Raw genomic sequence first — 72,089 nt, 5'->3', positions numbered from 1 at the left:
GTCGTAGCTGTGGCAGTGATGGATAGGGCAAGTATTACACCAAACAAAATAATGTCGCTTTTTTTTTGTAATTGGGGCTTGGTAGTTCGCAGACGCGTATAAAACGAAAAAAGCTCGCAAACGCCGTCTGCGTTTAACCAGCAGCCATCACCTTATAAACGGCCTCCTGCATGCACAATGCAACTTTTATTCGCCTTTCCTGCAGAAAGCGACCCCGCCATCACGACGAATTAGAAAGCGATGCTAATCAGTGCTTGGGGGACACCGTAAAAATGGCCGCTGAGGCGAAAATGGACTCGGCGTGATAAAAAATGGTGATTTCAGATGCTGCCCTAGTGACACATCGTGTTTTAGGAGATGCCGACGGTCGTTGGAACCCAATCTGGTTGTCGGTAAATATTTACGAAGTGATCACCTTTACTGGTGATTTCTGTCTTCCGTTAGGCGACGAGAGTCGGACAACAGCCGTTTAGATCGGAACACAAAGAGAGCCAGAGTAGGCCTATATTGTGCCCGATACAGGGTTTGTATTGTCATATCGATAGATCATTCTTTTCGCAGTTGAATCGCATTCTTTTCAGATTAACGATTTGGGCCAACAGTGAAACAGGTGTTCCTGAAACACATAGTATGGAAATAGCCATAATAATATGAATAACGTGAGTTGATTTTTTCGTAAAGTAACCGTAAAGGACACCAGCGGCTTTGCTACTCAGTACCAAATGAAAGGCATTCAAACAAATTTATCGTAATTATGTTGAATATATGTATATATATATATATATATATATATATATATATATATAATGTGTATATAATCTTTAACAAAATCTGAGCGTAAATCAACCCTTGAATAAAAATTCTGAGTAGGCGACCCGGAAGAGAAAAGAAAGATATGACTAGATTGTGATTGTGAGTAACTTTTTGTTTTCTTCAAGTCGATTTAGATTTCTTGATATCCTATAGGGTAAATGCCTGATGATATACTGTGTTTCGTGAGCATTTCTGTAATTTCGTCCTATCCGTCAAGCTGTAATTATTTGTAGCGGAAGAGCTTGAGATTTTAAGCCACATGTGGTATTGGCATGAGACAATATGGATGGGATAAGATACTTATGCATTTTGCATTGCATCAAAGTTATGAATGTAGTATAAGTTTGTCTCCATTACGTTCTACTCGCATTTCAACACTGTCCCTAAATTTATTACGTGCGTAGTATATTTATGTAACAACAATTGAAGGGTTTGTTTGCAAAAACCGATAAGTCCATTTTGAAGATTTTGAAGTACGATCTCTGTCATAGAGTATAAAATAATACCTTTTGAATGATATATTGGTCACTTCATATAAAGGTATATTCTTTAAGTTATGGTCAAAAGAATCAAAATTTTTCTTATCATTCTTTTTATTTTTCTTGACCTTTAATCGAAAATATCTCCATTTGGCAAATATGGACTTATCGGTTTTTGCAAACAAACTCTTCAATTGCATTCAAAACATGAAGGAGAGAGATACAGAGAGTGAAAGGTGGAGAGTTAGAAAGAAAGAGAGAGAGAGAGAGAGAGAGAGAGAGAGAGACACACACACACAGCCAGGGGAATGAGAACCGCTGTCAGGAAATTTCATCCGCTCTTTTCATCCGCTCTTTTCAAAATCCTGGTAACACTTGGAAAAATCAGGGAGGTGAGAGGAAAACCTCCCTGGAAAAATCGAGCTCGAGAGCGTACATCCTGCATGTCAGTCTACGAGGATTTTTTGTCCTAGTCACTTCTCCGGAGCACATTCAACCTGCCAAATTATATCTTTACGCCCTCCCCCCCCCCCCCCCCCCCTCTCTCTCTCTCTCTCTCTCTCTCTCTCTCTCTTTCTCTCTCTCTCTGCCTTCGCCATCAACATACATCAAATAAACAAGTCGTTGGAAACAGAAAGTACTACCAACTACTAGTATAACACTCCTGTACATAAACCAGGTTTTCAATGTATACACAGTAGATATACACAAGTGTTATTGTGTATTATTTTCATTTCAGACTGTATATTACGTTCAAAGCAAATAAAACAGCGAATTAAACTCTTGCACATTAACAGATGTAGCGCACACTCATGGTTGTGGTAATCGACATACAATGAAGCACGCATTTATGCTCACATGGATTTATTCTTATTCCCAGTAGTCATTTTTTTCCTCTTTTTTCTCTGGTTGGGGTATTGGAGAAGGGAGAGGAACTATTAAATCATCGAATAACGCAAAACTCCCCATCTCAAATGGGCGGAAATAGACGCTTCCATATCAGAATGAAATGCTTTACCCAACGCGTTGTTTTCGAGAAAAAAAAAACTAGGTTAAACGTTTTGTGTATGTGTGTGTGTTTGTGTGTGTGTGTGTGTGTGTGTTTGTGTGTGTTTTCTTTCCCCCTGATGCTCCTGATGTTCCCTATGATATTTGCGTCACGGCTGTTCAGCCACGAGCGGATCATAACTTCAATTGAATATAAAATTGTTATGACTGCCTGGGGAAGAGTCTAGGATTTCTTCCTTCCTAAGTGGACTGGCTTGCGTTGGCCAGCGGTGTAATGGGAGAAAAGACGCAAACAACGCGGATGAGGTATTCCCAATTTATCATGGGCAATATGTTTTATAATTGGGTCCGGTTTCCTCTTTCTCACAGGTAAATTTCATCCACCGTGATGTTGGCTTTACAGCGATCCCTTTGGAAAAGAGTCTCTTTTTTTTCCCCGTCAACAGTGCACGGTTATGCCTCGACCAGTCATACATTTTATTTAGATGAATAACACAAAACTATTTACGAGTTTCAATGCAAAAAACAAATAAACAAACAAACAAACAAACAAAAAACAGTTCAACGCTTTTTTTTTTTCAAAGTTTTTTTTTAGATTTTTTTTTTTTTTTAGAATAAAGTCATCTTAAGATATCAGGGCAGAATTTTTTTTTCTGTGATACTGCACTCTATTGTTACACATAGCTTAATATTTTTCACGATAATAAGTATCATTAAGATGATAACGTATATTTTCGTTATTTTCCTTGTTTTTCCACAGTTTCAGTCTCGAGATCTCAAGTTGATGAATGAAGATAAATCGTTATTTCCCTCTCTTTCACATTTAGACACTCGGATAGGGCCTTTATACACTGTATGATAATGTGTGTGTGCCAAAGTGCTTGTTCATTTCCAATCGCTCTGTGCTTGGGAAGAAATAAGATTAAACTAAAGGAACCAGGGAAGGAGGAGAATCAAGAAATGAGGAACAAAAAGAATTATGACGTGTATGAGGAGAAAGCAGAAGATAGAACCTCGGAACCGAAAACAGTCGGCAAATAATGAACGAATGGCAACCTCATTTTATTGGGCTTTTTTGTTTGTTTGTTTGTTTGTTTTTGTTTTTTTTTTACTGTAATGAACTCCGTCATTTTAGAAAAGTCATAAAAGCGAAGGCCTTATTGGTCCAATGCTATAGCGTGTGTTATTAGCCTATTCGCTTGCGGACACAGATTTCCGTATGGTTTCCGAGGCGAATGTCCTCATACTGACCTTTAGTCCCTTCCATTTACTTTGTTGTCATTGAGCTGAGAATTAAAATGAAGGTTGATTACGATGCTGCCGCTGCAAAAGCGTTGATTTATGCAGGGCGCCCTTTACATTAACCTATTTGGAATTGTATCTGGCGGCTCTGTAGAATACGGCGCGCCAAATTTCCCAGGAGCGAAGCGCCTCTCCAACAAATCTAACGCGCGGCGGCCCGAAGCTGCCCCAATCTATCGCCCTGGAGGCGTGGCGCTGTTATTTGCTAAGTGGTCGTATCTGGCTGATACGCTCGCGTTACGGGAACCTCGGGAACGCGTAATGTTTTTTAATGATTTGTGATGAGCGCGTGTCGATATGTCAACCAGCAGGTCGCTGATTTTGTGTGTGTGTGTGTGTGTGTGTGTTTATGTCATAAGTTCCTTCTTTTCTTTGTGGTATTTCGGGGAGGCGGGAGGGGTATAAAGAACAGGTTGAAATCCAGCCCCCCCCCCCCCCTCCCAAAAAAAAAAAAAAAAAAAGGATGAAAAACTTACTGATGGTCACAAACTTACAGTCAAGTTAAAAAAGATAAGTCAAATAAAATAGTCAAGTTGCATGCTGTCGTAATTGCTTAGGATACAGTTTAAAACCCCTCACGGCTAAATTTGCCATTGCCTGCCAAAAGACGTTTTTACCCCATATACTGCATTATGGCTGCAGTCTGACATTGAGTTGAATTCGCGTTTCGTTTTGGAGCCTCACTGACATGTATACATGGTATATACGTATACCAACTTTTTGCTCTGGTTACCAATTCAGGCCACTAAAATCTATCTTTAAATCTGAAAATTTTGGTGACCCCAAAAAAGAAATGAAGTGACCTGAAATAGACGAAAACAATCCATTTAGCTTCTCTGGAAATTTGGTGGCCCGGCATAAATTTTGGGTGGCCTCCGGACTACTGCTAATATCGAACCTTTTTATATGCATATCACGTGTCAGGGATTATACATACCGTCCCCAAATAAGACTGAGCCGGAAATGAGAAACATGGTATTCTCTCTTTTTTTTCTCTTTTTTTTTTTTTTTTTTTTTTTTTTGGGGGGGGGGGGGTTGACATTTAGTATTAATAGTGCAAGTCTCCACTTTTTTATTTTTTTTGCAACAGGTCAACATTTCCAAACTTCTTAGCAGAGGTAGTGGATGGCGCAAGTTTGATTTTTTTTTTAATGACATTCTGCTCTGTTATGTTACTATGTTACTCTGTGAAGCGTTTTATCATTTCTGGTAGAGCTATCGAGTAAGAACATTATACTGGGGCTCCACCCCCCCCCCCTTCTATTTCAGAAGCAATATTCGGAGGGCCCACATGTGGAAATGACATTCAGGACGCATTTCGTATTAGAATTTAAAGAGCTCTTTATCATGTCGTAAAGGACATCGTCTCCAACCCATGAAATGTGACACTAAACTTCATATTACATTGCCAAGTTCATAATCCAAGGCCTACCATCAGACGCCTTCAGAAAGGAAAACAAAATTGTCGACTTTTTCTGACGTCATTGTTCTTCGTATAACTGAAGATTAAAAGGAGGTTGGGTCATGTTTTACATCAGTTCTCTAACGGATGGATTTCAGGTCATGATCTACCAATTATCTAGTTGATTTTCTCCATCTTCTTTTTCTTCTTTTTGAGCGGAGAAGCAAAACAAACGGAAGGTGCGGACTGCTTCCTCCGATTTCTCACCCGCCGCTTGCCGTGTCTTTGGGGAGTAATAAAACCTTTCTTATTAACAGGTTGCTCATTAACACTCAACAAGATCATGTGACTCAGGAGCGGGGATGAGTGGGTTAGGTATTGGAGGGGGTGAAGAGTGGCCCAGGAATGGTGGCAAGCATTTACCGCCTCCCCTAATTGCGCCAAATCTGGACAACTCTGTCTTCCGTTTTCCAACGTCAATAAACGAAATCGAGCTCAATTTAGCTGCATGCTGTCTTTTTTTCCCTATATATTTATTTCTCTTCTTGCTCGTTCCTCTCTTCTTTCATATCTCTCGATCTGCTCTTCTTTTTTTCTCGGGAAACGGTACCGTCCTTCCTCCCGATGGGGTGGATGATGGTCTCGTGTCAAGTTCTGTGGCCCCGAAATAATGGAGCTGTCACGATGGTGTAAACTTGTCGTTCGTCTGCGGTTCACTTATTGCTTCTGTGACAATTAAGACAGATGAAGACGGATTTGAATCTCGAGTCGCACGGACGCTGTTAGAAATTTACAGAGCTGATTTCAAACCAGCAGACGCGGAAGCGATAAGATTTTTATTTTTTTATTTTTTTTTTTTTCAGACGGGAAACTAAATGCGTACAGATATTCCGGTCCTTACACTTGCCAAACAAAAAAAAAAAATTGATTGTAGATATTTTCGATGATGTATTTGGCAATTTCCTGCTATAATCTTACCGCAAGGCGAGACGATGCCCGATTTTATCGGGCAAATCGGAGGAGATCTTCATTCATGAGTTGCTTCCTGTGTTTTTGTTTTTGTTTTGTCCTTTACCAGTGTGCGTTATCATTATTAATGGATTGTGTTTCGTTATAGACAGGTGCATGCGATCTCTCATACTGAGTCACGTCTGTGAAAATGTAAACATCTTTCAATTATGCCCGTAATTCTGTCTTCCATGTTGATTAAAGTTGGCAGGCATGATACAAAGTCTTAGGTCATATTTTTAAGTATAGCTGATATGTCAAGTGAGGTGCACAGACGAACAAGTTTCTTTGAAACAAGAATTCAAAGAGCAATATCCTCCTTACTTCACAATCAATACGCACTTACTAATACACTTCTCTCGCTATCTCCCTCCTTCCCCTCTCTTATGTAATTTTTTATATGAAGAGTTTTATCGCAAAGCGAGCTAACTCCATTCTTGTTAAGTTGAGACACTTGTGATTAAAGCTGCTAAAAACAAAGAAAATAATAACAAAAAAAAGTGTATTTTCAATCATATCTTCTAGAATATTCCTTGTTATATCACAATTGAGGTATTACTGGAAATGTTTAATTTTGCCCTATCTGATGGACTTACTTCGAAATGTTTGAAAATGGCGCTTAGCTAATTTTACAATAACTCTTCATATTATGCATAACTATATGTAATATGTAGTAATACATTCAAGTACGAAGATGACGATCAAAGGGAGAGAGAGAAAGAGATAAAGAGAGAGAGAGAGAAATGAATAATATTATATAACTTACGTAAATTTACTACCGAGGCACGCTATTTGTGTCCGTAGAGTCTAATATGTGCCCCTTTCTTTTTCTCTCTCTGTCTCTTTATGTCGCACGTCCATTTCATGCTACCGTCTCGACAAACAACCGATTGACGTCATTGAGTAATAATGTGCTGACTTCATTCGGTCATAATCTCACCACACTATAGTTCTTTGATGATGATGTAGTTCTAAAAAGAGGGAAAACAGACAGAAGGACAAGGGATTTAATGATGATATCCATTTTCTATTTCTCTATTACTCTCATCTCCCTTTTCCAATATTTGCGCGAACACTTAAGACACGAACTCTCTTTCAACTCTTGGCATTTCCTTTTCTCCCCCCACCCCCCCCTGCCTCTTTCTTTGTCTCCCTCTCTCTATGTCTCTCTTGTTCTTTATGTGTCCTCCCCAAAGAGAATCTCTTTGGTCCTCCCCCACCCCCACCCTCTACTCACCCCTCCCAACATCCCCCTTCCGCCCCGACCGAACTCCCACTCCCAATCAGCTTGATAACTGCATCGCCGCCTGAAAGTGGCGCCAAAACGGTCAGGCGATCGTTCCATATCTACCAATGATATTCAACACGCCACCGAGCGCTCGCACCCGACCATGCAGCGGTCAGTCTCTTCCTCGGCCGGCCAAGATTAATGACCCGCACTTAGCGGGTCATCGGACCATTACCGATTGAGGGATACGCTTCCTCCGACTCCGCGAACTGTACCCCCTTTTTTTTCTCTCTCGCTCTCTTTCTTTTCCCTCGTTTTTTGTCTGTCACCTGGTGAAGTTATCAATTGCGTAGGGAAGGCTATCAAAGTGATTAAAAATGAATAACACTGATTTCTAAGCAGTTAATTGCTCAGCATATGAAAAAGCTGATGGGCCAAAGAAGTAGTTCGCAGTTAACGCTATGTGGCGACAGGAATAAGATGCCATCATGCTTAAGCTGTTATTCACCCGGTGACCATCGTACGAATATCTATTATGAATGGGCGTTGATGCAGTAATTACGGCCTCGATGTATATTTCCGTAAACACAAGCAGAGGCATGCTAACACACATAGAGAGACGAACGCAAACACTCAAACACACACGTACACACACACACACACACACACACACATACACACACACGCACACACACACACACACACACACACATGTCTCCATTCTGTATACGATTGCCCATAACATGTACCAGTATATTGACGTCATTTTCGCTGCTTGCCAATAGTGTCACTTCTATACACTCTACACTGTGAGCCTGTATAGCAGCAGACAATGAGTTCGTTGAACAGAGTTCGAATTTACCCGTCACTCTAGATTCAGTAATGCGCAATAAAGTTTATTAAGTAACAGAACGGTTTGGCAAGCAGTGGGGTTAGGCGTGCCCATAACAGGCAGCAACGCATAGAAGAAAGTTGACTTGGCATGGCAACGGATATTATCGTGAAGTTCACTAATAGGGCTCAGCTGGAATTAAAAAAAGAAAATTAGAATTACGATTCTAGACAAAAACATGAAAAGAACTGTTCTAAAGTCATATTGTGAAAATTGTATAGCGGTACAGAATTGTCGAGCACTACCCACCTTCGTTTACCTTCAAAGCGCAGACATTGAGGTACAATTTAGATGCGACAATATCGTCTCGTAGTACTAGTAGCCATCCTAGATTTTACGGGGATTGCTGTTGTTGTTTTTCTTTGAAATCCTTTTATGATCGAGGGAAAGATTTGAAGTAAGTATAATGAATGCGTCGTTTGAGTGCAGTGATGTACATGTGCTTTCATAACATCGCTCAGAAAATATACAAACATTACGTCAAAGACATTTGCACAATCACACTGGCACAATGCAGTTCATACGTCATCAGCAAATCAACAAAGAGTGCAAGATGATAATGGTAGATCGGATGGTGAAGATTCGGTAGAAAAACATGGTACATGTCTTGTGTATAGATTTTAAGATGGGTGCCTCCCGCGTTGCATTAAAGGCATTATGATCCGTTTGCAGATGAAACAAAAATTCAGCTTTTTTGCTTCAAAATAGTTATGAAATGTGAGTTAGGAATAAAAGCAACCAATGTAAAATAGTTAATCAGTATTATAATCAATGTTAAGTATTGTTAAATATACAAAATGTGAACAATAGTTATAATAAAATCGTTTCCAGAATAAACCGTCTACAGTTATGGTTTACTAAAAGAAACCCAGTAATATATCCTTATGTTTTAGGCGTTATTGCGATATGGAAGGGTGTTTTGTGTAACAACTAACCTACACATAATATGCATCAAATGTGATAACTCGAACATTTTTCATTTTAAAATCATTGCTCCCAATGGTAAACAATGCCTTTACATCAGTGCGTACTCTTTCAGCAATGACCTAGCAATCATATTTGGGAGACCAAGTTTTTTTCCGCGATTACGTGGGGCGTCTTGAAACTATTTCTTTGAGTTATAACGAAGGAATATAAGTAGCCTCCCTAATTGGGAATTTCGACTTTGCCTGTCCAGATGCATGTAGTAATGTGTCTTCCCGAATGTTCTCTATTTGTAAAATCCCCCTGATTTTGATTTCAAAACGTAGGCATCCTTGCATTTAGTCTTTGTCTTTAATCTTGGTATTGTTCTACTAGTATTATGATGTCTAAACTGGTATAACCTTGAACACGAGTCATTTAGCTCTAACAAGATCGGCTTTTATGACCCTCCGAAGAAAATAAAAACTACAGACGCAAATCTCAACCATTTTTGTGAGACAATAAAACCAATCTGATAGTCGTATATGGAGAAGGAAAATGACATAGGGGTCACATGATGATCTGCCAAACTATACTAGACATGCAATAACGCTTGCAATGGAGCAATTCTACATACAATGACTTTGTCCGGACTTGAGCAGTTCCCGATAAAAATTGGTCTGGAATGCTACCAGTTAGACGGGCCTACTCGAAAGGTTTCGCTCTTCCAGTGCCAGCGTAAAACGATATTGAAGAGCAATTAAAGTTGGTCATTTGCTTGAACCGAGCATGAGGTAACCAGTCTTTCCATAGATAGTATAAGGGTCATAGGAGAGGTCATACCCTCTCCTGTGTGACTCTCTGAGGATGTCTCACCTTAGCCCTGTTTCATAAAGCTGTTCGTAAAGTTACGCATGACTTCACGAACGACTGGAATATGAAGTGCCAATACGTGTGCTCATTTTTTTTTTCCATACGTTTTAACAAAGTACGACTGTATGTCAATATTTCATCTACATTGGGGTAAAAATACACTTTCAATTAAAAATTGAAAGTGTATACATGTAAGAATAATCTTTATCATCTGTAAATTTAAACTTAGCTATTCAAATTAACAATGATTACGAAACCCACTTGGCTTGCCATATTCGATGCGTCCGTAAAGTCGCGCGTAACTGTACGAACAGCTTTATGAAACAGGGCCCAGGTCAGCACAAAACGAAGAACACAAAAACGAAGATAAAAACAGTCATACCCCTCAAAGTGTGTCTGAATTTCTTTCCAGATGGATGCACCGTATGCTTTAAAGACATAATTTAATTTGCAGATGAAACAAAAAAACCAACATTAATGCTTAAAAATACAGATGTAGTTCCAAAATGTGAGTTTGGGATAGAAACAACCACCCTAGAAATTTGAATCCGTATAATCAATGTTAAGTTTTGTTAAATACACAAAATGTGAACAACAGTTACAATAAAAATGTTGCCAGACTAAACCTTCTACAGTTATGGTTTAATGAGAAAAATACTGATATGTCCTTATATTTTAGGCTTTATTGCAAATATATATATATGGTAGGATGTTCTGTGATACAACTGACCAACAAATATGCATCAAAAGTGATATCTTGAACATTTTTTTTTTAAATCACTGCTCCCAAAGGTAAACAGGACCTTTAAGTCTCCTTCATCCGCGTTCACCTTAGCGTGTGACGTAATAATCCTCATCCTCCTTTGACGGCTGGCGTTCATTATTTCATACCCACCAGTCAGTGCAGAACATAGAAAGCGATTACCCTCAAATCTGCGGCGAATATCAATAATGGAGACAGGATGCATAATATTGCTGCGCCTGAAATTATTGTTTAATATTCAGATAGGTCATTATAGAGATTGCTGTGTGATCATGGGGAGGTAATCATAATCAATCCAGGCTTAAGTCAGAGTCCAGTGGGTCGAATGAAAACACCATCACGTAGATTCTAATTTATTCTGGATTCTAATCCAGACTATGATAAGTTTGCATTGTGACTAAAAGTCGTAGCTCTTTCCCGTACTTTGGAAGTATGGACTTTCGTGAGGTATACGGCACATAATAATTCGTAATAGTATTTATTTACACCCTTGTATAATGGTTTTGTGTGTGCATGTGTGCGCATGCATGCGTGTTTTTGTTGTGTCTATTTCATTCGTTTGCATTTACCTCGGGTCATGACCCTGATGACGTCACATCTCTCCTACGCTTGGTCTCATTGTTGTAGCAAATATTCAGAAGAATACCTATCACACTTTTTTTTGAACGGAAGCGAGAGGGAATATCTAAGGGTGTTAAAATGGGATTTGTTGTCTTGTAGAGGAAATGAGATGACTGCCACGAACACGGATGTTCCCGTCTATAATTATGACATGATACTTCCTACACCTGTATACTCACTTCTGTACATAAGTAAAACTCATCCGTCCTCTTTCCTTACCTGCGCTATAACCGCTTTTTAATCCATTCGTAGTGGATCGTATGGAGATTGAAAATAGAGTTTGTCTTTGTTGTTTGGATGTTGCTAAATGTTGTTCGAAAACGCGGCCACCAAGTGATTGGGTTTGCGATCGAATGCGCTGATCACTTTGTATCGATCGATATCGTGCCATCGGCACTTCTGCCGAACCCTGCAGTGTGACCACAAGGCCAAACCATGTTCATGTTCTTACTATACAGGTTCAGCAGACAAGATTCATTTCACCCTATGGGGTCTCACACCCGTGCAGAGATGTCATTATTGAGTCCCTCTGGCATGTCTGGTTTTGCTAGAAAGCCCTCTCCCCTCCCCATTCAGTCTGCAAATTCCCTGAAACTTCCTGATACATTAAAGGGACATTTCAGATGATTTTTATAATTTCACATCATGTTTTCTAGTACATAAATCAACAGCTCCATTGTATTGATTTTGTGGAATTTATTGTGGTTCTTGCGCAGAGAAACAATACTTTGAAAAACAAATCACACTGAACAAGGATGATGACATAGGAGGCTCACGTATTTCAGAAATGTAGCATGAGTAATTCCATTGCAATATTTGCTTGCGAGTTCACCTGTGTAAAATATAAGCATGCCTTCTTCTTTTGTTCTGCTTCCTTGAGCCACAACTCATGCATTCTTATGGTGACCCTGCCATGTCATCATCCTTGTTCATTGCAATTTGTTATAAATTTCAAAAATATTCTTATTCTTCATCCCAATTATCACAAATTCTGAAACTCTGTCCTAAGTAAAACTGATTTATAGTGGTTCATATGTAAAAATCTGAAAACCATCCGGAGGTCTCCTTTAAGTTTCCATCTCCTGACTATCGAACATGAAAGCCTCCCTGTGTGTGTCGGAAATATCTAGGACCATCGAAATGTGTGCAAAGTAACCAAGGAGGTGAGTGATACCTCCTTGGTGTAACAAAACAAACCAAAACAAACCAAATCAAACAAACAAGCAAACAAACAATCAATCTCCCTTGTTTTGTTTTTTTTTCTAGAATTTTACTTATAAGGTTGTGTCAGTTTTGGAAGCACTATTGTATAAATTCTTGGTACAGAATTGATGTTAACGATATGAAAATATAGTTGATTTGCATGGAATATTCAAGACGTTTCGTAGTTTTATAAAGTTAACCAACTCTTTAACTTCAAATCTGATGTTCCTAAATACGGGGAAGAGAACTTTAGTCGATGTTCGTTGTGATCAGATGGTAGAACAAGTTATTGGGTCTCCGCGGCACCTTCCATGTCAGGCACAGGTGCGCGATTTTTACATCTGTTCCGTCATCTGTTCTCGCACATCTGGCACGCCATATCATGTTCGACAGTTCGAGAGAACGTTCCATACGGCTGACTACCTCACGCACACACACGCACATTGATCACCACAATTGGAGAAAATTTGTTCGGAATCCCGAAGTGTTCCTGGATGAATGAATCGTTCCTCAATCACCGACTGTTGTTCGGTCCATTAGGGGGTAAACAGAAGAACCGCAATTCGGTGCAGAGAAACCGGCGGATCTTTCGGCGCGAGTTGATAAATGGCACCGTGGTCAGTGGTGTACACGACATAAAGCTAGCCCCTTGATTGAATTTCTCATTTGACTCCTCAAACAGTCGGCTGCTGACGGTCCCGTGTCATTATTATACTAGTATGGGAATAGGACTAGCGGGATGACGCTCTGTTACCTTTTTCACTCGTTTTTCTTGGTAAACGAAATAGGCGCTGAGCAGGTCAATCCAACGAGTGCAGCTGATACTCTCACTGGAATCATATTTCCCCTGTATATCCTTACTTTATTTTCGCTCGCTCTCTTTCTCTCTCTCTCTCTCTCTCTCTCCCTCTCTCTCTCTCTCTCTGTATATATCTGTCCTGAAAAACAAAATTGATTGTCCTTTTTTTTTTGGGGGGGGGGGGTGCTATATAAAATGCATGGGGACGTAAATGACCATACACTATTTGATTATCAATGCTTGCGCTGAGTTATATTTTTTGTTTACTTCTTAGAAAAATCAAGTAAAGTAAAATGAAGCAACAGTAAATTCCAGGAATCATATATAGATCTTTATGACACAAATTATATGTATGTTTTCTCTTGTTTCTTATGAGGGGGGGGGGGGGAGTGATTACTAAATACTTACAGGTATGATTACTTATATTCTGTATCAGAAAACACAAAATGAGGCTTGCGATACGCGAAATTATCACTTTCTCTCCTTTGAAAATGATATTAAATATATTTTGCATCTAACAGATTATAAACTGATTCCGATGGTCAATTCATCAGCACGATATTGTGTTATGTTTTAAACCAATGAGATGTGAAGAGCTTATGATAAGTGTTAAATAGATTACAACCGCTTGAGAAAGTAAATAGCTCCCTCTGTGTTAATCATCTTCATTCTGGAAACCATTAAAATGTTCTGGCGACCCGAATACATGATTATATGAATATGAATACGCGTACTTCGAATGCAAAACAGATAAACGCCATTTTAAAGTTTCAAAATAAGGTCATCATCAAACGTAGAGAAAAGCAAATTAATTTCAGCGATGCTGCACTCGTTACCAAACAACTATTTTTTTGAAGATATCTAATATCAAAACTTACATGATTGGTATTTTGATTATTTTCTTTCTTTATCTTTAGAGTCAATCACAAAGATACCTCAAGTTGATAACTATAGTGGACATTTCGATTTTTTGCATTTAAAATCTTACGTCTAATTATAAAGATAGAGGACGTGTCTGATTGACATATACACATGATGCTTGCATGTGGGGATATGTGTTTGTCTTTTTTTATTTATTCATGTGTGCTCGCGAGAATTGTACCTATACGAGTGTGTATACCATTCCCATAATACATATTATGCAGAATCTCCTAACATCACTCTAAATACAGGCAGGCAAGCTATAGCAAACAAGTAGGCATTTGCACTTCACCCTTGGTGATTGATGGAGCGTATTGGCGTGTTGCGTTACGCCAGCTGATGAAATCCATACTCGACCATTAACTTGCTTTTATGGCGAGATTATTAAAGAGCGGGGCGCAATGCGAGGAAAGTTTCCCCTGCTTTTCATACCAGAACTCGTCCATCGTGTGTTTGTCTGTGTGCAATTGAATGGACCCATTGTATCCAAGGTGTTAGTGTCGCCTTTATACTTTGTTTTTGCACTAAACTATACAATAATCTTATTCCTTTTTTTGTCTCACATTTTACAGCTCTCGGCCTGCCCAGACTCCCGTCGTGCGGAAAAACTTCGCAACTGTTCAACAGCGCCATCACTGGCGAGGAGCTGCATCATAAGTGACAGCAGAGGCGAGGGAGAGAGAGCGAGAGAAAATCCCCTACCGGCAAAATCTCGTGGCTGAGTGCTCCGCTCTATCCACTTGACCAGTTCGACATTCGTTCTTCAGACGGCGTTGGGGACGGCTGGCCGTCATATCACCTCGGGACCTCTCGCCTGCCCACAAGGCAGGTTATCGTACGGAATATATACGCACACTCGGCGACCCGACTTCATTATTAATTTCGTTGCGCCCATGTTTTCAGAAGCGGAGGATTTAATGATTGATGGCAGTTGTTTCTGCAATACGGTAGCACTGCTTGAACCGGAGTACAAATCTGTTTCTCGATACTATTGAGAGGAGGGAATCATCTACTGGTACTTCATTTTTTAGTACCCTGTCCATGTTTCGCCGCCTTTCTTTGTGTGTGTTTTTTCATCAAAGCGAGTGTCGTCGTTGCAGGTATTATGCCAGTGGAACTGAACTCCAAACGGAATGTGTTAGCGGTGTATCCATTATCGCATTAGATGTAGGAAGTGGATTAGAAGGCAGGATCGAATTGACTACGAGCTCTTGGATAAGTGCTTTAAAGTGGACAAATGAGACGCGTTGTTGGGAAAAGAGCCGACTCGGAATAGTAAGTAGTCAATGTGGAAGAAGAACCATCGTGTGGTGAGCGTTTTTTGTCCACTTCCACTGACTATGTAGAAACGAAAAACATAATTTCTTCCTGGTTGGTGCACAATATCAATCGACGGAATATACGGTTTCTCCTTTCCTCTTGTCGAAAGGAAACGCAGAACGAACAACACTCAACATTCAGCGTATAACAGTGACTTCAAGGTATGTGGATCAAGGTATTGTCGGTTGTTTGTAGCCACCCAACTGATTTTGTCGCGCTAGACATAAAAAAATCAGCAGGACATTTCCCATTCAAAGCATCGATAGGTTTGGGGCGTTATATTCAGCACGTGTGCCGTAATTCTTTGGAAATATAATAGTGAGACCCATCAGTTGTTGGAATATTCATCCACATCTATCTCGTACGGGACCGGTGTGAAATTTCGTGCTCCATTTCCTTTTCGTCATCGATATGGTTTCTTCTCTTTTATTATTCTGCTTAGTAGCCTGTGACAACACCTATGACTGCCCACTGCTAACGAGTTAACTACCCGCAACTATCTAAAAACAAACAAGCATGATGCGATAAGAGGTCTGATTCGCTGAACAGTATTGACATATGGAACCAGCTCGATGCATCACAAAAGAATGGACCACTGCTACTTATACACGCCTGCTTATGGAATATCGTGTATGTCGTAACCGGGTAAACATCATTTTGAATCGCCTTTTCTTTTATATTATGTAGGAGTTCCAGGGTACTGTCCTCGTCGAATGCTCGTCTAATGAACCCGTTCGCTACCAAACGCCGTGTTGAATTTGCTCCTATTGAGTGCAGCGCACATCACGTGTAAAATAGGTTTGACATTTATTTCGCAGAGGACCTTATTACGCCTCCGACTGCAACGTGTACTATGTGAGTAGGCATAGGGCGAGCAATAGACTCAGCTGATTCTGTAATGCTTTTGCCAGCACGTAATATTGTTTGCCTCTTTCAAGAGTAAAGACAACAGCAAACAAAAACAAGTAGCCGCAGTAATAACGCCGTGCTTCCATAATGCAACACCATTAGCGGGACCTCGCCGCTTTGGTGGGCTGTTAGTGTTAGCTGTAAGTGGTTCCTTTGTACGATCACCTGAAGGTCTGGAGTAAAACATTTACGGCGGACAATTGAACAATACGTTGGAATTAGAACCCAGTGCACAAATTGCAGACTAGAGCGGAGTGAGACCGGATTTCTGCGTGGGATACGATATTCGGGAAAAGGGACCAGAATCATTGTGGGGCAGCTAACCAACAGGTTCCTGCTATATACCTGTCTTCTATAAATAAGGGGAATCTATGAATACAACGGAAATGCACGCCGGGTTGTCACCACATTAAAATAGTCAGCGGGATCCGGATCACTTCCTGCGATTAGTAAGTGAATTGCAGAACGCGTTGATACACAGTGCCAACTACCAGCGCAATCTCGTTTCATCATTTCCCTTTGTAACAGTTGCAACGTCACACTGGAATATGACCAGCTGCTCTGTGTTTGTCCCCATGCTTCACTGTGATTAGAAATCGACGCAAAAATGGGAGCAAGGGTGATAGGAATTGCTGCAAGTGTTCACGCTGCGGGAATTGGAGGTTAATGACCCCTTGTGAATTTCAGAGTTGGAATAGTCGGAGTTGGCGTTTGTTTTTGGCATCGAATGAATCTTTTCTCCAAGACAGACTGCACGCGGCCCGCGTCCTTTGAGTTATTGTGATTGTGTATTTTACTTGGAAGTGATAACTACACATTTCGACGGAAAGGTGAAACTAAGTAGGCTACGTTAATACACTGTATGGACTACACGTCCTTCATGAGGAATACCATTACTGCAGGGTCTAAAATACACAGCTGTTGAAAGAATCCATTGTATATTCTGTGAGTATTCGACCGGAAGGACCAATACAGAATTTCTTTTCCAGCAATATGTAAGCATAATTCGTTCAATAACGTGCAATTATGCGATGAGTTCTGCGAGATAACACGCTATCTAATTCTTCGAGCTCGTTTTCGTGTTTGTCGTGTTTGGATCTGATACCAAAGAAATGCTTCAGTAAATCTTCAGTACTCGCTGGTAAAACCCGAATCGCTGGAAAAACCCGAATCGCTGGATAAGTGTACTACTAAGTTGATGATGGCTGTCGCTTCTTACGCAATGGAAATCGCCGGCGTAACCGACGTCGATACAGCGACGTGGACGGTTACAGAGACTCCAACAGCTGTGATACCCGTTACTAGTTACATGGAAATACGGATAACGATCATAGCACTAGCTTTGTACGCGTTAACCGGTATTCTCATCATAGCGTGCAATACGTTGAATCTGTACATCCTGAGGAAGCCGCTGGAGTGCTTCAGCGACAACACGCGGTTCTTTCTGCGGGCGCTGGCCGCCGTAGATCTGCTTACGGGCTTGGTTTGTTGTCCGACGGAGATGATACTGGCCGTGTATGGGAACTGGCCGCTCGGACACGTTACGTGTGACATCGTGGCTATAGTCTACACAATGGTCTGCTGCCAGGCGTTGCTGTGTCTCTGCTGTGTCAGCGTGGACAGGTTTCTGACGATAGTCAAACCGCTGCACTATCCAACCATCATGACTCCGATGCGAGCACGACTGTTTCTGGCGAGCGCGCTCGTTGTGGGCGCACTCGCATCGTTAGTGATGCTCGTCGCACGGGAACTGCCGAGTCCCGAGCCAGAGCAGAAGCTCTGTGCATTGCTCTATTTAGATAGTCCCGTAGCGATCAAACCCGTTCTCGTCATCGTCTTCGTGTCGTTCTTCGTTCCCGCCAGCGTGCTGCTATTCGTCAACATCCGGCTCATGGTCATCACGATACAGAAGACGCGCGAACTTGCCGACATGTCGCCGACAGCTGTCCGATACACCACGGACAGGCTGAAAGGCGTTCGGACGATACTCGTATTAACATCGGCATTCTTCGTCACGTGGCTTCCAGTGATAGTAACAATCATATGTAAAGTTGTGTTCAACGTGCATATACCCCCGGCGTTGGGATCGCTAGTGTCGGTACCTGCCCTGTGTAATAGTTGGGTCAATGCCGTCATCTACTTGTTCATGAGCCGATCCTACCGACGTGCCATAGTGAGGGAGATCCAGAAGTGCTTTAAGAGGCGGCACGAAAAGTGGGTGACCAACGGCTCGCTAGGAGCCTCAGCAGCTCTCAATTCCGAAGCCATTCTGTGAATGTCTTTGTAGTATGTACTCGTGACTATCCTGAGAAAATTATTTTTGTTGAAGTAAATGTACGGCTCCGCGCCAAGCTACGTATTCGCTGCATTTTTTTTTTCTTCTTGTATTAAGTTTTCCAAGAGTTGTGTGTGTACTGCCAAAACCCGATATTAGTTTTATGACAGTAGTTGCTCATGAGTTAGCGGGCAGTAATGGAGTAGCACTGAAACCACGGGTCCTCCAGACTCCCCTCGTACAAGGCTTGTATTCTTGTTGAACGTGTACTGAAATCATCGACAGTAAATACGGTTTTTGTGTCGTTGACTTGCGCAATGGAATTCCTATGTGAGGTTTATTTTCGAGTTATTTAAGATCACCGAGTTACATTTAAATGCTACTTATGTACGGAATGGCAGAAGTTCTCCTGAATTAGACACGGACCAAGGAAATGGTTTTCGATACCTGTTACTGTTTTACGTTCGTGTTCTACAAAATAGTGACAATGAATGATGTCATAGTCTCACTAGTCACCATGCACTGGCATGCGCATTAGCCTTCGGCAAAGTCCCTCTTTAAAATAACAATTCAAAAAATGTGAATTGCATCGTCCACACTACACGATTTTAGGGTTGTGATGAAATAGCTTTTTTTTTTTTTTCAAAGGAGTTGCTGTTGTTACGTGTCCGACCAAATTTTACTTCTCTTGAAATTTTTAAAGACTGAAAAAAAAATTGAGTCGAGGACGTCATGTAATACATGTACTTTGTTGTCATTCTCTGTGTAAAGATAATATTACAGCTTTCAGAATGTTTAGCAATTTGAAACTTCATATTTTTTCAAACTTATGTGTCTGGTGGCGATAGCGCTACTATCGAGACCCTGGTCCATTTTGAGTTTACATGTACTTCATTGCATAAGAATCGTATAGCACGGAGTGGGGTATTTTAATTGTGTATTATGTCGCATGCATAGACCCTAAGACCAACTCCAGACAATGCCAGGGGTGTGACCACGCCCTCACCGATTTGATGCAGACGCTGGTCTCTAAGGTACACGTATTTTGTGATTCACCAAGAGTTGTTCGTAAAGTTAGACACGACTTTATGAACGATATTACTATGGCAAGCCAAGTGGGTTTCCTAATCATTAGTAATTTCAGTAGCTAAAGTTAAAATTTGCAAAATGATGATAAACATTATTTCTTTCATGTTTATACACGTTGTTGGTTGAAAGTGTATTTTTGCCCCAATGTAGATAAAATATTGGCCCGCCCTAGTTAGGGTTGAAACGCACTGCAAGATAAAATGGGCACACATATTGGCACTTCCTATTATAGTCGTTCGTTACGAACAGCTTTATGAAACAGGGCCCTGGACACTTTTCCTTCCATGTATCGGTATACATTATCACGATGCGGGACCTCCGTAGCCTATGTTTTTGAATACACAAAGTGATACGAAGTGACACAAAGTGCCGTAAATGGTTACTTATTGAGTTGGTGGATGTTGAGTGTATTCGGGAATACATCTTCTTTACTGTCGAGTAAATGAGTTATGATCTACAGTTGTAAACGACGTGGGAAAGGGAGGGAACATTCTTCAAAGCCACATAATCTGTTTGTATCTGTGTTTTTTATTGTGTGTAAGGAAACCTTCAAATCCTTTCGTACATGTATAAGTATGTGACCCTGCATCAGTAAAATAACAAAAAGTCGCCAGATATGGATATTTAGTTAAGGGCAGATTCTGAAAGAGCAGACTCTGAGCTTTAAAATGATGTACATGTATAACTCGACTCAAATGGACTCCCCTAACCTATACCTAAATACTGGAAAGAAAGCACACACTCTGGAAAAGTGTGAACTGAGAAAAGAAGCTCTGAAGTACAGGGTCTATTCAAGCGCTTAATCTTCACCATGCCATGCTAGCTGTGCCATGAAAGGGACAAAACACAGGGTTATCCTTTCAAAAGTTACTGTATTAGACTTGAAAGTAAAGAGTGTACAAAAGGATTTCAATACATGAAAAGCTGTCTCTAAGACATACCTGATCATTCTTCTCTTCCCCCCCCCCAAAAAAAAAAGGGGGGGGGGTTGTAGAAAAACTGCTGAAAGCACACTTTCACATTCATGTTAAGATTCCAAACTAAAGAATAATGTAGAAGAACGATAGCTCTTTCAGAAAATATGAAAAACTAAAGATTGACTCGGTTGAACCATTTCACCTTTTTTGAGTCCTCACGTAAAATCAAGAGGTGCGACTCTTTGTTTGTTTTGTGAAGCACGGTCACATCTAACCAGGGTATAGATCTGTTTTTCATGTGTGCTAGCCTTTTTTTTTTCTACAATGTAGTCCTGACGTATCATCAATACTGGTGTCACTACGTGGAATTTTTGATCGTTTTGTTTCTTGTAAACTAGTCCTATAGAAATCCTAAAGTTTATTCAATCAGCTGGTCACGCCCACCGACATTTTCTATTAAAAAAAATAAAAACCGAAAAACCGAAATACAGGAGTCTTTATTCTTGCAACACAAGACTAAAAAGGTGTGAATGTGTCTATTTTTCTTGTATAAGAAAACAATGGTGCCGTGGTAACGTCATGTTGATAGTTAGCTTGTGAATTGTCCAGATTATCGGTATACTATAGACATGTATAACAGAATGTGTGTACACCTTATGTACATTTACAATCATACCGTATGGGACAGTGGTAGATATAGTTCCATGTTCTTGATTCATAGATATAGAGTGGTATAATGATCCCTTTTAAGGTCGTTATTATTACATTGCGTAAAGGGATATTTTTTCTGCCATTAACGCACGTGTTATGCAGTTTTTCTTTGATTAAAACGCCACAAGCTACCACACATAATATGATGTCTACACCATATACTGTAATAAGTAAAAGTTATCCCACGATTACATTTACGCAGGTGCATGTAAGCAGATCCATTTATGGGGTTTGTTGGGATTCTTTTGGTCGCTGAAATCTCCCGTATAGCAGCACTTACTGTACGAAGAAACTTGGGATGATTTATTACGGGGCATTTCCGAAGTATTCGTAATATATATCGTATATAGGTCTGATTACACAGTTATTTATACTTTATAGTAGCGTTACAGACAACATTACTTAGCGTCATAATATTCTATGACGCCAAACCAGTATATGGCCAGCGATAACTGTCTGAAAGCAATTGTTAGTTATTACTCTGCGTGGACCGTGTGTAAAAGATGGAAACGGTTGCAATGATGTTCGTTGCTTGTTACATGTACATCCACTACCGTATACAGTGTCTGTGATTGCATTATACTTTATCAAAATTTGGCAACAGCATTATAAACAAGCAGCTGCAATAGTGCCGAGAATGTATACATATTTTTTTATTCTTTCACATAATGAACTAATGTGCAAGAATGCTCATTTATTCTGTTTTGCTATGTGCCAAAGAAAACTACATATTCCTCTCGACTTAAAAGATACCATAATTAATGTACACACGACGTATGTAATGTCTAACTATTCCATTAATGTTATTACAAAGAATTGTACTTTATAATCTTCAAAATCAAACAAGTTAATGTGACGTGGAAGTGGCATTCACGATTATACAAGTTTACCACTGTAGAGTTACCATCGCGTGTACAGTACCCGTTTCTCAGAATTAGCCGTCATGCTCGATTCCTTCTGACTATTATTATGGCAAAGTACTTACGAAGATGGTCAAATATCGCGCAGCATTCATACATATTCATAAAGCGACACATTTTCAGTGAGACGCTGTCCTAAAGCGATGTGCAAATTCTTCAACACTATGATATTTCCCCGTTCCTTATCCACGCAGAATACACAAATATTACGGGCGTTCATACAGCTGTCATTGCGTAAAAGTTGAAGAGATGATGAACGATGATTTGATCAACTAGAGTCATGCCCTTTCTACCTCCCCTTCCATTTAAATTAAAAAACGAGAGAAATTCAATTTGTATTATTTTGTAATCATAATTATAAACCTTTTGATTGTACTAGTCACTAGAATCGCTATGCGGCTGTGATTTTATCCTTTCTTCTTATCGCTTTCATGTTGAAGCCGTAAACAGATTATGAGTAGGCGGAGAAAGTTTATCTTTCGAATAGAAAATGGACTTTGAATGTCGTGACTTAAGATTGTAAGTGGTGCTATTAAGATGCCGTACAAAGAGAGACTGCTGTAAATCATGTCGTTTGTACATAAGAGTCTGTATTCGGTGTAAAAGGGTGTATCAAAAGGTGCGTTTGTTTTTCTATTATTGGAGATGTACCCATGCTGATTTTATGACAGTAAATCATTCGCCACATACACTTGCACACACACACACACACACTCTCACACACACTCACACACGCACACACACACACGCACACACACACGCACACACACGCACACACACACACACGCACACACACACGCACACACACACAGACACACACGCACGCATACACACACACACATGTTACAACAGGTGACTACGTGCACTAGGTGATTTTTTTTTTCGTTTTGTTGTGTTTCTTTGTCAAGAGAGCACCTTTCACATGGACACCCGACATTTCCAAGTTTTTTTTTTTTTTTTTAGGTTTGCTCAAACTCCGCTGAGGGGTTTCCGTATGAGTGAGATTACCGTTTCTTTTCTTCTTCTTTTTTTTTTGAATCTACGCCAAAATGTAGTATACACTCTTTAGAATTAACAACAGCAACAACAACAGCAGCAGCAGCAACAACAACAACAACAACAACAACAACAACAACACGACTAGCCTCAAAGTGAGGTGTATTTCGTTTAGGGGCTTTATGTTCCTCCCCCAATTAGTTGCATTTTCTTTTTGTGTCTGTGTGGGGTTTTTCTGTGTGTGCTTTTTTTTTTTTTTTTTTTTTTTGGTATCATTGGTGTAACAAAATGATCTGGATTGGACAGTGCTAATCCAATTCAGTATTTTTTCATCCAAGTTAGTGTATGATCTTTATTTGCGAGGAGCGCAAAATAGCGCCGTCTACGTTGTGATACTGGGCATGACCACATGACAACGAAAGCTGGCATGGTTATTTGCGTGCGTAAACGTATTTTGCGTGGCTGCCCAGCCCTTTGCAGATGTGTAGAGTTTTATTGCAAAATGGTCTTAGCGCCCTTTTTAAACATTTCAAAGTAAGTCCATCATCAGATAGAGCAAAATTAAACCTTTCCAGTAATACATGTACTTCACTTTTAACATAACAAAGAATATTGTAGAAGTTGTATGATTAGGCGTAGATTTTCTTATGATTTTCTTTGTTTTTTAGCAGATTTAATCATCAATATCTCAAATTGACAAGAATGGATTTAGTTCGTTTTGTGATAAAATGCTTCATGTAATCATGTGTTGTTTCTACATGGATTATTTTAAATCAGATACAATCAGTTGAGTATGGTGTGAAATCCCAAAGCTAATCTGCCACAGGAGTCAAGTCAAATGATAATAGGGGGTTCAAACCGATTTCACTGAAGAAAGGAATTGTTTTCAGATAAAAGTGAAGACATTTTGCTGAGAAAACAGACTGTTTGCTTTCATAATATCTCATTTGTAAGACTGCCTGACTGCGTGCAGAATGTACGACTTTGTGTTTGTATGGGTGTTTGTGTGGGTGTGGTTGTCTTTTTTTTCCCCACCATCGATACCTCCGTTATGGAAATATCGGTCTTGTATAAGTTGAACACGTATACCATTATAAGAGGAAACTTCATCATGCAACATAAAACAAGATTCGGCGGGGGGGGGGGGGGGGTGTGGGGGGGGGGGGGGGGGGTGGGGGGGGGGGTAGATGATAACGGGTGCTGTTCGTTATTCCGAAGGTTCGCTACTCCGAAGGTTCGTTATTCCGAAGGGTCGTTAATCCGAAACACACAAATTCCCTATACCTAGAGGTTCGTTAATCCGAAAATGAAAAAGGGTTCGTTAATCCGAACACTTGTGGCGTTATTTCGAAGGTTCGTTATTCCGAAGGTTCGTTAATCCGAAAATGAAATTCGGAACAATGAACCTTCGAAATAACAAATCTTCGGAATAAAGAGCCTTCGGAATAACGAACCTTTGGAGTAACGAGTTGTAACCGATGATAACAACAGTGCTCCTCACACGAATGAAACTGATAGTAACGGATAAAGAGAGTGCGATCATTGATTGAATAATGCAAGCGAGTGAAAACAAGCATGAATACTTGTACTTGATGATGCCTACAAAATTAATAATGAATGCTTTTTCTTCTTGTCACATACAAAGTAGCAGTACATTGATCGTGAGACGTTATAATGGTTGACGCATGCGCAAGATGAAAGGTCAGGGGTTACCGCAAAGTCGTGATTGGTTCATCTTCATTTTCCTTCCTCTTCGTACAATTTGTTTTGATTGGTTCTATGCACAACCTGTCACAATCAAAATGAACCAATTTATGCACACGTCATGCCGAGACTCATAGCTGTTTTGTTATTGATTGTAACATGATGGTGTCCGTTCGTAACTTCCAGTATTACTGTTGCTTTGCGCAAACCATTTATGTTGCTATGTTTCCCACTTTGTTCTTAGTTAAGCTTCTTTGTTTTATTTTGTTTTCTAAACCAGAAATGGTTCACGGTGAACCAGCTGGACTGGTTGTTGTGAGCGTCACGTGACTTCTCTGTCGAATAGCAACTTACACTCTGTGGCACGTGGCGAAGATTCGATCAATAAATGTATATAAGACAATGACATGAACTTTATACGCAAATCCAGTGACTCATACTTCCCAATAGTTTATGTGAGTAAGTGTGAGATTGTTGTGATACAGCTCGTGGACTCTCGTTATAAGAACAATGACCCGATAAGCCTTCGCTATAATGAATTAATTTGTCTTTCCCCAAAGCGTCTGTTCAAACTTTAGCAGTAAAGGATTATGTTTTCATTCCTCGCACTCGAAAGTTTGACGTTCACTGTGGACACATCTTAACAACATACATGGGCGTCACCAGGGGGGGTGCGTTGGGTGCGAACGCACCCCCCTTCAGACCCTAAAAAAAAAAAAAAAAAAAAAAAAAAAATCAGTCCGCGAGCGACCTCAACGTCGGACCCTAAATGATTATTATTTTTTATCTATTTTTTTTTTTTTTTTTGGAAATTTTGCATCGGGGAAAAAAAAAAAGAAAAAAATCGTGGGAAAAAACAATTCGCACCCTGGTTCTGGGAGCAATGATTTTATACATAATCTATAGTACAAGTGTATTCTATACAGTGTTTACTATTTAGATAGATTTTGGACATCCATCCCATGCTTGGTCACTTCGACGCCACCTCGCTGGTCATACCTCCCCTAGTCATGAACATAAACCGACACCCTTGACTACCAGTGGTGGATCCAGGGGGAGAGGCGCACCGGGCGTCCCCCCCCCCCCGCCCCCTCTTAATTTCCAAAGCGAAAAAGTATAGCTACAAACGGCAGTTTTTTGACTGTAAAATGTCAAAATTTTCAAGCTCGCTCGCTCCGCTCGCTGGCATTTAGTCGTAATGCCATTCTCCTGAAGTTGCTGCCAGTAATTGCCGGCAGTTCCAGCCGATGCGCCCCCCCCCCCTTACGGCAAATAAATATAGCTACAAACGGCAGTTTTTGGGACTGTAAAATGTCACAATTTTCAAGCTCGCTCGCTCCGCCTGCTCGCATTTAAATTCTCCTGATACAGCTGCCAGTAATTGCCAGCAGTTGCGCCCGGTGCGCCCTCCTTAATTTCGAAAGTAAAAAAGATATAGCTTCAAACGGCAGTTTTTGGACTGTAAAATGTCAAAATTTTCAAGCTCGCTCGAATTTAATCTTTATGCAATCCCCCTGATATTGCTGCCAGTAATAGTCTGCAGTTGCGCCAAGTGCGCCCCCCCCCCTTAATTTCGAAAGCGAAAAAATATAGCTACAAACGGCAGTTTTTCTACTTTAAAATGTCAAAATTTTCAAGCTCGCTCTCTTCGCTCGCTCGCATTTAATCGTTATGCAATTCACCTGATGTTGCTGCCAGTAATTGCCAGCAGTTGCGCCCCGTGGCATGCACTCCACCCCTCCCCCCTCAATTTCCAAAGCGAAAAAATATGGTTAAGAACGGCAGTTTTTGGACTGTCAAATGTAAAGTTTTCAAGCTCGCTCGCATTTCATCGTTATGCAATTTACCTGATGTTGCTGCCAGTAATTGCCAGCGGGTTCCGCCCGGTGCGCCCCCTCCCTTAATTTCCAAAGCAAAAAAATGTAGCTAAGAACGGCAGTTTTGGGTCTGTAAAATGTAAAATTTTCAAGCTCGCTCTCTTCGCTCGCTCGCATTTCATCGTTATGCAATTCACCTGATGTTGCTGCCAGTAATTGCCAGTGGGTTCCGCCCGGTGCGCCCCCTCCCTTGATTTCCAAAGCGAAAAACAATGGCTGAGAACGGCAGCTTTTGGACTGTAAAATGTAAAATTTTCAAGCTCGCTTGCTCCGCTCGCTCGCATGTAATCGTTGTGCTCTCCTGATATTGCTGCCAGTAATAGCTAGGAGTTGGGCCCGATGCGCCCCCCTTAAATTCCAAAGCGAAAAAATATAGCAACAAACGGCAGGGGTTTTTTTACCGTAAAATGTCAAAATATTCAAGCTCGCTCGCTTCGCTCGCTCGCATTTAATTGTTATGTCTTTCTCCTGATATTGCTGCCAGTAATTGCTAGGAGTTGCGCCCGATGCGCCCCCCTTAAATTCCAAAGCGAAAAAATATAGCAACAAACGGCAGGGTTTTTTTTTTAACCGTAAAATGTCAAAATATTCAAGCTCGCTCGCTTCGCTTACTCTCATTTAATCGTTATGCCATTCACCTGATGTTGCTGCCAGCAATTGCCAGCAGTTGCGCCCGGTGCGCCCCCCTTAATTTCCAAAGCAAAAAAAAAAAAAAAAAAAATATATATATATATATATATATATATATATATATATATACATATATATATATATACATATATATATATATGGCTACAAACGGCAGTTTTGGGACTGTAAAATGTCACAATTTCAAAGCTCGCTCGCTCGCATGTAATCGTTAAGCCATTCTCCCGATATTGCTGCCAGTAATTTGTCGTTTCACACCGTCATTCCAAAATCCATTCATAGGGGGACAACCCCCTCCCACAACCTCCCCCCTTGCTCGTTCCGCTTGTTCGGGCTCGGTCGCGTTCATGACATCAGTGTAAGAATTATTACTAGAAGTTCATTTGAATTATACCATTTATAGGCAAATTGTTCAATAGCAATTTACTTCAAAATGTTCTGATACCTTAAACAAGTGGGACTGTTTCAAGTCGATAAAACACGCAAAATACCTGCATCAAATTGCACCATTTACAACATCAAAATGCAAGAAGAGCTCACCGTGGGAGGGGGACACTCCCTCCCATATCCTCCCCCTCGCTCACTCCTCTCGCTCTTGCTTGGCCGCGTTCATGATATTCAGTGTAAATATTAAAACAGGAAGTTTATTTGGATGATACCATTTTATAGGCAAATTGTTCTATAATAATCTACATCAAAATATACTGCTTTACTTTAAACAAGTGGGACTGTTTCAAGTCGATAAAACAGGCAAAACATGCATCAAATTCCCCCTCGCTCTCTCCGCTTGCTCGGGCTCGGTCGCGTTCATGACATCAGTGTAAGAATCAATACAAGAAGTTTATTGAAATGATATAGTTTATAGGCACATTGTTCAACAACAAATTCCATCAAAATGTACTGCTACCTTAAACAAGTGGGACTGTTTCAAGTCGATAAAAACACGCAAAAAGCCTGCATCAAATTGCAGCATTTACAACATCGGAATGTAAAAAGTTCTCACCGTGGAAGGGGGGGGGGGGGGGGAAGACAACAGGCACTTCCACACCCCCCCCCCCCCTGTTCGCTCCCTCGCATACTAACACCCCCCCCCCCCCCCAAGATGAAATCTTAGCTACGCCGGTGCCCTTTCCCCGCTTGGTTTCCCTCAAAAACAGTAAAAGTCTAGGGATTGAGAGCTTCCTATATTCCAAATGTCTGTCAAAAAAAAAAAAAAAAATCTCGTTACATTAGGGTCAAAACGCACCCCCCTTGAAAAAAAGCTGGTGACGCCCCTGCCATATACTATTAAGGACAGATTACATTACATAACATGGAATTAAGACGGAATGGGATACTCAAAAAAGTTAAAAAGGAACTAACATTCAAACATTCAATGAAACCCAAATTGAAATGTAGAATCATTAATGCAGAAATATTCCAAGAATGCATCAGTGAAGTTTCTTGCAAATTTGAACAATGCGTTTAAAAGCTATATATATATATATATATATGAATATTACAAATTTAAGAACCTCTCTATAATAATAGGATAAGAAGAAGGAAATCACAGCAATTCATGATGCCACAGTATCACAATGATAGCATAAGAAAATATAAAGAGAATTCACCAAAATACCTATCTTTTAGCATAATGAAAGATTACCTGCCTTAGTGCTTTCAGAAGACAGAATTAATAACAACATGCCCTCCATGTCAGTGACAAGTGAAAGGAGTTTGTACTTTTCATACCAAATGAAAATGTTTTCAATGGACACTACGCGCACATTATATTACGCTTTAGTCCCCCTTCAACACCCTACCCGCATGTTTCTGTTGTCAAAGTGATTCCCGGTGTTGTCCAGTGTAAGGTCCTATCGAGTTTCTGATGTGAGTGGCCAAACAACGCGAACACTATACAACTGTGTACTTGCTGTTTTTCGCAGTAATTAGCCCCTGCATCGATATGCAGGTAGGCCCTATGGCTGGAGTAAGTCAGGAGAAATGACGTAATCCCGTGCGCCGCCCACTTTATCTCAAATACTGCAACTGAAGAATAAAATCATTCCATTTCCTCTCCATTCATTACTTTAATATTCATTCATCAAAGTACTCTCTAAAAAAAATCGAGTGAAAATATTCACTCTTGAAGGAGTGAATATAAAAAAGAGTGAATTTAGAGTGAAATTGGAGTGAATTTTGAGTGAAAATGTTAATTTTCACTCGTTTTAGAGTGACCTCAGGGATCACTCCAAAATCTTCGAGTGATCCCTGAGGTCACTCCAAAATGAGTGAAAATGTTACTTAATTCACTCCAATTTCACTCTTAATTCACTCTTATTTGTATTCACTCCTTCAAGAGTGAATACTTTCTCTCGATTTTTTTTAGAGAGTATCCACAGCTTACAGTTCGTCATTCCCAAGATTTTTTTTTCCTTTTATCGGAAAGTGAAATAAGATTCGCTATTCCGAAGATTCGTTATTCCGAAGGTTTATGATTCCGAAAATGAAATCAGGCATGTCACCTTTTCCTGTGATTCGTTATGTGAAAATGAAATAAGGTTCCTTATTCTGAAGGTTCGTTACTCCAAAAAGAAATGAGTTTCGTAATTCCGGAGGTCTGTTGATGCGTTCCTTCTTTTCAATTTTTGATAAACGAACCGCATTTCATTTTCGGATTAACGAAAAATCGGTATAACGAACTTTATATTATTTTTGATATAGCGAAACTGGAACGACCACCCTTCGGAATAACAGACAGCACCGGCATGCACACATGCATAGACAGGCGAACCTCGTTATAAAACCGTGACAATTACCTTGTTATATATCAGGGTACACATGCACACTCACAAAAAACAAACAAACAAACTAATACGGAGAGATTGGACCACCAAAATGTCATTGTTGTATTACTAAAGACGGTTTGGTTAGACCCTGTCTCTCTTTAAATATATAACCATATTATAACCATCTACAAGTAATTGATGTTATCATATTCTTCTCTTTGTCTATGATTATCAAATATCTTCCAACCATACTTGTAATGATGAAACGTGGAAAATGCAGCATCTTCTTTGGCATCGTAAATATCTTTATCAATCAAACACTCCAACAATATATTTGTCACGAGCAAGAAAATTCTCGAGTTCCTGAGTATCTTACTATACAAGTGTAATGGAGTTTGCCTCTCAGGTCTGCGTTACACAGATTTATCTAGAACTATGAATATACAGAATTTTGATATACAGTATGTACATGTCGCTCGTGCGAAATACGGCGATGATGTTTGTACCAATACGCATGGTGATGTCTGTCCAGATAAAGTTCGGGGAATATGAATTTTAGTATGAGCAAGAACTATCACAACCGTTCAACTTATCTATATCAGAAGAATCTATGACATAAAACCTATGACGGTAATACGCGTGACAGGACGATTAAGTATTACACATTGTGCAGCGCTTTTCAAAGTGATAAAAACAATTCACAATACTTCACACGTACTGCCAAACGTATCAAACATGTTCAGAAAGCATTCGCATAGACATCACTTTTCATAACGAGCACACTCCTGTGGCTCTTTTGTGGTTATCATGGTATGAAGGCACGTCCGCGCTACTCACGGTTATTTTCGTTACATGTCTCCTTGTAGTCTGGAAATGGGATTGCTTAATGTATTTTTCCCGCACTTTCATGTGGAGGGAAGTACATTAAAAGCAGTCCAAAATCTAGACCATTCTCATCCATTAAACACGCCCTGTCCGTCTGTACCATTGGATTCATTCATTAATGATTGTCACTGCCCGAATCTGCGGTGTTCGAGTAAAAAATTAAGCATTGATCTCCTGGGTCCCCCATATATTCCAAGGTGAACAACAACACCGTGGAATAATGACGCAAAGACGATTGTATATGTTTAAAGAGGGGCCCAAACGTAAGAAAAAGCACAAATAGGTTTTGTTTATCTGGTACAAGAGCTAAAAGGCTCCGGCAAAGATACGGATAATCGCTGGTCTAGTTGTCGTTTGAAAACGCCCACAGAGCCTATCAACGTATTGTTTAGCAGCTGTTTATGGGGGGGGGGGGGGCGATGCAGTTAGTAGTGTGTAGTCGCTGCAACCCGTTTGGATTGAAGCCCCTTGATATTACGCACCTATCCGGAATGCGCGGAGTACACGTAAAATGTCATATAGCAGACACGATTGTCATACGATATGCTAGGCGTTGGGGGATTGATTTTAACAATTTTGTTTTATCTAAACATATTTACACCAGTATTTGTGACCGTGCACCTCAAAACGAACATAAAGTCGCACACACTGATTTTGCGTGAGGACTGAAAATAAGTGAAATGGGTCAACCTAGCCGAACTTGACTTTTTCATGTTTTCTGAAAGAGCGGGTCTTCCTTTACATTATGCTAAAATTTGGGATCATAAAACGGGCAGGAAAGTGTGTTTTTTCAGCAGTTTATCTCGAACATTTTTTGTAGAATAGTGTGATTAGGTGTGTCTTTAGAATCCCTTTTTCATTTCTGAAAAACCTTGTCCACACTCTTCACCTTCGACTCTAATAACTTTTGAAAGGATAGTGCTACTGCTTTGAACGTTGGCATTAATTATGGACAGAATGTGTTAATGGGGCATGCTTAATTTCAGTTTAATCTGATAACCCCTTCATTGTTGTTACCCTGGTGGTTTACTTCCTGTTTTTTGTCCCATTCATTACACAGCCAGCACGGTTTGGTAAAGATTATGCGCTTGAATAGACACTGTACTTCAGAGCCTCTTTTCTTATTTTACACTTTTCCTGAGTTTGTGCTTTCTTTCCAATATTTAGATAGGTTAGAAGAGTCCATTTGATTTGAGTTATACATCATTTTAAAGCTTAAGGTCTGCTCTTTCAGAATATAGAATGACTTGATCAGGTGAGTTGTTGACCATCAAGGGACTGAGAAATCAGAAGCAGATAACAAGTTGACAAATACATAAGAAATTATAATCACGGTTTGGTTTAACCCCACCCTCAATAGATTCTACCCGTTTGGGTGGTTTACATAATTGTGACCCTGCATCACAAAACAAACAAAATGTCGCCAGACAGGAAATTTTAGTTAAGAGCATATTCTGAAAGAGCAGACTTTAAGCTTTAAAATGATGTATAAATCAAATCAAATGGACTCTCCTAACCTATTTAAATATTGGAAAGAAAGCACACACTCAGGAAAAGTGTGAACTGAGAAAAGTGGCCTTGAAGTACAGTGTCTATTCAAGTGCTTAATCTTTACCAAGCCGTGCTGGCTGTGCGATGAATGGGACAAAAAACAGGATGTTAACCACCGGAGTAACAACAATGAAGGGATTATCAGATTAAACTGAAATTGAGCATGCCTGTCCATAGTTAATGCCAACTTTCAAAGCAGTAGCCTTATTCTGTCAAAAGTTATAAGAGTTGAAAGTGAAGAATGTGGGCAAGGTTTTTCAGAAATGAAAAGGGAACTCTGAAGACAAGCCTAATCACACTATTCTACCACAAATGCTCGATATAAACTGCTGAAAAAACACACTTTCCTGCCCGTTTTATGATCCCAAATTTTAGCATAATGTACAAGAAGACTTGCCCTTTCAGAAAATATGAAAAAATCAAGATCGGCTTGGTTGACCGATTTCACCTATTTTCAGTCCTCACACAAAATCAGTGTGTGCGACTTTTTGTTCGTTTTGTGATGCACGGTCACAATTAATTCATTTCATTATATATTCTAAAATGTGTCACGCAACTTCTGCTAATTTTCTAAAGCAGCATTGGTGGACGAAAGTATGTTATGACTTGATTTTCTTTTATCACTTTCATCTCTGAGCTTTGTTAATTTTGTTATAATCTTGATTGTCATGTACAGTTGTATATCATTTCATGACATGTGGAAACATTAAAAGATTTCTGAGAAATATGATGAACTTGGTGTATCTAGTGAAACTGTAATCCTCTAGGTATCCACAGGTACAGAGCTAAAGAGGAAGGCAAACCGCGGTACGGACTCCATTAAACTACTGTTGTAGTTTCCTGCGAGAACCAGGGAGCTACGGATCGAGAGCCCGTGGCCGCAACCACTGGGCCACAGCACCTCCTCAAGTTGGCCGTATAGTGAGAAGAACTGAATGAAGTCACGTCCATTATAATCGGGTCACACAGCATATAACATAGGCCGCGTTTATAAGATTTTGCATGCCTAGAATCACTATTTTGAAACACTGTTTTGAAACACTGTTTTGAAACACTGTTTTGAAACACTGTTTTGAAAAACGGTTACGTCAGGAGAGCGTTTATAAAGATTTTTTCCCCGAGCGTGTTGGGGCTCTCGCTCAGACTGTGCCATTGCGCAACTCACTCTGCGCAGTTTTTTCCTCAGCAAAAGGTCAGACAGGGCGCGCGCAAGGCATTGTGAAGTCATTTAAACAGTGTTTGAGATCGCGGTTACGTTTATAAGATTTTGAAACATTGTTTCTACAGAAATACTGTTTTGAAACGCACTATTTTGTGCGATTTGAAACAGTGTTTGAAAACACTGTTTCAAATCACGGCTAGCGTTTCTAAGATTTTTTTTTTTTTCTTGCTGGAAACACTGTTTGGCCAGAAACAGTGTTTCAAAACACTGTTTCTGGCCAGAAGAAAAATCTTATAAACGCACGAAGCTACGGAATTTCAAGGTTTAACGCTCTCGCACATAGCCTTTTGTCAAGGCCCTCTCGCTGTATGGTGAAGAGAGCCCAGCTGGGTGGGGTTGCGCGAAGCCTCGCGCTATCGCGCTCGGCTGGGCTCGCTTCGCTTGTCCATTACAGCGAGAGGGCCTTGACAAAAGGCTACCTCACACATAGCTTGCAGTGACAAACCATGTCTTGAATAATATCATGGAGCGAGAAATGGAAAATGGATTAGACTTTGTAGGAGTGACCAGGTTATCGACAAGGTGGCCATGTTGAAGGGTATGGACCATAAAAGGGTAGAAGAAACCCTAAACACAAACCTGCAGACATGCAGGCTGGCTTGTTAATCTAACCACTTTCATTGACAGATCTCATCCATTCAGTGAGACATTCATTGTTCATTTATGTGACACTCAAATTTGGAAAAGGGTGCAACGTTTCGCTGTAGTCTTTAAGCACGTTTCTTCAATCTGAAAGCTTTTAGGATAGAGGAACAATCTACTGGGTATTGTGAAGGGAATGCAAACAAATGCTGTTGTATGTTAAACTACTAATGCCACTGTTAACTTTTGATAAAGTCCATGTGTTCAGTCAAGCATGACATTTGGCAATAGAAATGGGTATCAATGGAAAGAGGAAGAGTTCCCCTTTCTTCAAAGACAACATTGCGCTCTCCATAGCTGACAATTATGGAATAGTTTAACAATTGCCCTCTACAGTTGGATTACCCTTTTTGATACACACTGTATTGTAGCTATCAGGATGAATACAGCATCCATACTGTTTTACTTTAATATGCATTAGCTGAAATAAGACCATGAGCCCCTTACATAATGTCGCAAATCCAAATGGCTTGCATTTCCCTATCAATGCCGTTACAAAGTACAGTACATAAGTGCCTTTCTGCATGGAAGTTATCATTTGCACAGCACAAACACTGAAAAGGAATAATTATAATAAATTGGTATCTACCAACATTGACAAGGCTCGTCTTCATTTTTTTTTGTTTTTTGTTTGTGTTTTCATTTTATTTTGTTTGTTAGGTTTTTTTCGAGTAAAATTAGCAGACATACGGTCTGTTACTTTCTCATCTCCTCAGACATTGACGCGTATCTCATGAGAACCCAGTAACACTCTAATGTTATTGTTTTGAAAGGTTTTTTATCATAGAATGCAATTCATTAGATTGAGGAGACACAAGCACGGCGGCCCGCTGACCCTGTTCGTCCATTGCGTATCCGTTGATTCCGCTTCATGACAAATGAGGCCATCCCTTGAGCCCTCCGCTCGCCTTGCCGCGCCGAGCCGTGGATGGCATGAGTGCGTCGCGAAATTGGGGGGCGCATAAAACCCAAAAATCTTGCTCGCTTTGGTGATTAGCTGGCTTAGGAGTAAAGAGCGATCGGATAGTGGAAACTAGTCTTTTCAATTATCTATCGCAAGTGAGCTCATCCGCGTACTGTTCAAGTCAATGTTGGATATGCTGAATTATGCATACGTGTATCATAAAAACCCACATATGCATATGACAGAGTAACAATCATACAGACATACACATACATGTATTGTAGCGATTTCTGTATGGGCATGTTATGTGCCCGTTTGGACACAAGGGAGTTCAGGGGCCCGTTTCAATAAAACTTGTCATCAGTAACAAGTTGTCATAGATGTGACAAGCTACTGAAATCCTTGCATCTGATTGGCTGGGAGCAAATTTGTCATAAAAATGTGCCAGTTGTCACTGATGACAAGTTTTATGAAATGGACCCCAGGTTACGACAATTCTATACATCACTAATTTGAGACGGTACAGGCACGTGGTTTCACGCCACTACCTCGAAGGGTGCCGAACGCATGATAATGATGATAATAATAATAATAATAATGATAACAATAATAATAATAATAATAATAATGATAATGATAATAATAGTCATAATAATGATAATAATAATAGTAATAACAATAATGATAATAATAATAATAATAATGATAATAATAATAATGATAATAATGATAATGATAATGATAATAATAATAATAATAATAATAATAATAATAATAATAATGATAATAATGATAATAATAATGATAATAATAAGAATGATAACAATAACAATATGGATATCAGTAATAATGATAATGATATTGATAATGACCGTAATGATGATATACAATAACAATAATAACAATAATAATAATAATGATAATAATAATGATAATAATAATGATAACAATAAGACGAAGAAGGAGAAGAAGAAGAAGAATGTAAGGTCTCCTTTATCCAGGGTAGTCTCTTCAGTGTTGCCACTGCTCTACCAGAGGACCCTGCCGTTATCATGACCGTAGCGTTACCAGGTACCCATCATTAAATTATTTCTATACTCCTGGATCGAGAGGGACGTGGTGGGTAAAAACATCTTGTCCAATTAAGGATGTAAGCACTGGGCGGGAATCAAACTCTGGTCCTCCGAGTGGGAGTCGGGTGTCTTATCCACTAAGCCCCATAAGGAAGCCCGGCTCGTTTGCCCTTCAGGAAGGCACTAGTTTATCCACGTTGCTGCTCTCCACCAGGTAGGATGAGAGTTTTTTTTTATGCGGGAGAAGCATTAAAGTGATAAGCTTGAAAAGTCGAGGTTACACGGGGTTATTGTCATCATAGATAGTACATGTAGTGAGAACCGGAGGCATTCTATAAGTTGACTGCAGAGCCCTGCAGTAAAATAATTCATTTTTTATCTTTATTTTTGAGGGGGCAGGGGGGGGGGGGGTAATGGCGATTTTTTTTCGATTATTTGTTAATTTGTGTTTTGTTGTTATCATTACAATCATTACCATTCCCTATATATGTGTTGCTGGGTTTGGTGGAGGAGGGCGATTTAGTCATTACTCGACAGTTTAACACGGGACCGTCTAGGTTTTCCCGCTCGATTTGCGTCGGCCAATTACACACTCGAACGGATCAGCCGTCTCCTGCATCGATTTGATACACGATTCCACAGAGCATAAAATACGTTATGCCAAGTTTGGTTTTCTCCGAATAGCCTTGGCAATGGACGTTTCAACTCTTTTATGCTTTTGCGTACATAATTGATAGGGAAAAAGAGAAATCTCCGACTAATGGACGAAGTCTGCCTCGCTAAGTGCATGCATGCTACCGTTTAAATGATAGTCAGGAGAACCTCACGGGGGATGCAGAGAGCGAACGAAATTTTCTTTACAATTTTGGTTCTTCATTTCTCATTATTTTTCTCTTTTTTTGGCTACAGACAGACAGATGAATAGTTATTTCTCTTGGGTCACAGAAATATTGAGAGAGAAAGCAGAAATGAACGCAACACAAGCACGGCATATACGAAGTAATTGGAAAGAAATGCGATGTATATATGAAGAGTTTGTTTGCAAAAACCGATAAGTCCATTTTTGAAGATTTTGAAGTACGGTCTCTGTAATAAAGTACAAAATAATACCTTTTAAAGGGGAAGGCTAGTAACTGATCAGTGGGAATCAGTGGAAATGCTGGGAGATGATTGTTCCAATCTTTATGGGATTCATTCAAGAGTACATTATATATCTATTGTTGTGTGAAATCTATTTGCTTCAGAATGGTCTCATATTCAAGTAATGTGCAGTTTAATGTTTCCAGGTAAGCGTCCCTGGTCAGTGACGGGGCATTAATCTGCACATTACTTGAATATGAGACTGCTCTGAAGCAAATAATTTTCACACAACAGTAGATATACAATGTACTCTTAAATGAATCCCACAAGGATTGGAACAATCATCCCCCAGCATTCGCACTGATTCCCACTGATCAGGTACTAGCCTTCCCCTTTAAATGATATATTGGTCACTACATATAAAGGTACATTTTTGAAGTTATGGTCAAAAGAAGCAAAACTTTTCTTATTATTCTCTTTATTTTTCTTGACCTTTAATCGCAAATATCTCCATTTTGCAAATATGGACTTATCGGTTTTTGCAAACAAACTCTTCATATATATAATTATATATATATATATATATATATATATATATATATGTATATATGTTGAAATTCCACGTATTGTGTGTGTGTGTGTGTGTGTGTGTGTTATATTCTGACCTTTGCCTTAATTAATCACTATCGAACGTTATTTTCTGAAGAAGGCGTAGGACGCCGAAAATTTGAGTCGAATTAACTCATGCTTTATTACCAGTTTGTTTCTTCACACACACACACAGACACAGACACACACACACACACACACACACACACACATATATATATATATATAAATGTATATATATATATATATTGTGAGATATGAGAAAGAAAGAAGAAATCGGTGCGTAGCTTTGACATCATTATTCCTCTTACTGTTCCTTCTCCTTTTTTTATTAAATACATTACGTTTAAATATAGGTCTCGACATTAACTTGTTTTATCTAGCAATATCTTGCAATGTGACATCTTGGTTGCCAGAAAAAAAAAAAATGTTTTCGTTCATAATTCAAGGAAATGTAACTGTCCATTTTTAATTTTAATTCCCCGATCGGGCCATGGAAAGATATCATATATTTTGCATGGAAATTTGATGGGCCCACATTAGTTTTATGGTCTCCGGCTACCGGTCCCGCCGCCGCTAATGTTTAGCATTGTAATATGCCTGTGTCTATTGATGTTGATATATTGCACATGCATGTCTGGTGTATGTGAGTGTGCGTGTGTGTGTGTGTGTGTGTGTGTGTGTGTGTGTGTGTGCGCGTGCGTCCTCAATATGTCAGTAATGCCAGGTTTGATCAGAATAAATATTGTCCCTACTCATTATCTCAGTCCGTTATTATTTCCGCCGGAATTCTGACGCACAATCAGCCAACCGGCCAGCCAGGCTTTGCCGCGCAATTAGCTCAACGAGCTCGTATAGCCTATATTTTGTCGATCGGCATGTCACAACACATATAAGGCATCCTCGATTTCAAAGTCAAGAGCGGGTCTGGAGGTCATCCCGCTTTGGCCGTTTTTTGGCGGCAAAATGAATCTGAACATCAGCAGACGGACGACGTTGCCTTCCGGACCAATATTAGCCTTCGCTCGCTCGCGCCATGCCTTGCGTCGCTGTGAACGACAACCAGGGAAGTACTCAACGTTTGAGAGGGAGACCAATATTTGGACAATCGTACATCAAAGCGTTTGTGGGTTTATGTAGTAGGTAACCCTAGTCCTCCCGTCTTTTGTCGCGTGCTGAGGGGGCGGAGCGATAATTTGTGACTCTGCACCTCAAAACAAACAAAAAGTCGCCAGACATGAATTTTTAGTTAAGAGCATTATTCTGAAAGAGGGCAATTCCGCGAAAAATGTTACCTTTCCTAAAAATCATAAATCTGCAATAATTTGAAAAATATATGAGCTACAGGGACAAATTTAGTATCAAATGCTAGAGCTTGTCTAGTTCTTTCATTTGAGTGGTATTTTGATATAATTAAAGTGTATTTAGGCATTTCTTTCTTCAAAAAACCCATTTTGGGGCAAAATTTTTGATAATTTTTGTAAAAACGCACAATCTTTGACTCTCATTATTCCATATTCAGAAACACTTCAGCATTTGTTTCAAAGTAGTTCATGGTTAAGAATGAACCAAAATACACTAATATTTACCTTGTCTGAGATATGGACTGTGTTAAAGTATGAATATTGGGACTTTAAAAAGTGGACAAAGTTGTAATGTCCGTAACGCTAAAAATGTAATGTCCGTAACGCTACATTTGTGAACCTGTAGAGTAAATGCTGAATGTGTTGCACACCATTATCGATCTACAACTTAAACAGGACCAGAGCACTCATTTCAGAAGAAAATTCCTTTTACTTAATGCTCTGATTCACAAATTTCTCAACATATCCACATGGAGGTAAATAATCGTGTCCAAAAAATGTAATGTCCGTAACGGCAAACGTTTTGTGTAATATCTACCAAATGATTTTTATTAACTGATCAAAACTCGGACTGTTGACATTTCAGGATGACTGGGTTAGAATAAACCATGAATGGATTAAGAATGATTACGCTGAGTTGTTGAAATAAGCCCACAAAGTCACCCAAAATTCTCTAAATGTAATGTCCGTAACGCTGGAATTGCCCAAGAGCAGAATTAAAGCTTTAAAATGATGTATAACTCAAATCAAATGGACTCTCCTAACCTATCTAAATATTGGAAAGAAAGCACAAACTCAGGAAAAGTGTGAACTGAGAAAAGAGGCTCTGAAGTACAGTGTCTATTCAAGCGCTTGATCTTTACCAAACCGTGCTGGCTGTGCGATGAATGGGACAAAAAACAGGAAGTAAACCACCAGAGTAACAACAATGAAGGGATTATCAGATTAAAATGAAATTAAGCATGCCTCATTAACACATTCTGTCCATAATTAATGCCAACTTTCAAAGAAGTAGCACTATCCTTTCAAAAGTTATTAGAGTTGAGAGTGAAGAGTGTGGACAAGGTTTTTCAGAAATGAAAAAGGGATTCTAAAGACACACCTAATCACACTATTCTACCAAAAATGTTCGAGATAAACTGCTAAAAAAACACTTTCCTGCCCGTTTTATGATACCAAATTTTAGTATAATGTAAAAGAAGACCCGCTCTTTCAGAAAATATGAAAAAGTCAAGTTCGGCTAGGTTGACCCATTTTACTTATTTTCAGTCCTCACGCAAATTCAGTGTGTGCGACTTTATGTTCGTTTTGAGGTGCACGGTCACATTTGTCCAAGTTGACATCACACACAGATATCGCAAAGAGATATAAAGACAAACACAGTCATTATACACCCACACACCGACCCGACGCACACATTCCCCCACTCCTTTAGTGAACGTCATTGACTTTAATAACGTAGCAGAATACATGGTCCCGAGTAAATGCGCCGGATTTGGAAAACTGTGCTTGCAGTTGATTGGTGCTTGAACTAGTTACCGTTTATTTTGCGGTGGACAACTTTGGAATAAGTTAAGAAAAAACAGTTCAGCCGTGGGATCTTTTTTGAAATTAGTCTACATTGTATGAAGGGGCCAGAGTATGTGTTCACCACCATTAGCCATGGTTGATTTATGATTATGATTTATCCTGTACATTAATCATGTTCAATAAAAATCTGTTAAACTCAGCACTCCACACGCCCACGCACCATTAATGTATGTGTATTTGTGAATATAATATTATCTACTCTTACAGTTTGTGTCTACTTTTATGTCTTCAACCTCTCTCTCTCTCTCTCTCTCTTTCTCTATTTATTGTAGCTATCTTACTGATGTCTAATTACCTATCTTTCTATTTTTCTGTCTCTATCTATATCCATCTATTTATTTATCTATCTATCTATCTGTCTATCTATCTATCTTTATATCTCTATCGATATATATCCCTCTATCTGTCTATCAATCTATTTTTCTATCTATATTATAATATCCTCTTACTCCATGAAACATCAACATTATCATCATGTTCAAATAACGTTATGATCAACAATTCGACTCTCTCTCTCATATCACTATCATGGACATCGCCATTAAAGGGGAATAAGACACACATTTATATGTTAATTGAGTGAATGCAGAAATATTAGTGGAATACATCAGTGAAAGTTTGAGGAAATCGGACAATCCGTTCAAAAGTTATGAATTTTTGAAATTTTGATAACGAGACCGCTGGATCAGAAGACTACATGATCACCATGTTGTGGCCGTCCGGAAAAAAACAAAAACAAAACTATGGTGTCGTCATGACAACCACATCATGACAACCACGAATAAATCAGCCGGCACACCGAATCAGCCGACACACTGTCGGCTGATTTATTTAAAAGTCTTAAATGGATGACAAACGTTTCGAGTTCAATCGCGTTATGATGATGTATAAATGTGTTCATAACTTCGCATCTTCATACCTTCAGGTACACTTAGTTAATCCTAGTGATGTACATGAACATCACACAATGCTAATAGACAGTGAAAATCTACGTGTGCCAAGATTTCGCTCTGATTGTCACAAGTGCAGCCCACTTGTATCTTCTTTACTTGAATGGAATAAGCTAGATTATTCAATCAGATCAGCTTTTTCCATATATTCCTTTAAGATATTGTTTAAAGAAAGTTGTTATTTGTAAGTAACACACCAAAGTTATTCTGGGCTAGCTAATCATTCCTGCACAATAGCGATTTAATTGTCATATTGGCATTCTGGTGAACTCTTGTTGTGGCATAATCCATATACACCGTTTTTTATGTTAGTTTGCAATGTACAGTATATATGTATATCTCATGTATATACGTTTTGCTAGTCAATGGACATTATGTTCATCAAGGATATTCAGGACTCCATGGAAGACCAATTGGTGAATGGGCTATACCCTGACAAAAGATTAGAATTGAATAAATGAATGAATAAATAGATAGATAGATAGATACATACATACATACATACATACATAGATAGATAGATAGATAAATAAATGAGTAAATAAATAAAATAAATAGATAGATAAATGAATAAATAAATAAGTAAATAAATTAATTAAAAAAAATATATTTCTTCAATCGCAATTTCGTTCGTTTGCTGTCTGAGGGATTCCTGATCGCAGTGAACGACGACTTCAACAGAAATATGAAAAATAGTGAATGGATATCATAATTTGCATGCATTTACTTAAAACAGACAAAACTCATTCAAAAGCTATACTGGACATGAAATCAAGAAATGTAACAAAAGAAGAAGGAGAAAAAAGAAAAAAGGAACGAGATAGAGAAATCCCCCCCCCCCCCACAAAAAAAGCAAAGCAAAACAACAGCAAAACAAAACAAAACCCGTATCTTACTCCAATTTAGTTTGGGCGCCGTTGTGATGTCAAGTGGTAGCGGGTCTGTCCACGAACGAATGTAACATCAATGAATAATGTCTGCCCCGACGGACGGGCGAAATAACCAACTCAATTGCCTGCATCCGATCCAGTCGGAAATGGGAAGATAGATGCAGACGTTGATGTCAATATGCTTTCTGCTCTTGAGATGCTAATCACGTTCGCACTCCCGCCATTAAGCGGATAGCTTCAATAATATGGGAGCAGACTACAGCATCATCATGGACACGCCGCGAAAGAAACAAAACAAAACAAAACAGCGCCATTTCATGCGAAGGGAAAAAGGAAGATGAAGAAGAAAAAGGAGAAGAAGAAGAAGAAGAAGAAGAAGAAGGAGAAGAAGAAGGAGGAGAAGGAGAAGAGAATGAGGAGGAGGAGGAAGAACAAGAACAAGAACAAGAAGAAGAAGAAGAGAAGGAGGAAGATGATGAAGAAGAAGGAGAAGACGAAGACGAAGACGAAGAAGAAGATGATGAGGATGAAGAAATAACGGAGGATGATGAGAAGGAAGGATGATGAGAAGGAAGAGGAGAGGGATGATGAAATTGTAAAAGAAAAAAAACAAGAGAAGTCAGAGGACAAGGAGGACGAATATCGAGGAAAGGGCGATTTAAAAAGAAGAAACGAAAAAAAAAATCAAGTAGAACGACGAAGGAAAATGATGAGGGAAGAGGAGAAAATCCGGAGGACAGAAGGAAGAAGAAAAAAAATAAAAAGGAGTAGGAAAAATGAAGAAGATAGCGGAAAAGAAGGACAAGCTGAAGATTAAATCTAAAAGCCATGATCATTATGAATAACTTAGGCACCGAAGGCAAAAGATGGCAAAAATAATGCGAATTTAATCTTAATGTCAGACAGGCGATCATAATTCCAGAAAATGAGACGTTGCAGATTACCGGTTCTTCCATTAGGTGTGAGGGGTGACTGCAAACATTTAGACGTTGTATGAAATAGCCCAGATACGCCATGTCATTCAATACTCACTCTGATTTATGAATAATAGTCATTAGTGTTAGTCAGTTTTCGCTGCATAATGCGTCTCTTACAGAAATCGATGTAACATGTATAATGCTCATTGCCTGCGCATACAATGAACCTGTTTAATCATGAACAAAACTCTTTGAAAAAGAAAGAACTGATATTATCTACTCTTCTGAATGTTATTCATGAGACAGCGTAGTTGCATGAGGGGCCGCGGAACGTTTTTCAGTTGGGGGGGGGGGGGGGGGGGCTGCGCAGCCCGGGGGGGGGGGGGGGGGGGGACAAGGTCAACCCCCCCCCCCCCCCCCTTCGCTTAGACCTACGGTTACGCCTACTATGCGAGGGAGCCAAGCGATGGAGCCCGAGCGAGCGGAGGGAAAGGGGGGGGGGGGGGAGGGTGTGAGAACTTTTTGCATTTTTATGTTGTAAATGGTGCAATTTGATGCATGTTTTCCGTCTTTTATCGACTTGAAACGGCCCCACTTGTGTAAGGTATAGCAGGATATTTTGGTGTGGATTATTATTGAACAATTTGCCTATAAAGTGGTAGCATATGAATAAACTTCTTGTATGAATTTATTGTTACAATTAATGTCATGAATGTTGTCTGTTAAGCAATCAAACAGAAAAGGCATGCTCACGAGAGTATACAAAAGGGATATTTCTCCTCCTACACGAAGGTGATTTTACATTTTCAGACCTGAAATTCAGCGATCTGGTGCAAACTTTTGGTACAATACTTGGATTTTTTTTCTAGCTCCCCCAGCCCCCCCCCCCCTCCCTAAAAAGAATATATATTTATGGAAATAATTAGATTTTTTCAGGAAAGTGTTAATACTAAACAGCAAAATCACGGCATTTAGCTCTTATTCCGCGTGTGCATCATCTGTGTGTATGTACACAGTTTAATGAGGTATGGAGGGCGAGGGTGTGGGAGGGGGATGCCCCCTCCCAATCGACGGAGCTTTTGCGTTTTTGAAATCAAGATAAAGCGATCTGAAGCACACTTTTTGTGAGAAATTCGGGTAATGTGATTTTCCCCCGATATTTCCCCCTTTCTTTCTTTTTTTTCTTAGATTTTTTTTCACGATCCAAAAGTGTGTGTGTGTGTGGGGGGGGGGGGGGGGGGCTGCAGCCCCCCAGCCCCCGCTTCCGCGGCCCCTGCCTAACAACGTTGGGCACGTTGGGCAGTTACACTATTTCACAGAAAAACAAGTGAAACTTTCAGATTTCAAGTTTACTCAATTCATGGAAATAATTTCACATTAAATTCCACATTAAAAAAATAACATTGTAGGCCTATAAAAAGTCAAGCTCTTTTGTCGGCCTTGGAAGATTTTATTGATGATGAGAATAAAGAGTATCTAAAAAAAACAACAACAACAAAATAAAAACTGTGAGCATTATTTAAAGAAGTATCAACTTCTTATGTTTGCACTATAAAAGCTGTTATAATTTTCAACGAGGGTTCAATTTTCGCGATCACTCAATTTGAGCAGGGAATTTCGCAATATACCGCTACCTGATCTTGATTTAATCACATTGCCAAGTAAAATTAATGGACTGGGTACAGTGTGTGTATATGTGTGTATATCTGGCCGCACCTGTGTGTTAGTGGGTAGGGGGTGGGGAAGGGGTTAATTCATTCCCTATTCGGCAACATTTCAGACGAGGATCGAGTGACCAGCAGTGTACATTGTCTCCGACTTCAAGGAGGCGGTCAGTGGTAAGACATCAGCTCTACAATTTGTACAACTATTGCCGTTGACACTTAGGCAATCAAAGACCCTCCGGCAATTATGGGGTTGCCTGCTGAGCTCTGGTTCTCGTTGACAGTGAGGGCGCTGTAGCTGTGCCCAGTTCATGATTACAACTGCCGCGGCCGTGGCACGTCCGATACCGAACGGTCGTGACATTAATACACATCGCGTCGTCTGCGATTGAAGAGATTGAAGAATGCAGCATTCTCGAGTCCGTCTCATGCATAAAGGAAATTCACGGTTGTGATTTGCGCATATGCAAAATATAGGTCAAATGTGACCGTGCACCACAAAACGAACAAAAAGTCGCACGCACTGAGTTTGTGTGAGGACTAAAAATAGGTGAAAAGGGTCAATTTAGTCAATCTTAACTTTTATGTATTTTCTAAAAGAGCAAGTCTTCTTCTACATTATGCTAAAGTTTTAGATCTTAAAATGAACAGGAAAGTGTGTTTTTAGCAGTTTATCTTGAGCACCTTTTTTTTTAAGAATAGTGTGATTAGATGTGCCTTTAGACTCCCCCTTTCATTACTTTAAAAACCCTGTACACATTCTTCACTTTCAACTCTAATAACTTTAGAAAGGATGATACTACTGCTTTGAAAGTTGCCATTTATTATGGACAGAATGTGTTGATAGAACATGCCCAATTTCAGCTTAATCAGATAATCCCTTCATTGTGTTGTTAAGCCGGTGGTTTCAAACCTGTTTTTTTTTTTTTTTTTTTTTTTTTTTTTTTTTTTTTTTTTTTTTTTTTGTCCCGTTCATTACACAGGTGGCACGGCATGGTGAAGATTAAACGCTTGAATATAGACTCTGTGCTTCAGAGCCTCTTTTCTCAGTTCACACTTTTCTGGAGTGTGTGCTTTCTTTCCAATATTTAGATAGGTTAGGAGAGTCCATTCGATTTGAGTTATACATCATTTTAAAGCCTAAAGTCTGCTCTTTCACAATATTCTCCTAACTAAAAATCCAAGTCTGGCGACTTTTTGTTTGTTTTGTTGTGCAGGGTCACAAATGAGAATTCATGTATTTGCTTGAAAACGAAAAGAATCTTGAAGCAAATGAGGATCTGGGATGTTAAGTTATGTGTTTCGCACTCGGTAGAACCTTATAGGGCCTACAGTTGAAAGTGATCCATCAATAATGTTTACACAAGATCTTCCTGCACAGAAGCTTTCATTTACACTGATCACAAAGATGGCGTCCTTCAACAAAGGGTGCTTCATTTCCAAGAACTTTCCATGTTATTTAAAAGTCCGTGGTAGATTATAGTAGGGGTTCAATGAGACATGTGATAACCGTGAACTCCATTGTTGGCATTTTGCGCAGATTCGTTTTTATAAAAACAACAACAACAACATAAACTTCAGGGTCGCTGTTGATGAAGGGGGATGTTGTTTCCTTGGTCACGTGGGAGGCGAACGCATTTCTCTTTTACCTTGCAGAATTCGTTCAGTGTATTCTCGTCAGGAACGAGGACGGGTTAGTAGGTAGAAGTTATCCCTGTCTGTGACTATTTATAGAAAAAAAGACACTTTTTTCAGATGACATGGGACTAGCTCCTGTAGTGTTGTTAATCCAGCTTTATCTACTTGAAACTAGTTCAAGACGTAAAAGTAAACGAGTTTTCTTCCGTTCTGTAGACGCATCTTTACTTCGTGCATGTATACGTATTCAGTGAGATGCCATACGGCCGCTTAATATGGCTATACAGGTACTCACTATTCGTCACATTATTCCCTTGCAGCTTGCCTGAAAGCTTCGTAAGAGATTCCATTCTAATCTTATACTATAGTGGGTTATCACATGAGTTTCACGAGTGAGTTTCTATACGCTTATACACGAAGTTAGAGGTCATGTTCAGTCAGCGCTACTAACTTGTAGATTAACGCATGTTCGATTATAAGATAAAAAATGATCTTTCTAGTAAATTTCAGGCACAAGTTCCGCATAAGTATTAAGATTAATGTATTCCACCGGCCAAAACGTGCAATAGTTCCGTTGAAATCTTTCTTACCATTTTGGTTGTTTGTTTTTTCATTTTTCATCTGAGAAGATGGCTGGATAGCCATGCAGCTACATTTAGCTGGTCTTCCATGGGGTCCAGTTTGATTTGACGTTTGATGACACCAACATAGAACCTTTCCCATTAAAATCAGAGACATCAAAACAAAATCGATTTTGTAACGTATATGCTTTTAAATGAGTATCCGAAGTGAAATCACTATAGCCCTGCGTTTTCCATGCATCACGGGAATATTGTACGGCTTGCTCGACAACGCAAATGTCAATGAAAAGAAACATTATCGAAGTGACACTGAAAATTACACACACACAAAAGTTTACCTGAAGAAAACTCAAGTTAACGACGACATCTAGATCACCCATTAGATGAACAATTTTTCTCTTTGGGAGACACTGAAGTTTAAAAGAGAATACAAAAAACGTACCCCCCCCCCCAAAAAAAAAAAACAAAAAAAAAAAAACAAAAATGAATAAAAATAGTTTTGCGTCGTAAAATTCAGCAGAAACGCATTGGAAACGCATGCGTTCCACATGTCAAGAAGCGGAGGGGCATCGCAACGAAAAGTTTCTGTGAAACCCAGGTATAAAGTCCCAATATGAACGCATGCAATGGAGTCACTTCAACCTTAAAGTCTGTCTTGGTCAACAGTCATCATATATCATGGTAATCACTGTTGCTGCATTAAAGGGAGACGGACCAAGATTTTAAGAGGGCGCTGTTTATTATAATGTACCTCACTCGAATCTGCCATGTTCCGAACGTCCGAATAGAACCGATTCGTACGGTGAGTATGTCAAAAATCGTCGAAATAATGTCAACCTGAAATCGTCTTTGATTCCGCCATTATCCCGGTCTAGTTTTGCCAACTATGCGGATCCTTCAAAGACAACGTTTGCTTGCTATTAGTAGCCTCGGAAACTTGGGTGCAAATGGAGGTAATAATAGAAGTCGACTGATCGCTTTGTACGTGGAAGACTAGATCTCAACCTCCATTAGATCAGAATAATCGGTTCAATCCAACACGCACCTACCACACGATACGAACAGAGAATATCAAACTACCAACTGAACCTTTATAAATGAGATCACAAAAGAGCAACAAAATAAAAGACAGCCATTATGTGCGACCTGATATTTTGATTGATAGTGTTGAATAGCTTTACTTCGTCGATTCCGTAATGAAAATGGCGGCAATTATCGCACCATCCAACATCACCCTTTTGTGTTCTGAGAGAGAGGGAGAGAAAAAGAGAGAATGGAATTGATCCACATGATCGACTTACAAGATATGTTTGTTAACTTGTAAATTTCGACTTTCGTAATGCACTTTAAGAAGAGAATTGTCACAACATACACTCATCTTGACCGAAAGAGAAAAGAAGAACGGATCGAACTTCATCCGAGTTGCATTTTAGCACAGGTACATTTCAAAGCTGCACGGATTTACGCAATATCAGGCAAACAACAATCAAATTATTGTTGCATCCCTCATTTGTTACTGATTTGATTTGATCTGAAATCATTTTATTTATTGGTTTCTGCAACTTTTCAAGAACGAATTTTTACAGAGAATATACATGGATTATAAAAAGATATGATGAAAACTTAGGGTTCATTTCGAGTTCGCGTCACAAATAGTAATAGTTTGATAGAGGATTATCGTAATCAAACGGAGCAAGAAAATTATTGCATTTTTCTAATATGAAATGTTTGATGGGGTAGCAGGGGTTAACAAAAGGCAAAGCTTGAAGCGTGACACCCCTTAGGAATCTGTAATCTGTATTTGCATTCTTAATACGAGGGGCGCAGGTCCGTGTGGATGGCGGGGTTGGGGATTGAAACAGAAATAATTCAATAGATGTAATAGCATCGTTAGATCCGAATTAAGCGAGAGGAGCCGATGTAGGCGTGGCAGAAGAGGGGAATTGCCCCCTTTTTTGTTCGCTCTTTTGTGAACTCTAGCGAACATCTGAATACGTAGTATTGTCACAACAGCCGAAAATGAGCTTTTATAATAAATGAGAGTAATTTTGGTTTACAGTTTGAAGGCCTGAGGAAACTTTGTTTCATTGCTTAAGACTGGAAGATTGTTCGGCAAAAATGTCTAGTAAGTAAATGTTGTTTCAGTATTAATTCCTTTTGGGAAAATATTGCAATTTTCTTTATTATCAAAAAACAAAAAATAAAAGACAAGATGAAGAAAGAAACAAAGAAGAAACAGAGGAAGTTAAATGTCTTGAGAACAGCGGGAAATAGCCGCTTAACGTGAAGAACGTCAAGTAAATGCCATTCAGGGTAGGATTTGTCAGAAAGTGGCATGGACTTCTCCCGAGCAGATTCAACTGCGGCTGACTTCTAATGAGAGCTTTCTCTGCAAATCCAAGAACTATACGAGCCTATTTCCCAAGCTCTTATCGTAATCCCATGGCACAATCCTAGTATCTTGGGGGGAGGGGGGGGGGGGGGGGGAGAGGACAAAGTGGAAATACATAAAGTGGGATTTATTAAAGGTCTGTTTACTCTTCTTTAAAGAAGATGGCTCTTTTCGTTGATAGCTTATGTCATCATATATTATAACCCTCCATTATGCTGACACGTGAATCTTTTCCGGGGGATAGAATATACATTATTTTCATTGTTTTTATTTGTTTCACCTTTTTGAAATCAAGGGCAGTCAATAATTGATTTCTTTTCTCTCCCCCGCCCTAACAAAAAAGTCCTGTGGTACTCCCTGTGGTACTTGTCGGTACCACACAATGTACCACACACTTGTAATGTTACCACAGGAACTGTGTGGTACTGTACCACAGGCTTGTTGGGTACTCCCTGTAGTACTTGTCAGTACCACACAATGTACCACATAAATAAATGTTACCACAGGAACTGTGTGGTACAGTTTTACAGGCTCATGTGGTACTCCCTGTGGTACTGGTTGGTACCACACAATGTACCACACAAATATATGCTAACACAGGAACTGTGTGGTACTGTGTCACAGGCTCGTGTGGTACTCTGGGATGTACCACAGGGCAGTACCACAGGACATTACCACAGGAAAGTACCACAGGACAGTACCACAAGACAGTATACACACAAATTGTCCTGTGGTATTTTGGGACATACCACAGGAGAGTACAACAGGAAAGTACCACAGGATAGTACCACAGGACAGTACCACACGACTTGTTCTGTGGTATTTTAGGACGTACCACAGGAGAGTACCACATGGCAGTTCCACAGGACAGTACCACAGGAAAGTACCACAGGATAGTACCACAGGACAGTACCACAGGAATTGTCCTGTGGTATTTTGGGACGTACCACAGGACAGTACCACAGGATAGTACCACAGGACAGTACCTCACGACTTGTCCTGTGGTATATTGGGACGTACCACAGGACAGTACCACAGGGCAGTACCACAGGACAGTACCACAGGACAGTACCACAGGAAAGTACCACAGGATAGTACCACAGGACAGTACCACACGACTTTTCCTGTGGTATTTTGGGACGTACCACAGGGCAGTACCACAGGACAGTACCACAGGGAAGTACCACAGGATAGTACCACAGGACAGTACCACACGACTTGTCCTGTGGTATTTTGGGACGTACCACAGGACAGTACCACAGGGCAGTACCACAGGAGAGTACCACAGGGCAGTACCACAGGATAGTACCACAGGACAGTACCACACGACTTGTCCTGTGGTATTTTGGGACGTACCACAAGACAGTACCACAGGATAGTACCACAGGACAGTACCACACGACTTGTCCTGTGGTATTTTGGGACATACCACAGGACAGTACCACAGGAATTGTCCTGTGGTATTTTGGGACGTACCACAGGACAGTACCACACGACTTGTCCTGTGGTATTTTGGGACGTACCACAGGGCAGTACCACAGGGCAGTACCACAGGACAGTACCACAGGAAAGTACCACAGGATAGTACCACAGGACAGTACCACATGACTTGTCCTGTGGTATTTTGGGATGTACCACAGGACAGTACCACACGAATTGTCCTGTGGAATTTTGGGACGTACCACAGGACAGTACGACAGGAATTCCTGTGGTAATTTTCGATGTATACCACAGGAGAGTACCACAGGAACTGTCCAAAATCCCACAGGAAAATCATAATATGGTGCTATTCCACACCGAAGTACCACACAGCAAATTAAATTCGTAAGTACCACAGAAAAATGCTACAGGATATTCTTCTTTTTTTTTCTTAACATTTTATACCAGAGGACTATAACAGTAGGAGAATATCAAACAGCAGTACCACACAGGAGTACCACACAGGAAAATTGTAAGGCAGAATCAACTGAAATTTATAACAAAAATACAAACAAAAAAGCACATATTAACATTCCTCAATTAATTGATAGATGAGTTATGCTGTGAATTATAACAATTGATTTGCCATTACTTATCCTGTCCTATACTCCTACAGTATTACCTATTTAGTGGAAGTGCTGATGTAAAGCATGAGAAATTTCATAAGGACTTCTGTGGTACTCCTGTGGTACTCCTGTGGTACTCCTGTGGTACTCCTGTGGTACAAATTTTTACATAGCTCATGAATATTCATAAAAAGCACTCTAGATTTTAGAAAATACATATATGACTTAAAAAGTCAAAGTATTAATGATGGAACTTACTTTGAACTTTATGAAAGATTGTCTAATTATGTTATGTTATTCCCAATATCATAGATATTGTTATGAAAGTGTAATTTCATATCTTGATAATAAAGTATAATCGAGTTAGTAACCATGCCTTAATGCTTTACGGATAGACGGCCATATATATATGTATTGATACGGTCGATGGCTACCTAGGAATAGAATATGACTATATAGATCTATTATAGGACTAGATTGGCACTTGGCCATTAGACTCTCATTTGAGGTTATATGTTAGGAGTAGGACAGGTTATTAAGTAGGGCCATGTTTGTCCTGAAATCCGTCACTCACCTATCAGGAATATTCCTTGATATGTGGCTACAATTCTCCCAGATTTTTTTTTCGATCTATCCTGTGTGGTACTCTCCTGTGGTACCATGGAAATGCTGTAGGACAGCTGTGTGGTACTGCCGTGTGGTAATGATCGACCTGTGGTACTGTCACAAAATACCACAGGACAGTTCCTGTGGTACTGTTCTGTGGTACAAGTCCTGTGGTACTGCCCTGTGGTACGTCCCAAAATACCACAGGAATTCCTGTGGTACTGTCCTGTGGTACTGTTCTGTGGTACCGGTCCTGTGGTACTTTCCTGTGGTACTGCCCTGTGGTACGTCCCAAAATACCACAGGAATTCCTGTGGTACTGTCCTGTGGTATGTCCCAAAATACCACAGGACAATTCCTGTGGTACTGTCCTGTGGTACTGTCCTGTGGTACTTTCCTGTGGTACTGTCCTGTGGTAATTACCACAGGAGTACCACAGGACTTTTTCGTAAGGGCGCTGTAAATGTTCATGTGGCTGCCGGTACGCAAAGTCAATGACTTTGTAACACGCAGGTTTTAACATTAACCCAATGTTTATTATTCATATATGAGTAAAACATCATCACTGACGTTTTCCTTCATTTATTACGAAGAACTGACGTTTGCAACAGGGAGGTGGAAAGACCACCTCCCTGTTCGCAAGAATAAAACTCTCAGTTAACTTTGGAGCGGGAAATTCGTCGGGTAATTCTTCGGGTAAACTTCCTTGTGTTTTGTTTTTTTCAGTGTCCAATATTATTCGCATGCATCTTTTTTTTTTCATAGTTACCTGCATAAAACTTGCAATCAGTTTTCTTTTATACCTATTAATCATCGCTAAAATGCTAAAGATGTACAAAATAACCTGTCTTTGCACCTCCCACAGACAACTTCAGAGATTGGTTTTATGTCTTGGTCACTTCTCCCTAATGGACTTTTAAATCCACTTCAGCCATAAAAGGCCTTCCTCTACACCCATTTAATTCCGGTAAACTTGCTTTTCGGAAAAAAAAATGTTTTGATTTTTCCTTTTGCTTCTTCTCTTTGGCATCTCGCTGAAATGTTGAATTCTTTTCATGCCATAGTGGACAAAATTAATGGAAGAAGAGAAAGAAGAAGAAAAAGTAGAAGAAGACACGTTCTGGGAAAAGTCCGTAGAATATCTCCTACAAATTAGTGACATCTCCGAGGATATAATTATAGACAGCATAGACAGAATGGTGAAAAGTTGGCATCATAATATGAATAGTTTGACCGCAACAACGAATTAACTCCATTCTTGTTAATTTGAGATATTTGCAATTGCAGCTGCTATGAGCAAAGGAAATGATAAGGAAATAATATGTTGGGTTTTTCTTTTTTGTTGTTGTATTCATAACTTAAAGGTACTGTTTGCCATTGGGAGCCGTGATTTTGAAAATGTTGAGTTATCATAGTGTTGTTTGATGCACATGTATGTGTAAATCAGTTGTATCACAAAACATCCAACCATTAAAAAAATAACAATAAATCCTTCGAAAAAAAGGAGAAATCACTATTATTATCAATAAACCATAACTGTATACGGTTTATTCTAGAAACAGTTTTATTATAACTACTGCTCACATTCTGTATATTATTCAACAATACTTAACATTGATTGTACTGATTAAGATTTTTACATTGGTTGTTTCTATCCCTAACTCACATTGAGCTATTTTGAAGCACTAAAGCTGGGTTTCTGTTTAAGATAATGTCTTTATTAAAAGGAATAGTCCATGTTATGCAGTAAGTGAGGAAGTGTGATTGGAAAGGTTTTATTTTGCTCTATCTGATAATTGACTTTAATATACTTTAAGATAATATATTATAAAAAATGTCGTTTAGCCCGTTTTTGCGATCAAACTTTACATACCTTTTGAATGCAGGTAGAAATATGTAAATACGATGTCCCAGTGGCACATTGATAACTCCCTGTTATCACCATTCACGACTTGTTTGTTAGTCGACGAATCATAGCTATATACGATTCTATCCTTTGTCATCTCTCCCGATAGATTTTAGTGACAGAGTAATCTCCTGGCTCAGAGCGTTTGAAAATTTAAAAGAACTTTGTGTCACACTGTCGCTCAAAATTTAATCTCCATCAGACTTTGAAGATCTATAACCACAGTGAAAGGAAAAGTAGAATTAGTGATACAAGGGGAAAAACACACACTGTGCAGTATAGTATTGAATTAGTAGGAATATATAACTCTGCCTATCTAGGACGAGGAACTGCGGTAAAAATAGATAGGCATTAATTCTTTTTGGCGCTAAACGTGGAAAGATTGATCACTTATATCTCAAGACGGTATCATACAGTTACAGGAAAGTTGATTTGGAAAACATTGTGATTTGTCTTTAAGCAACACGTGACATAAGGCGACCTTTCTGCCTCGTTCACCTCGCGGTTCATCCATTGGGGATTTGCCCAACGAGTGTGATATGCAAGCCTGCATGGCAGATTCAAAATTCATTATTGTAAGTGCTCCAGTAAGACAACCAAAATGGTCTGTGTATACGCCGGAGAGGTCAGAGAACTTTTACTTCCCATCCGAGCTGCTTCCTCTTCCTCCTCTTACCCCTCCCCCCTCCCCCACCCCCACCCCCATTCCTTCCATCGCCCTAACAAATCAGTCCCGCGTATGGTGCCTCTCCGTCAGTAAAATACAATGATACCTGGCGAAGTCGTCATATACATTTTGGGCAATCAATTGGTTTTTAATTGAGATATCATCCTCTCATCCCCTCCTTGGTGAACGAATGACTTTTTCATCCAGAACATTCAACACGACTTGATGTTACGATTTGATGAGGAATTCAACCACAAAGTTAGAGACTGGCGTTAACGACATTTTTGTTTGAAACAATAGTACGTAATACCTTACACGGACTTTTCAAGTGTTCTTATTTTGTGTGAATAACCTCCTCCCCATTCAGACGGAGAAAAATCGCATACAATTCTTTATTCCAAAGGTTTGGTAATCCGAAAATGAAATATTCCGAAGGTTTTGTTATTCCATAGGTTCGTTAATCCAAAAACAAAATAATAAGCCTCTTAATTCCCAAGGTTCGTTATAACGCAACTTGTTTTCATTTTCGGAATAAAGAAACATAGGTATAACGAACTTTTGGAATAACGCCACGATTAATGATGGGAGTAAAGAATCGTTTTAAATTTTTGAATTAACGAACATCTAGATATTGGAAATTTGTGTGTTTCGGAAGGACAAACCTTCGGAATACCGAAACCTATTTCATTATTTCGGATTAACGAAAATTTGGAATAACGAACATCACCTTATCAATTTGCCTTTATCGTGATTGTAATCTTTAAAAGATGAATCTGAATGCAATCGAGATATTATAGGCCTACTTGAGTCTTACAGCATATTATTGAAATCACGATTCTCATATCTTCATTTGCAAACTTAGGTTTGAATATAGGATTGCTTGAATCTCCCTCCCCTTTTTCAGGAAAAAAATATCTTGTAATCATGACTGAAATCTCTATTATCATGATTGTAATCAAGATATTTCTAAAGTCTGAAGGCATTGAATCACGAATTTAGAATCTTGATTTGCGAATCAAGATCCGCATGTTTGGATTTGAAGTGTTGAGTGGGTGTATTATTCCTTGTGAGTCTTATCTTTGGTGAAGGATATCATTTCCTAATAACATGGAATATAATAAAAGTGTACACACACTGATGGCCGATTCACTCAGACCAGATTCCAGATTGGATATAAGGTATATTAAAAAGCACATTTAATTTCAGTAATTATTGTGAATAAACTGTTGTAAAGCGCGCTGTGAATGTTATACGAATTATGGAGCAACGACATAATGAAACTGCCACTATTGTAGCAATGCTGCTAATAACCTTGGCATAATGCCATAATTTGTAAAAGAAAGTAAAGATGCATCTGAACATTAAGGTGTGGTTAGGTATTCTAAACATAGTTCGTAATCCAGTGTAGTCAGTACTTGAACGCTAGACAAAATTATTGCCAGCGTGGACACTTTATTTAGTTATGATGAGAGCTCCGATCAGCTCTGATGACCAGTACACTTGAGACAGAAAAAGACATAAAGAATTAACTATATCCATCAGACTCTGCTGTTGGGCTCATGAAGTTTTCATGACATATCTTTGAGACGTCTCCTATGATAAAGTTAAAGCTATGACCACCTGTGATTTTCTAAATGCTGATATCTTCACGCGAACAATAAATTATAATGTTGTATCTTCGCAAATGTTTCTTCAGTGCCGAACAGCATCTTTTCTAGTTGACATTAAAAAAAAAGATAAACTGGATAAACTCTATGCACATCTCTGTAACCATGGTAACCGATGATTGCTGTGATTTGTTATTGTTGGTGTTGTTAATTTCCGCCATGCTTGAATACAAGACAAAGAAGTAATGATACATACGCAAATCTATATACCCCCTACTGTTGGTCAAATGTAATTGAGTTTGGTATTCGTCTTTGTATTTTCGACAAGTAAAACAGATTTACCGCTTTGAATGTACGCACAGATAATATTATTATCTTCGCTATTTCTCTTGAAGAAGATTGTTGGAGAATCTCTTCCAATTTCGTTCCTGTTCTTTTCCTTCCTTTTTGTATTCTCTTTTCTCGTCACCTTCTTCAAACGTGTCTGTTGATAGCGTAAGGCACGTTTCAACTTTTCACGTTTCAACTGGTGCTCCCCACCTGGATTACTAGTAATATTCATTTTTTTTTTTTTTTTTAAATACCACCTCATCACGTCAGACGACTCTTCAATAAACTCCAGGGGGCGCTGTTTGAAGTAGCGACCACTGATCTCTATCGGAAGTATCTGGACATCTCATCTCATTGGGCCATCCATGCAACCGATGTACAATACTCAATTATGCAGGGAGGTGTTTTTCGGCTCCCTGCAATAATCGAAGCCGTCTCGTCTCGGCACCATCTTCTGCCAGACGCACACTATGGGGACTTGCACGCATTTTTCAGCAAAAAGTGTCACAAAGATTACGTGATGTCGATAGCTCCGAACACTTCTAGTCGGCGATGTGCTTGGTAAGATGGCGATGTGGTAGCTTCGAAGCAATTGGCCTAGGAGAATCGATGTCCAGATACTTTCTCTGGAGATTATTGATAACGACCGTAAACCGCACGGCACCGCAGGCGACCATTCTGCCAGCACAAAGCTGGAAAGTGATACCTTCTGCTTATACACAGGAAACTTGCCACAACACAGATTTCTTACAGCGGGATTATTGTGATTTTTCCCCTCCATGAACAACATAGATGACATTAGCTACATTGTCATGTGTCTCCTATCTTCTTCAGACTGTCTCCTCTTTCTTGTCTCACGGTGCATGTATCCCACATTCGTAAGAGGATAATCACGACAAAACATGTTTCTCAAGCACAATGTTATTGCCCAGGCTTTTGAATAGAGAAAAGAATATCAAGTAAAGTTCCCCACATTGAGGAGAGAATGCAATGATGTATCACTTCTTCCGACAAGCACTGAATAGCGAAGCGACGCTGCCTTTGGCATAAGCCTACTTCTAATACACCTGTACAGCGTCAAAGGGACGCTGCCTTTGGCATAGGCCTACTTCTAACACAGCGTCAAAGGGACATTCTGACAGACAATTACATGTATATAATGTTACAACATGTACTCGGCCTACATAAATCGGCAGTGCCATGCATAGATTTGTGGCATATATATTATCTTAAAACAAGTAAACCAGTTCCCTGAAAAGCCCCCAAAACGTACCACTGAACAAGAATGATGACACAGGATTCGGAGGCTCACATATATTCCAGTAAAGTAGCAATGCAATTTCGCTCACCTCTGAGATTTACGCAGGCTTTCTTCTTTTGTTCTGCTTCCTTTACCACACGATAAATATAGTAGGATTCACAAGTACACAATTAGCTGGACACAAATCCCGATCTCAATCACCCAGGCTTTTGCACGTTTGGACATAAAAATCCCATCAGTTATCGCGATGCGACTCTCGAGAAATCTTGCGCTTGTATCTAGTATGTACATTGTACTGCGCTAATTTTCAAGGCGGTGACAGTGTGAATCCTGGACGACCATAATGTCGAGATTTTAAATCATTCAAAGCACACATCACATCCGCGTGCGCAAGAACAATAGAATTTATCGATTTATCAACCGGCAATTAGTAGTGGGCTATTTCTGTCTCTGTGAACGCCCCCCCCCCCCCAAAAAAAAAAAAAAAAAAAAAAAATCTTGCGATTAGGAGCGCGATCGCCATCCCGCTTTTTCTGCCCGTGTAAATGCTTGCAAAATATATCGAGATTAGGAACGCGATCGTCATCCCGCAATTTTGTACGTGTGAATGCGGCTAATCATGTATTCTGATGTGATCCTGCTGTCATTATCCTTGTTCATTGTACACTGTAGTTTGTTATGAATGTTGAAAACATGCCTATTCCTCATTCAAATCACTATCATGACTTTGAATGCTGAAACTCGGTACTCAGTAATAGCAGTTAATAGACGTTCAAATGCAAAAGTCTGAAAATCGTCCAGAAGTCTCCTTTGATGCCAAATCAGCATAGCAGTCAAAGCACATAAAATAAAACCATTAGCCTTCCATTAAGTCTCGGAGCTCGGATTCTGTCTACTTGCCAGTAAGATAGCTCATGTACACATTCACTGTGACGTAAAAAATCATGCAAGTTTAGGGCTATCATGTTGTTCGTGGGTGTCAGTGGAAAAACAACCGACAGACTGTAATGGGGGCCAATTAATATTTGATATTCTTATGCACTTTTTCCACTGGATACAAAACACTAAATTAAGAATTATGAATTAAAAACACGCAAACCTCACATTGGATTTTGAACTTCTCTAAACCAAACATCGACCCCAAAGAATGTTCCCCTACCCTACGAGCATACAGTATTGTAGACTTTGATTTCCATTACTAAAGCAAATACAATCAACAAAAGAAAACACATTATAGCATACAAAGAGAGCGTCCTTGTTGTCAAACTCTTCCGATGGAAATGAACACAATACACCACGCACACACACATTCACAAACACACACATACACACACGCACACACACACGCGCGCGCGCGCACACACACACACACACACACACACACACACACACAAAGACACAATAAGAGTAAAAATGTATCCACGTATTTTAATTCCCGCAGTCTGATCACTGATTCATGTGTACACTGATATATTCAAAAAAAAAAAAAGAAAGAAAGAAAAAATAGCCCAGGATCAGGTGATAGTAACAATAGTCTCTACACAATTCAATCCTTTGTAGAACACATTGTCATGTACAATCCAATCCCCCTCCCCCCATAAGCATCAAAATAGATCACGCACTAAATCAATTTAAATCCAGACTGGACACATTCATAACACGTCTCAGCTGGCGATACAGCAAATGTAAAATATAGACAAGAAACTCAATATCATCCATAAATTAGGAATATAGGACAAGTCTAAATTGTCAAAGGCATATAATGATTCTACGAAAATGCGTTAACAAATCAATTAGAAAGCTACTCGACTTTCTTCTTGTAACCCTGAAGTGCGATACACCAAGACACGAAGAATCATAGTGTGATTTCACAATTTTATGCTATGACCTCTGACACAGCCTTGAACATTCTCCACAGAGTGAAAAATAGGAAACTACATGTATTCATTTGACAAACTATCAGGTCATAATGTTCTCCCCGTACGAAACGAAAGAAAATAGCCCCGTGTGAATGTTGGACAAACCATACCCACAGTCAAGTATAAAATGTGCGTTATTTCTAAAGTGTACAACGTGAACGCAGTGATGTCACACTGTACTGACAAAATCACAATTGTGTACTAAATTCACAAGACTCTCAACGCCTGTGTGTCATTCATCTACGCCTTTTGGGCGTTGTCTGACTTTTAAGGTTCACAGATTACACCACTATCGTTCACCAGATGTGCGCCCCTACAACCAAATCTTGAAACAATTAACGTCTTAACAGAAGACAATTAACATCAACTCAACCAAAATCATACGTGACTAATAGTATGCACTAGCAAAAATGCGATTATTCTCCTGAAACTAATGGTTTACATAGTGACAGCTGCTGAAACTAAAATTTACATGCCGGGAATGAAAGACGAAAAAAAAAAACAAAAAAAAAAAAACAACAAACGAGAAGTTATTCTATTCTTGACTCCATACACACTTTCCCTTTGTTCGACATAAAGCTCCTCGAGTTACTACAATCATTGTTAAAGTCTCTCTTGGAACTGTGTAACATTCCCAGTCAAGTTTAACCCATCACCTCCCACACTGACAGTTATTTCTGCATAGGGTTTGCACATGTCACATCAGGCTCCCATCAAGAATTGGCTTAGCTGCAGCACATGTTCGATCCATCGCTCAGCTACAGATATTTGGTTTTAAAACACTGTAACTTTATGTTGGCCCGTACCTGGGGTAGCCTTTTGCAAAGGCAGCTCGCCATAATTTCAGCACACGCACACAGAGAGCAATGGACTCGCACACACAGCGCGCGACCGGTGAGCTGCGAGTCTCATCCGATCGCTGTGTGCGCGTGAGTCCACAGCCCGCCAGCGTTTTTTTTTTTTTTTTTTTTTTTTTTTTAGACGGTACAGATTGGGGCATGGCGCGTATTAAAACTATGGGAAACACGTTGGGTTAGGGTTAGGGTTACGGTCCCCAATCTGTGCCGTCTAAAAAAAACACGCAGCCCGCCATATGCGAGTCCATTGCGAGCCGCCTTCGCAAAACGCTATAACTGGGGGACTTCCAAAATAAGACGAAGAGATGACTTAAATGGGCTATACAAATGAGTCAGATGCACTGCTTTGCAAATGCATAAATCAGCTATTGTTTGGTATACTGAAGCACCCAGTTATGGATAAAATAAATCCCAACCAAATCAAACAGGTCTCTATCCAAAGGATGCGTTTATCCCACTGTAACAGACTCCCTTGCATAAAGCTATGTGAGACAGAAAACTGTAGACGTGCTATCTCATCGTTTTTTAAATACACAGGTGCAACATTAGAAGACTTGGGAAAAAAATCATTATGGAAGAATTTACATACAGTTTAATAAAACAATTTTTTTAATCTAACAGAGCTAAACATAAACAGCTTTGGATATCAACTTAATAGTATAAGACACACAGTCATACAACATAATATGTTCAAATATATATACTTTTTGTCACCTACATTGCATATCAATAAAATTATGTGTATTGTACAATGCACAATAACCAAACCATTTTACATTTATATCATACACATAATACCCCATAGTCCATTTCACTAGCAGTGAGTAACCTGATAAATCTTTAAGTCCAAGACTTTCTCGACAGTTACTGAATTAATTCAATGCTGGCTGTCCTTGAGAAGATGTCAGAATAATAATATACCGACAATGGGCGAAATATCTTGAAATATCTTGACTTCTACTGAAACCACGAGCTAGTCCATACTGTAATCATGAGTATTCACTTACACACTTATTCATATTTGTACATAAACCATTAATCAAGGAACTGAAATCATAAGATGTGTCAGAATCAACAGTGTAGTTCATGATTCAAATGAGTATAATATTGTCATTTTGAATACTAAAATCTCTTTGGAGCATACAAAAATAGGGATAACAATTTTCTCAAGATTTTGGCCCATTTCTACAATACTACGGAATGTTTGCTACAAAAAATACTCTGTAATTTGCCCCACTAACAATCATATCACTACTTGATGCATAATTATGATCTCACAGTCAAATTTGGTGTAAGTTTTACCTACTAAGTACCAATCCTGCGTTCTCATATCAATGGTCACACAAATTGAGCAGACTTGTGGGGTGGTTTTAAAGACAAAAATGTGGTCCACAGTGATAGAGTGATGTAGTCAGAATACAACCTCAATAACTACCTTACAACAAACTACAAAGCGTTGTCTCTGTACGGGTCGTACACTTGTTCCACTGCCCTACTTTGGCACAAGAAGGAAGCAAGTGACCAAAGTGTCAATTCTCAAAAATATGTGCAAAGCATATTACATGGACAAGAGTGATAAAAATATCCCACCGAGGTAGACCGTGCTGTTAATTATAGTCAACCCTAGTACCTATACACTGCATTCATAACTCAGATTAGAATGGCTGGGCACCTGCCTCCTTTTGTTAAAGAAGGGTGGCTGTATCAGCATACCAGCATGCTGTGAAGTTCAGCTGAGCAACCACTCTTCTGTGGATTCAAAAGGCTGCTGGTCTGCGATTTCACTGGTCGTCACTGCTTCCTCAAAAGAACCAGACATTTAACATTCAGCACAACAATAATGTTCCAAAGGATTCTACGTCTGAAGAGAGGTACAATGTGTTACATGGGCAACATTGAATAGCATCTCTGGGCTGAAAGCATCGTTAACAGTGTAGGAAATTACTAAACCAACTGTAACACTATAATTAACATACAAGGGTATGTACTCGAGAATCGGCATTGTGTTTAGGTCCCACTTGCTTGCCCTTTACACCAAGTCAAAACTGGAAATGCATTGTCTTATGGATATCCATGCAAACCACACCAAACCTGCTGTCAAGATGACTGCTCCTCAGTGAGCTCTGCTGCTCGGTCCACGAGATTATGATAATACAATTTGCTGCAGAATCATCACTGTCTCCTCTTCAAATTGGCAACTCTGAAGTTCACTTCAGCTTAGATGGAAATGGGTTCATGCGATTAAATCTGCACAGACTCGGATGAAAAGAAATTCTAAAAAGTTGCCAATTTCAGACACAAACAAAAGCATTTCATTTTCTATCCCGTGTCACCAATTCAAGCACCGGGTATTACACTGTAATTTCTAGGTTTTGATAAATCTGAAAGCAAAATGAACAATACCAAAATAAGGCCAACATTAAGAACTAATAATGAATGACAATGATCAGAATAAATATATTTGCATAAAAAGTATGGTTTCTCGGACCTTGTGCGACCTGCATAGAGCAAGTGAAAGGCCCTCCCTTGTGCTAGGGCCTTGGTAGCTATTTGATAAATATACAATCTTTCCATTTTATTAAAGTGCCACGAGTACCGAAAGGTGGACCTGTGCACTATACAAGCAGCCACTATCATTATGATGATGATGATGATGATGATGATGGACTCGAAAGAAGAGGAAGAAAAAGTGAGAAAAAAAACCCAAAACGGATAGAGCCCTCCTTCTCTGACATCTAGCACTGCTAGCTGATTAATCTGAATCAAATCTTGGAGTCTTGTGACACCGTCGTTACCACACGTTTTGAATCACAGATCCCACATGTAACATGGTCATGTGTTCTCATGTCTTTGGGATGGGCATAGCATCTTCAGTGGATGATATCATGGGGTTGCATAGGCACCAAGAGTGAGTAGAACACCTAAAAATACCACAGGGGAAAGATAGGATGTAAGCTGGCTCAAATCACAAGACCACGGTTGTCAGGAACCATCGACTCGTTCATACCGGCATGAACCATTTTTACAAAAATATTGCATAATGCACTCGATCCGTCCCGGGGGTCAGGGGTCAGACGTTGAAAGATGGCGGGATGAATCGCTTGTAGGGCGTGGACCGACATGGCACCATCCACCACCAGATTGGGCCTGAGGTGGGACAGGAAACGGACAAGAAAAAAATTAGGGTAAATCATCCCAAGTTATCATCAATTTGATCATTCTGCATTTGGTTTTATTTTTGTTTTTGGTCTGTTTCAACACATAGTAGTACTTACTCTCATCATGTTTGTAAAACAACAAAAATTGATTTCTGTTCTTTTATTATATACAAAGAAACATTTTTCAGTCCACGAAAAAAAAAATACATTATAGAGATAAATTTCAGCTTCATCGGTCATTCTCATGATTATGAAATCTATCACAACTGTTTGGTATTTCTTCAGTCTGTCATATCTTATGAACATGTCATTAATGCATTAAAAGAATGTGATACATGCATGCATAATGTTATGCTGAAAACCTAGGGCATAGTTTCTCTTGTTAAGTGCATAAGGTGGGAAATTAAAATCATATGGGCAGACTAGTCATAAACTAATAAATAATCAAAAGCCTCATCCAAGCACTTTGTTACCTAGTTATCACAATTGTATTATGAAAGACTAAGGTAAATAACCAGAGAGATGAGAGAATTAGAGTTAAGAGAAGTTGGGAAAAGAATATCATGATATAATTTCATTTGAATGTTGATTTTTTTTTCTCTCAACATTTTGTTCTTTTATATTCAAGTGTTTGGAAGGACAAAATCTAGCTGGAAAATTTTGGAGGAAAAGAGAAAAATGTGTCTTCTGTCCATAAACATATGCATCAAACAGACAGGGCAACTCTATTTTGCTAACATTGCGCTTTCCATACACAGACATATACGCATACATACACAGAGGATAATGGTAGACGTGCGCCTTATAGATAAATGACTGCAATCTTCTAAAGTTCACTGACCTTTACCAAAGACCTCCCTGAGTAAGTCCATCTTTGATCGGCGGATCACCTCCCTGTGCTGGCCTTTGTTCTTGATCTGTTCCACCAGCGTCTCATCTTCAAATATTGCTGTTATCTGTGTGAGGTAAGACATTCATTGTAGAGATAATGGATGAAACTCTACTTGAACTTTTCAGTTTCTACAGAAAAAAAAAGAAAAAAAAAGAATTTATAGCAACTGATTGACAAACTGCCCTACATGAAAGCAAATAAGCACTGAATTACTCAGTGCTTATATAGCATTAACCATGATAAAAATCTTGGTCATACATACTGTATGTGGGCTGGATTTGAACTACTGGCCAAAGATGTCTTATCCACTGGATCACTGAGCTTCTGCCTGACAACCAGTGCTGGTTCTTATCCTTATAAGTGGGTACTGCGTATTGCATGTTTATTCTAATTGATTCCAATTTGAGTAATAAAGAATTTGTTTTTACATTAATAGACCACATTTATTTCATTTTAAAGCTTCAAGCTTACTATTCCATACTATGTAGAAAAGCAGAAATTCATGTTGGCCTACTTTTTGTGGGTTTTGAGCTGGGTTGTAAGAAATAATCACCAATCATTAGTTTCCACATCTGGAACTAAGCCAAGCCTTACCTGGTCACACCCAATTGCACAAACAAACAGGCCAAAGAGAATGGAGATTACCACCAGAACTATAGAGTGCGCTCTGCAGGAAAAGTGAAGGAAATGAAAAAAGGACAAATAAATGTAACACAGGACAAAGTACATGTAACTACAGTTTTGAGGAAGTATGTTCAAATCTCATTTTCAACCCCGAACTTGCTCTCTGATTTATTTCAAGGAAAGTTTACACCTACTTGGAATAAAGCAGTAAACGCAACCACAATGTCTAACCATGGGGCTACACGCAGATCCATGGTCTAACTTTGATCAAAATCTGACAAGTACTAAAAAACTTGCAAAATGTTATGGACATTACCGGTAAACAGTAAAATTTTTCCATCTAAAATGTACGCTCTGCAGTAAAACAATGATCTGACCGCTTCTGGAAACATTTTCAGATTGCTGACAGTAATTTCCTGTTGTCTAGAAATGAACTACATTCTCTATGAATCTGCTTGAGTCTGATTACAATGTAAGACAAAGAGTACACATCTACAATTATTTAGAACACTGTACTTTCTTTTCCAGACTTTTTTTTTTCATACAGGAATTAATCAATAAAATAAAGTAAGGTACAAAGGTTTTTTTTTTTTTTCTGTAACATCAGATAACAATTTAAAGTGAATTCTGATAAAACTGAAAAGAGAAACCAACAACATTTCATAATTTTAAGTCAATCTTAGCTTTTAAGTTCAACTGAAATTTAAAAACATACAAAAATATCAACTCTGATTCTGACATGAATGTGATGTACAAACATACATGTAAACATACAATTCTCAGATCAGAAGTCCAGATTCACACAAAAAAATAGACTCGCTAAATATATGGCATATACAGTACTTACATCCTGGCATTTTTCTCATCCATATCGCTACATGACGGGCATTCCCTTGTCCAGGAGATGACAAGAAGAAAGATAGAATACACTGCAGCCATACCTGTGAGAAGACCAGACAAAAAGAAAGAAAGAAAGAATGAATGAATGAATGAATGAATGCATGAATGAAAGAATGAATGAATGAATGAATGAATGAATGAATGAATGAATGAATGGATGAATGAATGAATGGATGAATGAATGAATGAATGAATGAATGAATGGATGAATGGATGAATGAATGAATGAATGAATGAATGAATGAATGCATGAAAGAATAAATGAATGAAAGAATGAATGAAAGAATGAATGAAAGAATGAAATGAATGAATGAATGAATAAATGAATGAATGAATGAATGAAAGAATTAATGAATTCATGAAAGAATTCATGAAAGAATGAATGAATGAAAGAAAGAAAGAAAGAATGAATGAATGAATGAATGAATGAAATGTCTAGGTGTTGATATAACTGTGCATACAGTAATTGTAGACATATTTAGATGGTCAACATAAATACTGGTCAGAGATTGGTCATAATACAAACAGGAGACTAACGCAGCAGGAATCAAAACACTTATATCGCCTGCAGTGACGTCATGTCGGGTATTACACTTATAAACTTGGTTAAGGCGATGTTTATGATTAAACTCCTAAATTGTCCAAGCAGTTCACTCTTGGACTTACACAGTGTAACACTGCATGATGAAGGTCACTGTTTAGAAGGACACAATACCTGACAAATTTTGTTCACAAGATGAACACCACTTGTTTCTCCTTTCATATCATTTATCATAAAAGATAGACAAAATTTGTGAAGGGCAGAGATGATACATAAGAAGTCGAGAAATAGATGTTGTCGACTCTGCCACAAAGAAAAAGAGAAAACTTCAGAACATTGAAAATGTGTCCACTTACCAACATAAAAGAGGAACTGAATGAAGTACTTTTGGTTGAATTCTCCTACACAATTATTGATCCTTCAGAGGAAAACAAATGGGGTAGAAAGAGAAAGAGACAAAAGAATTATTGATCCCTGAATACTAAGATGTGCACATCAAAATATGTTTATATAATGTGCAGGGTCAATTTGTACAGGCAATTTCTAGTACAAAACTAGTAACCTAACCTCCGCCCCCCCCCTCCCCCCCAAAAAAGATAACAAAAACAAAAATCAACTGCACAATCTGTTCACAAATATGATAATCAATGATTTTGCTCCGAATCAAACATTTCTCAGGTAATCATAGACTTAAGTGGCCCCCAAAATGAAAATACGACCTCTGAAATCTTGAGTGGCAACAAAATGTGTGTTTTAATGGAGCACACATTTGTTTTCAAGATATTCAGACTGATCATTTCAATTATGATAGACTCATCACTTTATTGACGATAGGAAGCAACAACACATGATATTATACTGCACTGCAATAAACCAGTCTTTTGGCCACAGAAATACACTTACAACCCTGTCTCTGTACAGGGTTTCACCTCAAAAGCTATAAAATTTGCAAACTTGATCAATTCACCACAATTCATCAAAGAATGAATAACGCTGTTTAGCAATTTTAGGTGTGGCAAGGAAGCACACTCTAACCAAGAATTCCATTCCCAATGATCTCTGATTCTACAATCAAACTGGTGCTGGTATGTATTTATAGTTATACCATGGACAATGGTGGTCCATCTTTCGAATACACCTCCTGCAGATCCGACAGTGGTGCGCCCTCGGGGGTCGATATGCTTCGCATTTCTGGCAAACAGTCCAGCTCTCGCCTGACAGCTGATTGAGAAAACGCAGACAAAACAAACTTCATGATTACGTGTTAAAAATGTGATTCACATTCCTATCATTATGCCAGCCATTAACAACCCGCAGTGTATTCACGTGGTATACAGTGAACATAATTTTACTCTTTATGTGCCATGGTGTAAACCCCTAGTGTGCCACATTACCGGTAATCTGAGAGAGCAACAACATTCTGTTTTTCAAATCTATGTAACTTTCATAGATTTTTGTTACTATGGACATACAACGAGCAAAGTTGTAGAGAAAATTCCAAGTTTTGCTTTGATGTAAATTCAATGACAAATCTATGATTTATTTCTTCTAAAAAAGAAGTATATGTATCGCAGTGGCATGACTTTTGCACTCAAAACAGTGACAGAAAATTGGAATTTACTCGCAAATCCAGTAAGGAAAAATCCTAGATAGACAATCATCACATAAAATGCAAGCTACATGTGATAGGAAAGAAATCCTAAGAACGCTTTCATTGCATGTGTCATAACGGCTATTTATTGATCGCTTTTGAGCAGAATACGCGAAGTTGGCACGCAGTTGACTGAGTCAGGCATGTGAACATGGCACATACAATTTTGTCAAATATTTAAAGAATTGTTTTTACTGTTTTATGGGGGCATACACTGCAACTACTTTATTACACAGTAAAATGATACGCTCGCATCAACTCTACACACTTGCATGTATAAAATTGTTATTTCTAGAGAATAAAGGCACAATTGTACTTGTGAAATAATACTCAAATACCAAAATTGAACATTTGTTCTCATTCATTCTAAGTGGTTTTGAGGCATGTTCTATATTTATAGAGCTAAAATATGAGTTGTTTTTTTTCTGTACTTGTAAATGAAATGAACAGGAATTTGTCATGGCTTGACATCATCAATCATTGCTGGTTAGAATACAGTGTATTCATAACGATTGGTCAAGAAATGTTTTCCGGAAAAATGTAAAATTTTAAAATGTCAAATCGTCCTTATTTCTGCTCTGATTTTTGTCATTTTCTATCTTTCTGTAGGGAGTATTTCTCTCATTTATTTTTTGGGGGGATTCCTCTTTAAACATGAACTACTCTATAAGGTGTCATACACTTCACTCTACCTTATCAATTCTTGACTTTGGTGCATTTCCTGACCTCACATCAGAAAAGTCAATTGCTGTTGAAGGTAGCGGTACAATGCCTGGAAAACGCCAGAGAAAAAGTGTAAACATTATGCGAGAATCACATGAAAAGAGTATCATGTTCATCTATCTAAAATATCGAAGTCATCCTTCAATCTACAGGCTAGATCACCATTAGCAAAAATCTTGAGATCAAGTCCTAGAAATCATATAAAAAACACAATTCCAGGAGCTTCACAAACCAACTCTTTTTAGCAAGTCTGGTACTTACATTGTATTGTTGTTAGAAATCAGCTTTGGACATCAACCCGTTGAGGACAGACTGATTTTGCTACAACACCTTATTTCCCATAGACACCTGCCCGAGTATACTCTTGACTTGTCCTCAACGGGTTATAAAGCAGAAGCTCATCTGTATTGGTGCTTCATCTGAACTGATGATTAACATTTGATCTCATTATACACTATTCACCTCCAGGGTTTTCAGTTGTCTACTCCACAGCCTCCATCAGCAGACCCAGACAGACCCATCTTCACCTTCCTCACGTGGCGGTCAATAAAGGGGTCATACTAACAGACTTTTTGAAAGTTTATTGTGAAAATTACGAAAACAGAATTAGCTCTTGGTACGTGTTTCTACATCGTATGGTATTATACAAATGTATGCCACTTACCAGGGTCTGAAAGAACAGCGCGTAGGTGAGACACGATGAGGAGTAGAATGATGGAATTGAATATCAGTGCATGCAGAGCACCCCACAAGCTGAGGAAGAAAGTCAACACGAAATGCTCATTACTAAATTACAGTAGTTATAGAAATGCAGCATTAATGGCATGATTGCGGATTAATTTATAAGTAGAAGTCCACACTAGATCCTTTGTGTAAAAAATAAATGGTCTTATGGTGAATAACGATCTTCCCAGTGCCTTCTCAGTCACAGCATATCCATTTCTCGTAAAGCAGTGATTCATTCATTTATTCATTTCTTCCTGATAAGATCCGGGCCCTGTTTCATAAAGCTGTTCATAATACTAACAACTTACGAGCGACTGGTGATCAGTTCTGATGTGCTATACTTAAATCAGAATTTCCATAATTCAGCACAAGAACTGATCACCAGTCGCTCGTATTAAAGACACTCGTAACTTTACGAGCAGCTTTGTGAAACACCCCCCAGCAGGTTCGAGACTTCACTGATATCGTTTGAAAACGTTCTTTCGTTTTGTGGCCTGTTTGGGCAATTCTATCCAGAAATGGTAAAACGCTTAAATTAAATCTGAAATGTTGGTGTCCCCCCAAAATAAAAACAATGGCCTAAATAATAGATCTATAAAGGAGGAGAGTGATAACGTCAAAAAAAAAAATAAAAGACTCCTCCGGACAGACGGATCTTTCTGTCTAAGTTATACTATAGGAACTAGGCACTTGTTGGGCAATTAATGGGCTACATCTGTACACTGCACTGCACTCCTCACATACTGTACTAACAGTAATTATAGAACACAGGCACACATAATAATAAGTGTATGGGACTACACAACATACCTTGCCGATAACGAAGACGGAACAATCAACCATTCTACTACCACGTAGTCGGCGTAAAATACTGCACCGTATGTAATGATCATACATACGAAACCACAAGGATCATCTCGGCAGGACACCATTTTCGATTTTTCTCTCATACGACATTATAACCTTACAGTGGAAGGCGGAAGAAGTGTTGTTCTTTCTCCAATGCTGCATAGAGATCTACGCAAAATCGTCACACAGGCTAACGTCATTCATAATCGCGTTTTGTGTATCAATCGTACCGGTTCACACATTCACTATATCCGGCGACTCGGACGTGGAGCAAAGTCCGTAGGAGAGGTTACTAGGATAGCGAGGGGATGAAAATTGTACCCAAAAGAGATTATCTGTTTGATGTACCCCGTTGATCAGTGGATTGCCCCACTACCCCCACAACCCCCCCCCCCCCCCCCCCCCCCCGCAAGGAGATGCTGCTTCACACCATTACCAGGGAGGTGAGATCTTTTTTTTTTTTTTTTTTTTTTTTTTGGTTTGTTTGTTTGTTACGACATGAATTGTCAATCTGTGGGACCCCGCC

At 39.3% G+C, this 72,089-nt stretch overlaps 2 protein-coding genes across 2 annotated transcripts; one reads left to right on the top strand and one right to left on the bottom strand.

Moving 5' to 3' along the window:
- Positions 1-16,448: 16,448 nt before the first annotated feature.
- LOC139711197 (5-hydroxytryptamine receptor 6-like) lies at positions 16,449-19,022 on the top strand. The gene has a single exon (XM_071623147.1). The coding sequence runs from the start codon at positions 17,643-17,645 to the stop codon at positions 18,717-18,719; it is 1,077 nt and encodes a 358-aa protein (XP_071479248.1). The 5' UTR covers positions 16,449-17,642; the 3' UTR covers positions 18,720-19,022.
- Positions 19,023-64,569: 45,547 nt separating this feature from the next.
- On the bottom strand, positions 64,570-71,675 carry LOC139745598 (palmitoyltransferase ZDHHC7-like). Its single transcript, XM_071656027.1, has 9 exons — positions 71,525-71,675; positions 70,653-70,741; positions 69,958-70,037; positions 68,720-68,835; positions 67,971-68,032; positions 67,021-67,114; positions 66,144-66,216; positions 65,499-65,613; positions 64,570-64,646 (listed from the first exon to the last, which is right to left on the bottom strand). The coding sequence occupies exons 1-9, from the start codon at positions 71,662-71,664 to the stop codon at positions 64,570-64,572; spliced, it is 846 nt and encodes a 281-aa protein (XP_071512128.1). The 5' UTR covers positions 71,665-71,675.
- Between the last annotated feature and the right edge of the window lie 414 nt (positions 71,676-72,089).

The sequence above is a fragment of the Diadema antillarum genome, unplaced genomic scaffold (assembly GCF_040938485.1).
Source record: "Diadema antillarum isolate AM-2024a unplaced genomic scaffold, OU_Dant_1.0 scf00000004, whole genome shotgun sequence".
NCBI classification, from domain to species: Eukaryota; Metazoa; Echinodermata; class Echinoidea; order Diadematoida; family Diadematidae; genus Diadema; species Diadema antillarum.
Note: the sequence above shows the minus strand (reverse complement) of the source record. Positions and strands in the feature narration are given on the sequence as shown.

What these genes read in the sequence shown, in the direction of transcription:
- LOC139711197 (XM_071623147.1), top strand. Translation starts at nt 17,643, where the DNA reads ATGATGGCTGTCGCTTCTTACGCAATGGAAATCGCCGGCGTAACCGAC.
- LOC139745598 (XM_071656027.1), bottom strand. Translation starts at nt 71,664, where the DNA reads ATGAGAGAAAAATCGAAAATGGTGTCCTGCCGAGATGATCCTTGTGGT. An exon ending in GATGAGAAAAATGCCAGGAT is followed by an intron (nt 66,217 to 67,020) that starts GTAAGTACTGTA and finishes CTTTTCCTGCAG; the next exon opens with AGCGCACTCTATAGTTCTGG. An exon ending in GTGCAATTGGGTGTGACCAG is followed by an intron (nt 65,614 to 66,143) that starts GTAAGGCTTGGC and finishes TACCTCACACAG; the next exon opens with ATAACAGCAATATTTGAAGA.